The 72,089-nt window shown below is 46.7% G+C and overlaps 2 protein-coding genes across 2 annotated transcripts; both read right to left on the bottom strand.

Annotated features, from left to right (window-relative positions):
- Positions 1-8,804: 8,804 nt before the first annotated feature.
- On the bottom strand, positions 8,805-9,878 carry LOC121835913. The gene has a single exon (XM_042290456.1). It carries the CDS (start codon positions 9,876-9,878, stop codon positions 8,805-8,807), a length of 1,074 nt encoding a protein of 357 aa, XP_042146390.1.
- Positions 9,879-29,368: 19,490 nt separating this feature from the next.
- LOC120846957 lies at positions 29,369-66,850 on the bottom strand. The gene is made up of 3 exons (XM_042290455.1): positions 66,155-66,850; positions 29,808-29,960; positions 29,369-29,677 (listed from the first exon to the last, which is right to left on the bottom strand). The coding sequence occupies exons 1-3, from the start codon at positions 66,776-66,778 to the stop codon at positions 29,369-29,371; spliced, it is 1,086 nt and encodes a 361-aa protein (XP_042146389.1). The 5' UTR covers positions 66,779-66,850.
- Positions 66,851-72,089: the final 5,239 nt, after the last annotated feature.

The raw sequence follows: 72,089 nt of genomic DNA, 5'->3' as shown, positions 1-72,089 counted from the left end.
TGCCTGTGCTCCTTGTTGTCGGATGACATTCCTGCGACGTCGTTGTTCAGTTTGGTCGAGTGTCGACTTTTTCTCACCGATGCCGTCTTGTAATCATACTTCATGTGCCGCCACTAACATATCTGATCCACTGAAGCTGCAGTGCTGGCTTCTAATGAGGAATTTTTCCTGGAAGTTTTCTGAGTCAATGTAGCAAGTTCGGGAATGTATTGCCTACGTGGTTCTGCCTTTTAATGTACCGTTGATTTGATGGCTGGAAAGAATGTTTGTTTTCTATCTAAGCCACTTTACTTCCATTTGGCAATGACGATATCTTCTGCATCCCGAGACCACTGCAACTTGTGTAAGTCTTGTGTGCAAAGTAAAGTCTGGTGATGCTTGGTGTACAGTTTTGAGAAGAACCAACCATTTACTTTTTTCAAGTCACTCAGCGTCATTCTCCCTCAAAGTCGGGAATCGTGTGCATTGTGGAGTAGACACACGTAATTGGTGCCGGCAAGTTATTGCCCTTGGACGAAGACCGACACCAAATCAACTGTCATTGCACTGTCGCTCACCTGCTTACTCGTGCTTAGTATAAAAGCATGTGGCGTGCTTACCTCCCGTCCAGGTGATGAGGATCGGGAGCTTCGGGCTATTGTAGGCACAAGGGACAGAGACCGCCGAAGATATTTTTCAATGTCCCACGGTCGCTCCTCGAGACGTGGTCGAGGGTCGTTCGGCACGAACCCTCGCAGACCCATTAATGTGTACGGGCACCTCCGGTAAACGTGGTCGGCCTCACGGCAGGGGTAACAGAGTGGTCGTCGGTCCGCCGTTCACCACATCTCGGTGTACGTGCATTGTTCAGCGCGGACATACACTGGATCTTTCCGCCGTCTGGAATACTGCGACGTTGGGGTGAACCGTTGAATTAGAATTGAACACTATAGGAAAGCCGGTGGTGGTCGTCGCGCCATTCCGGCGTAGGTTACTCTCGGTTTGTCAGATGCCTCTTCGCTCGCAGACGTCTCCGGTTGAAATGCGTGTTGAACTTCTTCCCGAATACTCTCGGCAATTTAAGTAAAAGCCGGGCGATTGGTGGCAGGACGTAGATTCCTAATATCCTCCTTGACAACGACGTCGATGAAGTCGCGATTGCCTGGGGGGCTGGCGTCGAAGTAGCAGCTGGACGACTTGAGTGTCGAGACGCGTTGTTGATAGTGACGGGCTCAGGCATGCAATGCACGCTTGATGTTGGAAGCCTCGGTGATGAACCCTTCGACTGTTGTCGGAGGGCTGACGATAAGGGGGCCGAAGATGTCGTCCCTCACCTGAAGGATATGACGATTCTCAGCTTCTCGTTCTTTGTAGCATGAGGGTCGGCGCAGGCGTTAGATCAGGCGCAAAATATCCTCCACTAAGGCAGCGTTGCTCCCGTTAGGACCGTGTCCTGGACCGAATCATGCATTTGGCTTTCTTTAGCCGATGTTGGCTGGTGAACGTGGGCTTGCTCTCGATCTTGCAAACTTTCCACGACGTTACGAAGGACTTGTGGTTCTCAAAACCTGTGACTGGCAGTTGTTTACACGACACGTATAGGTTCTGTAGGTGCTGCTCGTCTGTCCATTCGTTGTGGCGGGAAACCCGGTCATATTGTCACGAATTACTGCCAGAGAGACGGTTGGTTTGAAGTTCCAAGTTTATTTCTTTCGGATCAGAAGAAAAGTTAACAGAGACTAAAGGCAAAACAATTACTGACGAAGGTCTCTGTCCTCATTGCAGTTCGTACATACGATACACGGTATAATACACTTCGTACAGCTGTATGGATCAGTGATGCAAAACAATGTTATGGCTTTGTAGGGCGCAGTAGAAGACTAAACGTTTATTAGGGGAGACCTTGTGCCCAAAGCAATATTACGAAGGGGTAGCGTCGCAGGCGTCGAAGGTAGGCGGAGTAAAACGATCGAGCGCAAGAGCGAAACTGACCCCCGACCGCCACGCGGAGTACCTTTTGTACACGCGTGTATTTCTGGAACATTCAGCGTAGAACGTTCGGCGCATAGAACATTCGAACCTCGATCGTACGACAAGGTTCTCGAACTTACGATAACGCTGAGTTTAAAAATAAATAAAAGCAGCTTCCGCTTCCAGGAATCGAACCTGGGGCCTCCGCGCGAGAGCCAAGAACGGTAACTATTCGGCCGCACCCGCATTCGCTCCGCGATGCGCGCATTACTCCCCCTTTTAGAAGCGCATGATTCCGATGCAACGGGCCAGAAAGCAAAACAGAAAAAAAGAAAAACTGCGGAGGCTTGTAAAACACAGTCCGATCGAGCGTACTACAGATGCGCAATTCACAGTCCTATAGAGCATGTAAGGCCTGAGGTGCACGACGTAGACCACTACTGGTCGTGGAGGGCGGCGTGAGGAGTCTGTGTTCCGTCGGGCATTACCTCGTAGTTCAGATCCCCGAGTCGACGAGGCACCTCGTAACGTCCGAAGTACCGTTTTAACAGCTTCTCGCTGAGACCGCGGCGGCGAATTGGTGTCCTTACCCACTCTCTGTCTCCGGGCTGAAAGTGAGCGTCGCGACGACGAAGGTTGTAGCGGCCAGCGTCGCTACGTTGCCGGCCTTGAATCCGGAGTCGGGCGAGCTGGCGGACTTCGGCGGCCCGTTGCGCAACCACCTGGGCGTCATCGCTCCTATCGTCAGCTGACTCATTGGGCATCATCGCGTCGAGCATCGTCGTTACCTTCCGACGATGTACCAGCTGGAAAAATGCAATGCCGGTGGTTTGTTGAACCTCAGTGTTGTAGGCGAACGTGGCGTAGGGCAACACCTCATCCCACGTCTTGTGCTCTATGTCGGCATACATGGAGATCATGTCTGCGATTGTCTTGCTAAGCCACTCCGCCAGCCCGTTGGTCTGAGGTTGGTATGCCGTGGTGCGACGGTTTTTGGTGTGGCTGAGATGAAGAATTTCTGGAATCAACTGAGCCATGAGCGATGACCCCCGATCTGTATAGAGAGCTTGAGGAGCGCCATGTCGTAGGACGACGGACTCGAGGAAGAACTTAGCGACTTCCGCTGCAGTTCCCGACGGAAGGGCTTTTGTCTCGGCGTATCGTGTTAGGTAATCAGTGGCTACGACTATCAAACGGTTTCCCAGAGTTGACTGCGGAAAAGGTCCAAGAAAATTCATTCCTGTCTGCTGAAACGGTGCAGTTGGCGGAGTAATTGGCTGCAGGAGACCTGCAGGCTTCGTCGGCGATTTCTTGCGTCGCTGGCACTCGTGGCATGATCGTGCGTAGAGGGGGAACGGGTGTGGAGAGCTTGGGCAAGAAATGCTTTTCAGGAATACAGGCCAGTGTCCGACTGTAACCAAGGTGTCCAAACGTCAGATCGTCGTGGCAGGCGTGAAAGATCTCCTGTCATACGTAGGTCGGTATTAACAGCAGCCACGGGGACTTGTTCCCGTAGTTCATCTTGTAAAGTACACCTTGACGAATGGCGAAAGTCAACAGGACTCTCGAGAAGACACGGGGGATAGTACCTCCTTGTCCTTCAAGGTGCTTGATTAGCACGCGCCGCTCAGCATCGTCTATTTGGCGTCGTGCCATGTCGTCTGTGTTCGTTACGCCTAGGAAGCACTCGTCGTCATCGTCGTCTCTGATGCCGGCAGGTGTCTCGATAGGGGCTCTGGAGAGGCAGTCGGCGTCGCTGTGATTACGGCCGGACTTCTAGACCACAGTCATGTTGAACTCCTTCAGTCGGCGACTTTATCAAGCAGTCTTGAACGGTCCTTGAGGTTCGCAAGCCAGCAGAGCAAGTAGTGGCCCGTAACTACGCGGAACTGGCTCCCTTACAAGTACGGACCAAACTTCGTGATTGCCCAAACGACCGCAAGGCATTATTTTTTAGTCGTGGAGAAATTTCTCTTTACGTTGATTAGTGTCCGATTTCGTAAGGCGATGACTCGCTCGGTGCCTTCTTGCACTTGAACCAGTATCTCTCCAAGCCGTGCGTTACTATCGTCCGTGTGAATCTCGGTTTCCGCATCCTGATCGAATTGTCCAACAACAGGAGGAGTCTGGATTCTTCGCTTCAGCTTGTCGAATGCCTGCTGCTGCTCCTCCGTCAATTCAAACATCTAGGCGTCCTTTGTAAGGTTTGTGGGCGGTGTGGATATCCCTGCAAAATCCCGAACGAAGCGCCGATAGCAGGCACAAAGTTCAAGAAATCTTCGCACGGCCTTCTTGTCTGTCGGCGCTGGAAATGCCGCGGCAGCTCGAATCCTTTCTAGGTCTGGACGAGCGCCTTTGGTGCTAAACACGTGACCTAGGATCTTCAGTTCGCCATAGGCGAACCGACACTTCGATGGATTGAGAGCGAGTCCAGCGGTCTGTATGGCTGGGAGAACAACTCGGTTTCGTCACAAGTGCTTGTCGAAATCACTTGAAAATACTACGTCGTCGTCAAGGTAGACGAGACAGCTCTGCCATTTCAGTCCTGACTGTACGGTGTCCATGACAAGCTGCTGCTGGTTTCGTGCATGGTCCAAAGGGCATCACCTTGAACTCGTACAGTCCATCCGGCGTCACGAAAGCTGTATTCTCTCGGTCCTGTTTGTCGACTTCGATCTGCCAGTAGCCGCTTTTCAGGTCCATCGATGAAAAATGTTGAGAGTGGCGCAGCCGGTCGAGCGTGTTGTATATGCGGGGGACTAGGTACAGTATCTGTCTTTCTTCGTCACCGCGTTCAGCTGCCGGTAGTCCGCGCAGGACCTAAGCGTTCCATCCTTCTTAACCAGGATGACTCAAGAGGCCCACGGACTGCGTAAAGGTTGGATTATGTCGTCGTTCAGCATTTCTTCCACTTGCTGCTTGATGACCTCGCGTTCTTCTACGGAGACTCTGTACGGCGAACGATGCACAGGGAGCGCGTCGTCCTCGGTAAGATGCGGTGCTTCGCAATGGCGGTACGGCGCACCTTCGACGATGTCGTGAAGCAGTCGCTGTATTCGGCGAGAAGGTTAATCAACTGCCGTCGTTTCGGGCCTGGAAGCTTTGGATTAATATAGAGCTGCGCTGGTGGCGCACTGTTTTGCTGAGGCGGTGAGGATTCATCAGCGATCACGCAATCTCGGCGGAGTTCCGGAGTTTCTCGACAGGGCGCACAGCGGCACCTTTTGTGAGGTGTTGTTTCTTGTCCGAAATTCGCTGCGAGGACCACAGTGCGTCCATTTTGAAGTTCAGTTACCCCCCTTGTGGTGCCGATTCCTCTTCCAAGGAGAAATTGAACGTTGCCTTCTAGAAAAACTTCGCCGGAGGTGGCTGCGTCGGTCATGGCGAGTACTACAACATTTGATTGCAGCGGCAGGTTCGCGTGGTCAGCATCGACTCGGACGGCGACTTACGCTGTTTCGATGTCGTCTGAATGCAGAACAGGTGTCCGCGGCGTCAATCTGTTCTTCCCAAGGTTGGTGACGGCGCCGTATTCACAGAGAACGTTCATGCAGAGAATGACGTCTCTGGCAGAGTTTTGTAAAACGACGAATTTTACAGGGCACGTCTCGCCATGAATCTCGAATCGGGCAGCGCCCTTTCCGACGGCCGTAATAAGCTGTCCTCTGACGGTTCGGCTTTTTGGCCCACCCCAGGGCGTCGCAACATTTCACAGGTTGCTAGAGATCCTCCCACTTAAGGCTGAGTAATCTACTCCGCTTTCCATGCCGGCCGAAGCCTCGTGGCCGTCGATAACAACTTTTAGGTTGTTGGGCACCATTTCAGGAGAGTCGTTGCGATGCGTGGCGTCGGGAGGGTGGGGCGCTCCGGCGTTCTTGGGGGCTCTTTACCTCGGTCGTCTTCGGGAACGTCACCTCCAGGCGTGGCCGCAATTTGTTTTCCCGTAGACGCAGGGGTGGCAAGCTTTGCCGGCGGGACCGACGAAGGGCCGATGCCGGACGTCGTAGGGATGGTGAACGGGATCCCCGGGAAGGACCCTGCACTGAAAACGGCGGACGGTGCAGTACTCCTCGATGTCTCTTGGTCGTTGTCCCAGGCGGGGCCGAGGGTCGTTCGGAGCACACTCTCAGCCTCATCTGGGGGGAGCTGCACCGTCTGTACACGTGGCCGGCTTCACCGCAGTGGTAGCTAATAGGGCGCCGGCCGGCCGTTCGCCAGATGTCTGTTTTCCGGGGTTGGCTGGGTTTCATGAAAGCGTACTGGACCTGGTCGTCGTGGCGTCGGCCGTACTGCGGCGCAGAAGGCTGACGTCGGGGCGGCGCGACATAGACGCGAGAAGGAGGCGGTGCCTGCCTGGCCGTTGGGGCGTAAGTTAGCGTGGGTTCTTCAGGGTCTGCCACGCCGATGGGAGCCTCTGGTTGGATAAGTCTCTAAACTTCTTGTCACACGACCTCGGCGATGGAGAGCGAAACTAGTCGGTCAGCGGCGGGTAGCAGCTTTCGGAGCTCTTCCCGAACGACGTCACGGATGATGTGCCGAATGTTTTCCACACAGCAATGTCCAGGTCAAGCCGCGATAATGCGTCAGTTGACGCAACAGAGGTGCCGACGAGTCGGTGGTAGTGCCTTGCCTGGGCCAACGGTGCACGCCTAATGTTTGTGGCTTACACTACAAAGTCGTCAACAGCTGTTTGCGGGTGTCGGACAAGACCGCCGAATATTTCACTCTCCACACCCTTCATGAGGGCGCAAAGCTTCTTCTCCTTGGTGACCTGACGTTTAGCGCAGGCACTCAGGCACAGGACATCCTCCACGAGGATCTGTCTAGTTAAATCTCTCTAGAAGGAACTTCCACGGAGCCTCAAGTACGGGTGTCGATATGGTGAGGTTGATAGACTCGGTCTTGGACGCGATTCCGTGAGCGTAGAGATGCGTTTCCGCGTCGACGAGTACGTTCCTCCACAGATCGACAAGTAGGCCGAAATTGCGTAAAAAATCTGCTCCCAGGATGGACTGCTGTACGTCAACCACATAAAACACCCAACGAAGCGTCCTCCTCAGACCTAGGTCGAGAGTGAGCGACCGTTTTCCATAGGTCTTGATGGCGGAGCCGTTGACAGCTCGTAAGGGGGGGGGGGGGGGGGGGGGAGTGTTTCTGCGGGGCACCGTCGGTCCTGTTTTATTGGTGGAATCGCGCTGACTTCCGCTCCAGTATCAACGAGGTACTGATGCTTAGTGGTGCGGTCACTCACAAAGAATAGACGGCTTGTTTTGTGGTCCGCAGCGCCAGCCGCCGTCAGCGCCGGGCCTGCCTGTTTTCCTGGAACGTGCAGGGTGGCTCACATCTTCTAGCACGGTTACCAAAGGTGCGGGGGTACCAGCATGTACCGCTGCTGTTTGCAGACCTAGATCGACGACGTCGTGGTGGGCTGTCGGAGACCTGACGCGTTTTCGGACAACGAGTGTCCGGCCGCAGCTGCTTGAGGTTTTTTTAATAGGTATGCGACAGTCGATGTGAGCACTTTGTTAGACTCCAGCAGTTGGAAAAGAGTCTCATCCAACAGAGATGTTCGGTGTGACGGGTTTGGATGAGTTAGTCGGCAAACGTTGGGCGTGTTAACGTCCATGATTTGGTCCGCCATTCGAGCTGGAGTTTCGACGGGGTCTGTTGCTGAGGTGAAGAGAATCATGCGGACTTGAGTGGGCAGTCTCTGGAGAAATAATTCTCGGAGTATGCTTGCGTCCAAGGTATTTGCCTTGTCACACAGAAGTTGCTCCATACGACGAAGTAGCTCCGATGGTTTCCTGTCTCCAAGTTCCTCTGATGTCAGAAGCTGTTGAAGTCGCCGTTGTTCGGACTCCGTCGTACGCCGTATAAGCTCGGCCTTGAGCATGTCGTACGGCATACATTGAGGGGGTGCACGCAGGATATCCCGGACAACCGCCGCCACTGTTTGGGGCAGTGACAAGACGACCTGGTCAAATTTGGACTGTTGGGAAGTTATCTTATTTTTCCGGAACGAGCACTCAATAGTCAAGAACCAAAGTTTCGAGTCTGACGACCACAATTCCGGCAGTTTGAAATTTATTGAAGTAACTGCGGCAGCTGCTGAGCTGTCTTCTGAGTGACTCATGATTGACTAGTGAATGTGCGTCGGGTGACGGGGCGGCTCCAAGGATTTGAACGCCAAGGAGTTACTTGCCTTGACGGATGAGCACGATGTTTTAGTCCGACATGCCGGGTCACCAATTTGTGGGTTCGTTAGAAAGCGAGGAGTCGCGAGCGCCAGAATATGTTATATTTATATATTTACAAAAAAAAAATAAAGGAAATAAACGTGAGGGTTGTTCGTTGGTAGGTATGGCCGAAAACTGGTTCACTCTCGTGCTCTCTTCGCGCGCCTCTCGCGCATTGTTGCGTCCTTCTCTTGTTCCTTGTGTCTGTAGTTCCTACATATGAATCGGTCGGTCTGGTCGGGCCAGTCGCGCTGGTCTGGTTGTCCGCTCTCGTGACCGTCGCTCTAATGGCACGCGAGCCAATGACGCAGCGCTCTCGGGTCGCGCGTGCTAACGTCGCAGCCCTCCCGAGTAGAGATGTAAGATTTCGTGAAATATTTGATGGCCCGCAAAAAAAAAAACAGTTTTTTCTTAGGTTTTTTTCAGGGAAAGTTGAGATTGCTGGGCGAGTACGCATTTATTACATCAACGCATTATGATAAGGCTAACTTTCTATTTGGAAAGTTTCAATATCTGAAATACTTCAAATTAAGGTGTATGTAATATCAACAGCTTACCAAGCAGAAATACCATATTTCGGTAAGGCTAAAGAGCGTTGCATATGTCCCCGAGCACTTGTTATCCCGAGTCAGAATCGCTGGATAGAGGAACACTCGCGTTCACGTCGGTCGAAGAATTTTTCAGGTTCAGATTCGAGTGCACATACACAAGTTTTTTTACACGTTCACCTGCAAGCCGGTTGAGCACTTCTTTATCTACATTCCCAAACTGAGACCAGTTTCGTTCACACGTTGCAGACGATGGGGGAATCTGCAAAAGCCGACATGCCAGGGGTGTCAATGGCTGGTTAGTGCAGAGTCCTTGCCACCAGGTGGATGGTTCCACGTGCTTCGCAGACTCCCAAAGTGCTGCCCTGGACCAAATCCCCGTAGACGCCCTATATTCTTCGAGATTAGAAAGCAGCTTCCCGATGTCAAGCGAAAGGTGCTCAGCCTGCTTGGAGATCCAGTCAAATGTGCCTGCAATCTGTGCGTCATCAAGGTTTCTCCCCCTATATCTTGCATCCAGCAAGTTAGCAGCGACGTGAATGGGTCGCAAGCAAAACTTTCCACGCTTGCTCATGATCTCTTTTGCGCGAGCCTTCTCCTGGTCTGTTAAAGTGCTGGTCGCCAGTTTCGTGATTACTTCGGTTTTTACGGAATGGAGAACTTCCGAAACGTCCGGCAGCAAAGCCTTGTCCGACTCCAATTCTGTAATGGCAGAAGAAATGGGTGTCACCAGTTCCAAACAGCTGCGCAAGGGTTTCCAGAGTCCATCCTCGTCCAAGACGGCTTGCCGCACTGATTTGTTTACTTTCGTATCTTCCAATATCACCGTCTCTTGCAGAGCTTCTTTGTTCCTGAGCAAGCTTTGAAGTGAGAGAGTAACGCCGCCCCATCTTGTCTTGCTGGGCAGCTTGAGGGTCGTGGAACTTCCTTTGCCATCTCTGGACTCTTGCTTCTGTTGGAACGTGGCAGCAACTACGTGAGTCTGCTTCACGCACTTGATCACTTCTCTGGATGTCTGATGAACCTTCTCCAAGGTTTCTAGCCTCATGAGATCATTCAGGAGCAGATTCAGCCCATAAGCAGCACATCCAATCGTTGCGATGTGCGGAAATTTGCATGTAACCATTTGACATGCCGCTTGCATGTTGCTAGCGTTGTTCGTGACCAGTGCCACTACCTTTTCACTTTCGAGGGAATCAATGACATCATATATTTCGCCGCTGATATAAGACGCAGTGTGCCGGTTTGTGCCTGTTTCTATTGACGTGTACAACACTGGCTGCGGCGTAGCTACGACAAAGTTTATCACCGATTCCCCTCGAATGTTGGTCCAGCCATCAGTCAGCAGTGTGAGGCACGTAGCGTCTTTCAAAGTCTCCTCCACATGACTTTTCACACGCTCATGCTCTGCGTCAAGTGAGGCCCGCTCAATAGGTATCGGCTAGGCGGTGTGTACGATGGTCGAAGCATCTTGAAGGCCGCTTGCCAATGCTCGTTTTCCGCTGAGAATGGCGTGTTGGCTGAGTACATCGCCCTAGCCAAAGCTGCGTAAATTTGGTTTTGAAGCGCAGGGGTTATTTTGTCAACAAACGAAGAAATACTCGCGCATTTTATTTTGACGACGTAGATTCCGGTGCGCGTCGGCTAGCCTCTGACCCACATGATGCGGGCACTGATGAGCTCCCAGAGAGATTTTTTCCATATTCTTTTGCACACGCCTCCTTGACGTATTGAGGACACTTCTTGCACGACAGCAGATGCTTCGTAAGGCGTGTAGCATTCGGAAATCCATGCGACACTTGGCAGTATTTACATAGTGCTTGTTTTTTTCCCGCGGTCAACGTTTGTAAGACTTTAAAATGCTTCCAAGTGCAAGACTGCGGACGAACCATGTTGTGAAATTCTTCACGTTGCGCGTTCTCCGATGATATAGACGTTGGTTGAGATAGTTTAGATCGACGTTAATAAACCACTCAGTTGGGAAACTGCCATAGAGACTACTTTGAAAAAGTGGCCCCTATTTGTCCTCTAGCACCGAGCTAATGACGATCACAACGCCACAATTTCTCCCGCAGCGGCCATTCGAGGAACCGCACGTTACTTCTATTTTAGCTTTAATCGGTCATTTTAGCGCAGAATTGGACGCAGTGGAAAGGTGACAGAGGTGCCACCCCCATCTCCCCAGCGAACGCGCCGCGTCTTACTACCGAAGTTAAAATGCTCCTAGGTCGGGACGCGCTACCTGAAAGCACCGCAGAGGCATGGTTGTATAAAAACAATATTAATTGTGCCGCAAAACCTAGCAAACTAAAGCTTTTAAAACATCACGCGCCTTCCATTTTGTATTAAACTCCAACAAATTTAATACAAAAAAGTCTTTTCCGTTTGTTTTACGCAAAAACAAGCTTTTCTAGAAGCTCAAGGCGACCACAGTACAGACAAATGATAAAGAGTGGCGCTGTTCTCGTATTTAGCTCGGTTTCGGCGGATGCCAGCGGATCCATAGAGAAATATAGAACTACGTAAAGAGTGGCCACTCAAGCCGTTCCGCGGCCCAGGAGTTAGGGACTCTACTGGCCGTTAGTAGGTGCAACAGTTCCACTTATCCTGAACATTTGTCAGATATATAGGGTGGCTAAAGTCGCCAGGCTCGATCTAAAATGGACCGTAAAAATCGACGCCTGCCCGTAGCCCCTCAAACTTTTCGTCAAAGGTGTATTTCATAGGTCGGTTTTTTCTTGTAGAATTACAAAGCGTAGTTCTCTTTCTGTAAAAAATAAGGCCAAGAAACTTGCCTGGGTCAACGGCGGGAGGCGACGCAGACGACCAAGTCAAGGTGCGGGGTGTGTTTGACACTCCTATTGATAGATGGCGCTACCTCCTTGTTTCCGTCAGAGTTCTGGTTTCGGTTTGCTTTCAATGAAATATCGAAAGTGCCCGCGTCGACCGTGGTTTATTGACACCAACATAATCGGTTTTGTAATCTACCTTTGGCGTGAAAATAAATGCAGACAATGATAGAAAAACTTCAAGTAACAAAAATAAAAGAAAACGCGGTTGCATAACGACAACGCTGACGGCGCTCTTGCTGCCGGCGGATTTCGTCTGCGTGTCGTCTGCTTTCTTTCGCTGGTCGGTTGCATCCTCGGACGCTGCTTCCGAGACCATTTTTTTGTTTTGTTTTGCCGCGGTTGGTGGAGAGACAGCCACCATGCGTCACTTTGGATGCTATTTACACCGCATGCACTTTTGAGACACGGGAGGCTGCCAAAGCAAGCTCCAGATAAACAGCAATTAATGGCTCTGAAAAGAGCCTGTCAGTAGGAGCCCGCGGTTTTCGCGGTTGTCAAAGCCGCTGGTCATATGTGCAAAATGGATAGATATGTGATCTTCAGTTCTCGTTGTCTTCAGTCCACATGTCCACCTCGAACTTGGAGGCACTTGTGCAGTCTTCGCTCATAATCCCTGAAGGCTGCCTCCCGCATGTTGTCCGTGATCGCATCGAAGGCGGATATAATCCGCTCTTTTAGTTCCGTCATCGAGCGTACGCGAACTGCGTAGACCTGGGCTTTCACAAAACCCCAAACAAAAAAATCACAAATTGTCAGGTCAGGGGACCGTGGGGGCCAGGGCATTGTCGGTGACCCTCGACCCATCCAGTTGCCGGGAAAGGTTCTGTCAAGCCAGTCTCTCACTGCGGTGGCGTAGTGCGGTGGTGCTCCGTCTTGCTGGAAGATGCACACCTCCCTTTGTATGTGCGAAGCTTCCAGCTCCGGCAAGACGTCCTGTTCGAGCATGCGAAGGTAGGCGTCGCCGGTGACCGTGCCCTCAAAAAAAAATGGACCGACAACGCCTTCCCTCCAAAGTCCACACCATACTACGACCTTTGGTGACTGGATAGCCTCTTCAATGATCCAGTGGGGGTTCGTCTCGGACCAGCAGCGGGTGTTTTGCTTGTTCACGTGCCCATCCAGATGAAAAATAGCTTCGTCCGTGAAAAGCAGAAACGGAAGGTGGTTCCTGTTTGTGGAGATGCGCCCAAGTTCGTCCACGCAGAACTGCTTTCGCCGTTCATAGTCATCTGGCTGCAGCTCGAACAGAACCTGTGGCTTGTACGGATACATTTGTCGGCGGATCACCATCCAGACGAAACTTTTACTGATGCCAAGTTGTCTTGCGACTTGCCGCACGGAGAGGCGTGGGTTCAATGCAAATGCCGCAAGCACGGCGTGTCGTTTGTTCTGCTGTGGCGACCTCTCTTCAAGTACTCGCAGCCTGGTCTGCACAGTGTTTTCCGTGTTGAATCGGTGCACCCAGCGCAGGACAGTCCGACGGGTGGGCGGACGCCTGCGAAAAGTGGCTCGAAACTTCGATCTCACTTGCCTCATACTCCTGGTTTCTGTAAACCAAAGGACTACTTTTGCCCTCTCTTCGACGGTCAGGTGACGCATTGTGGCTGTTTTCTCCCCAACCACGACAGAAAAGGTCTCGGAAGCAGCGTCCGAGGATGCAACCGACCAGCGAAAGAAAACAGACGACACGCAGACGAAATCCGCCGGCAGCAAGAGCGCCGTCAGCGTTGTCGTTATGCAACCGCGTTTTCTTTTATTTTTGTTACTTGAAGTTTTTCTATCATTGTCTGCATTTATTTTCACGCGTCGACGCGGGCACTTTCGATATTTCATTGAAAGCAAACCGAAACCAGAACTCTGACGGAAACAAGGAGGTAGCGCCATCTATCAATAGGAGTGTCAAACACACCCCGCACCTTGACTTGGTCGTCTGCGTCGCCTCCCGCCGTTGACCCAGGCAAGTTTCTTGGCCTTATTTTTTACAGAAAGAGAACTACGCTTTGTAATTCTACAAGAAAAAACCGACCTATGAAATACACCTTTGACGAAAAGTTTGAGGGGCTACGGGCAGGCGTCGATTTTTACGGTCCATTTTAGATCGAGCCTGGCGACTTTAGCCACCCTATATAATATTAATAAATAACTTTGTTGTATAGAGTAAACTTTTAAAATTATTAGGAACTTTGAAAGGCTTCAAAAACGACATCAACGGTTTCGGCTACGGCTGAGGCGCGACGGTTGGCTTCGGAGTCGTGGACTTGACGGAGGGCGGATACTTCGGCTGCTGGGTCTGTGTCTCTTGCCTCGTTGCGTGGGTTGAGTAGGTTTTCCGGCTTGTTGTCTCGTGCGGCTTTTTAGTCATTCTTCCGTCGCGGTCATGGTATACGGTATACGTTAGAAATCCTGTGACTGCAGTTTCTTTGTTGACGGACATTTGCATTCGGTCACTGAATTTAGAAGCCACTGGGCCAGATTGTTCTTCTATCGTTGCTGTATTAGTCACAGGGCCATATGTGTAAGCGCTTTTCGTGGAACTTGTACGGTAATTTATTTGAATGCCCTCCATCATACTGCATTTGTCGCTGTAAGTCTCGCTGTAATACAGTACTTTGTTTTTCCAGTGTTGCACTGTTGACGCGGTAGTCATACATTTTGCATGTACATGGGCGTACCAACCCGGGGGGGGGGGGGAGGGGGGGGGGGGCAAGGGAGGCGCTTGCGCTCCCAGTTCTTCGGGGGGGGGGGGGGGGTGCAAGGCATGTGGTTGCCCAACCCCCTCCCCCCTTTACAGCCACCAATGGGCAGGGTGAACACTGGCCGGCTGCGCCCAGGGGAAACCAAAGGTACCGTCCCCCGGCCAGGGGTGTAGGGGCCTGGTTTGCCCCCCCCCCCCCCCCCCCCCGCACACACTCAAGATACAAGTTGGTACGCCACTGTGCATGTGTCTTCTTATTTTTGCAATGTATGAATAACATACATCGCTCATTGTCTTCAGAGCTGATGTTTGTTTTGCTTGTCATAGTTACAAAAATAAATACTTCTGTGTGTCAATCCCTGCTGTCGTCCCATGTCGTCCCTTCAAGAGAGTTAGCACAAATGTGAAAATATCTTTTTCAGTGTGTCAGTTCGAATTATATGTAGCGCTGGACGACTTTTCTTCTGCTGTACAATTAAAGTATACATATAAAACAATTCTATTTTAAACAAAAACCAGGCTAGTTACAAAAACACTGGTTCGTTAAACTAGAGGGCGCATGCTACTGCCCGATACAAAAATACCGCCATAATTCGTCTTGAATTCATTCATTCATCTGGCCAGCGGTTACTGCGTGTATCCATCCATTTAACTTTCAACTAGGGACTATATTGACCGCTGGGTACGCTCGCTGACGCTGAATTGGGTCGCTGGGGCCTATGGAAGTGTCCCCCTCTTTACGTAGTACTATATTTCTCTCTGGCGGCCCAGGGTTTGACGGCAAGTTTCCCAACTGAGTGTTTTAGCCACGTTGGTTTAGATTAACACCACATAAAATGGCGATAGCGATTTCTGGCCGCGATTTTATTGAAGTACGCTTCGTATTCGCAAAACAAAACCGAAACCCGAACAGCACAAAATGTGATATTTTGAAAACACAGTTGTGAATGGAAATTTTGATATTTTTTTACATGTTCAGCCTTCTAATGTAACAAAAAAAAAAGTTTTTTATTCTCCCACTATTTTTTACGGTTCCGTGTGATGGTTTGTAGTAATAAAAATAGCTCATAATTGGTTGCAATAGACAATTTCCACAACGTAAGAGGTTTGAAAATGTTAAAGTGCGCGTGAAACACATCGTCAAAATCGCCGAAAATTTACCACTTCGACGTAACGAAATATATAAATGCCACTTCAAAGAGGTACAGAGCTTCCACTTTTGAACATGACAACTTAAATTATTGTCTGCTATTTATTTGAGTCACATTATTGCTTTCCTAAAATAAAATGAAAAGTAGGACTGCTGAAAATAGTGTTACTGTGAAGCAAATACTGGAAGTTTTGAAAGTTTTTTTCGACTTTTGGTTCTTTGAAAAACAAACACAAAACAAACGTTTTTTTTAACACCTTTACATCTCTACTCCCGAGTCGTGCGCTCTAACGTCGCAGCGCTCTCGTGTCACGAGCGCTAACGTCGTGGGGCTCTGCTGTCGGCGCTCTAATATCGGTGCTCTTGTGTCGTGCGCTCAAGTGTTGTGCAGCCAACAAAACTGACAGAAAAGAGTCTGTCCTGACCAGCAAAGACGCTTCATTGCTTTAGTGGCATTCTCTCCGAATAAAGCAACTCCTTCGGGGTTTCGGCGACTGCCGTGGACGAACTGAACTGAAATGGACGTTGGACCACATTTTTGGTGATGAGGCGCTGCAGACTATTGCCGCAAAATGGCGTGAATGGGTTTTCCGGGGAGGCAACACGCACCCCAGTAATACGCACGCAGAAAGAAATGTATCTAAAGCTTGTAATTCAAGTAACGAATGTTGAAACGTTTGTGTGGACGAAACGTGCGGCAGACCACCGGATTCAATACCAACTGCAACACCTGTGCTCCATGAATGTGCACGGTGTAGTGATGACACGACAGTTTTCACTCGCGTGCCCCGCGGCGACGCGTACTTCCTTCCATACTAGTGCGCATGCTCGGGGTTATCCTCAGTTCGAGATAAGTGATAATAAAACACTTGGGTTCCGGACTCCGGTGTGACTGGCCGCTATTTCTCCGCGAGACATGGTGTCAGAAGTGGGATCCGTCCCGAAGGAACACTTCCCGATACCCAGCTCGGTGCGGAACACGGTTCGCCTACCAACGGCCATACGAGACCACATTCAAGTGGCCCCGATCCCCAAGAACATGCATCCCATCCTTCACTCCGGCCGCCGCATTGCCCGAGCTCGGGCCCTCCAACACAAATATAGCAGCAAGGCAGACACCCGTTTTACTGACGCTGCCGTGTACTCGGATCAACCAGCGGCCGCAGTCAGCGTGATAGACCACGATCTAAAGACGGTAGTTACGGCCTCCATCCGCACTATCAATCCAGTGGAGGCAGAAGAAACGGCCATCGCCCTGGCAATCGCCTCCGGCAAGGAATACCTCAATATCCTCTCCGATTCCCAAACCGCCCTGCGACGATTCCGAGCGGGCAGGATCTCACCATGCGCTCTGCGCATCTTAACAGACCTCAAAACCCCGCTTCCAGAAACGACGCTCATCTGGACTCCTGGCCATGAATCTGTAGATGGAAATCGGCAAGCCCATGCCGTAGCCCGAGCCTGTACACACCGGGTGCCACAAACAGAGGACCACAACACAATTCTCAAATTTATTCCCGTACCCAACCAATACTCTGAAATCCTAATTCATCAACGAGGCGAGAGATTTAGATACCCCCCTCCACATCGGAGCCTAACGCGGGAAGAGGCCGTGATCTGGCGCCAACTCCAATCCCACACCTACAGACACCTCGCCCTCCTCCACAAGTTTTATCCCACTATCTACCCTGCTAGCTGCCCACATTGCTCAGGGTACCCCTCCTTATACCACGTCACGTGGGCCTGCCAATCCCACCCATCCCTTCCCCCCATCTCCTCCCCTTCCCCGGAGACTTGGGAAGCTGCGTTGCTCATCTCGCACCCGGACGACCAGCGTAGTCTGGTTGAGCGGGCCAAGGCAGCAGCGGCCAGCACTGGAGCCCTGGACTAGGGGCCCCACCCACCTTCGGATATTTCCATATTATAATAAAAGTTTGCATCATCATCATCCAGAAGGAGCGACGCAGCGAGTGAGCCGTCGACGTGGCGCATCCTGCAACGCCCGCCATGGCGGACGAAGACGCTATGTCTACGCAGTTCTGCGCCGCCGGTATCCAGCCGCCTCCGAAGTTCGACTTTTCGAATCCCGGCGAGTAGAAGGAATGGGTTTTCCTGTTCGACGACCACTGCTACGCTTCTGGGCTCTACCAGGCGCCGGGCGAAGTGCAAGTCAGGACACCGCTCCCGTGAGGCTCGTCAACTCCTGGACACGTTGGCCTTGACAAGCGACGACTGGTGCTCTCTTCAAGCGGTGAAGACGAAGCTCACCGACCAATTCATACACCCGGTCAACGAAGTCTACGAAAGCGCGCGCTTCCACCGTCGCGTCCAGGCTGAAGGCGAGTCGGTAGACGACTTTTACACTGCCCTACGTACGCACGTCAAAAAGTGCAATTACGCCTCCGCGGAAGTCGAAGAACGCCTCGTCCGCGATAGATTCGTCGTCGGTCTTCTCGACTCAATGTTGGTGGACAAGTTATGTCGCACGCCAAGGCTCACGCTTGAAGATTGGAGACTTCAGGCCCGTATTCACGAAGACGCCGTGAAGGCCCGCTCTGAAGTTTTCCAGAAGGGACCAAATCCTGGCATTGCGGTCTCCGAAGCAAAAGTCCGAACACGTCTTCCGAGGTCACAACGGCGTTCCGACTGGGCGGGGGAAGGCGCAGCGAGGACTTCCAAGCCTTGCTCAAGCAACGGACGCTGCAGGTTCTGCGGCAGGGCTCCTCACCCCCGCTCTGACTGTCCTGCAAAAGAGGCAAGATGCAGGTGGTGCAAGAAAGTTGGACACTTCGAAACCGTTTGCGAGAAAAAAGCCATGGGCTCTGTCGAGCTGCACACAGTTGCGGCAGGCGCCCGTACTAGAGCCAAGTTCGCAACCCCGGCCGTCAACGGACACAACGTGAACTTCGAAGTGGACTCTGGAGCGGAGGTGAACGTGGTGTCGAGTTCATTTCCTGGAGTACCGAAAAAGCTTCGTGCACCAGAAGGTGAGCTCACAAACCCCGAAAACCACACCCTGGAAGTACTGGGCACGTTCCCCGCAACGCTGCGAAGGAGGGACAAGTCGACCGTGCAGGACATTTACAGCATGCCATCACAACAACCCCCTCTTCTCGGCTTCCCAGCAATGCAAGCACTGGGAGTCATTCAGTTTGTCGACAATGTGGCGACACCAGCGGTGCTGCGGAGAGACAGGCTTTTCGACGGTTTGGGGGAGTTAAAGGAGGAGTACATCATCCGACTTCGACCTGGCGCCAAGCTCTTCGCTCTGAGCGTACCGAGGACGGTGCGCTCCCGCTGCACGACGTCGTTCGTGGGGAGCTCCAGAAGCTAGAGTCTGAAGGAGTCATCCACAAAGTTGACCGCCCCGCAGACTGGTGCGCGGGCATGGTCGTCGTTCCAAAGACAGGAGGATGCTACCGCATCTGCGTAGACCTCACCCGCCTCAACGAAGTCGTACTGAGGGAATGTCACATTTTACCTTCGGTTGAGAACATCCTCGGACATCTCGGGCATGCAAAGGTTTTCTCGAAGCTGGACACCACTACAAGCTTCCACCAAGTGAGGCTTTCTGAAGAAAGTCAGGAGCTAACGACGTTCATAACCCCGATGGGAAGGTTCTGTTTCCGCAGGCCGCCTTTTGGCATTAGCTCAGCGCCAGAGCACTTCGAGCGTCATATGAGTCGCATTCTAGAGCATTCTAGAGGGACTAAACGGAGTTGTGAGCATGATCGACGACATTCTCGTCTTCGGCGGATCAAAGGGCGAGCATGATTGTCGACTCCAGCAAATGCTGCAAAGGCTCGACGAGGCAGGCGTCAAACTGAACAAGAAGAAGTGCAGCTTCGCTGCCTCAGAAGTCGTTTCTCGGCGTGTTGGTCAGCGCGAGAGGAATCAGCCCGGACCCCGAAAAGATCGAGGCCCTGCAGAAGTTGCCGATACCCTCGAACGTTAGCGGGGTACGAAGACTGCTGGGAATGGCGAACCACGTGGGGCGCTTCATCCCACATCTCTCGGACGTCACGGCGCCAATCAGAGAACTGATGAAATAGCACAACTCGTGGTACTGGGGACTAAGCCAGCAAGCTGCCTTTGAGAAGCTAAAAAGCATGCTTAGCTCTCATATCTGCTTGGCCAAATACGACCCGTCCTACGCAACAGTAGTTTCAGCTGATGCAAGCTCTAACGGACTCGGGGCCGTCATGCTTCAAGATCAGCCCTCCGGCGAAAGACGGGCAGTGGCATATGTATCAAGGGCTCTCACAACCCCCGAAACTCGCTACAGCCAGACCGAAAAAGCAGCCCTGACCGTAACGTGGGCGGTCGAGCACCTCGATCAGTTTTTGAGAGGCATCGAGTTCCAAGTCAAAACGGATCACCGCCCTCTGGTCAGGCTCTTGGGATCTGCGGAGTTGGATCTGATCACACGGCATTTCTCGGGCTTGCAACGCTTCTGCGAAAAGGGGTGACCAGAACATGTGTCCCGAGTTTCTGTGCATCTACGAGAGTACTGGAAGGAAAGTGGGAACATCACCGTGTGCAATGGCTTATTACTCAAGGACCGCCGCATCTTCATTTCGCGCTCGCTGCGACACGAGATACTGCAACTGATACATGAACACCATCAGGGCATCGAGCAGTGCGCCCAAACAATAGTACAACACTCCGAGCCACTCATCAGCACACCGACTCCCAGTCGTCCGTGGCAGAGAGTCGGTGCGGATCTGTCCGACCTCGAAGGGAGACACTACGTGCTCGTCGTGGACTATTACTCCCGCTTCTCAGAGGTCATCAGCTTGACGTCGACGACGCCAACGTCCTCGTTGCAGCTGTCAGCACCACATTCGCCCAGTTTGGGATCCCCGACGTGCTGGTATCGAACAATGGGCCGCAGTTCTCTTTGAGACAGTTCGCCGAGTTCGCCCAGAGCTACGGTTTCCAGCACGTCACGAGCAGCCCACGCGACCCACAGGCGAATGGGGAAGCGGAGCGTATGGTGCGGACCATGAAAGAGGTGTTCTACAACTCAAGGGACCCTCACATGGCCCTCCTGCTGTATCGAGACACCCCTGGAGTGACCGGTTACAGCCCGTCCCAACTGCTAATGGGCCGACGGTTGCAGACAAAAGTACCGAAGTACCGTTGCAGCCGCGGTGGCCGTCACGTCGGGACTTCAAAAGGAAAGACGGGGAGGCCCGAACACGCCAGCGAAAGTACTTCAATCGCCGTCACGCCGCTCGCCAACTTCGCCCGCTGTCCGTAGGAGAGGACGTATGGATACAAGACGTGCGGTGCCGAGCAACAGTCCTCAGTCCAGCGAAGCGGCCGCGCTCCTACGTAGTCGAGACCGGGACAGGAGTCCTGCAACGCAACCGCCGGCACCTGGTACCATTCGATGCGTCTCCGGCGGGCTTCGACGCTCCGGATTCCGGCGGTTCGACCAATGAGACTACGGCTACGACTCCAGCCAGTCCGGCGGTCTCAACGGCAAGAGCAGGGAGCCAACAACAGCCGACCGCAGTTGAGCCTGCACCAACAGCAGCGCCGACGACCTTGACGACCTCCTCTTCAACATCAACGTCGACGGAGACGTCGACGGCGGACAATACGCCGATAAGAGTGACTCGGTCGGGCCGCCAAGTTAGGCGACCGGTACGTCTGGACGTGTAAAACTTAGGAGGGGGGATGTAGTGATGACACGACAGTTTTCACTCGCGTGCCCCGCGGTGAGGCGTACTTCCTTCTATGCTAGTGCGCATGCTAGGGGTTATCCTCAGCTCGAGATAAGTGATAATAAAACACTTGGGTTCCGGACTCCGGTGTGGCTGGTCGCTCCTTCCCCGCGAGACACACGGCTACGTCAGAACAATTTAGGAAACGGCACAGCGTCATCTAGTACGGCACGGGAACTACCAACTTCAAAGCAGCTCTTTGGTGCGACGCACAGTCAAAGTTAGACTTCGGTCACTTGGACGAAGCAGCACCACGATTGCACACTGCCGAGCACGACTCAGGCAATTTCCGTAGCTAAACTGTGTATCCGAATACATTGCACACGCTTCACTGCATACCTCAAAGACTCCGATGGTCGACGCGAGCACAAAAACGTCACGTTAAAATGTATCTTAGCGATATCTGAATTAATCCTAGGTCCGAGCAACAAAGGGCCGATTGTCTCTTTTTTTGGCAATATCCCTGTCGATAGCCAGCGATAGGCGCACCGTATGCCTACGTGAGAGACCACGCTGAACTGTGAAGTAGGGATGGAAAGTTTCCGGAAATTTTGAAGGCTTAAAAAAACTACGAAAAAAAGTTTTTTTTCCCGGAACTTTTAGAAACATTAGAAAGCTTGTCTGAGCAGGAGTAATTCTGCAAAAATCGAAAAGAAAGCGACAAGGTTTATAAAAGGCAATAGTTTTTTGCGAATTATCGTGGTGTATTATAAAATTATACTATTTTTTTAGCATTAATGCGAACCTTTGTCTGTTGGGGGGATTTTTCGCTACTCATCTGGCAACTGTCTGCAGAGAAAACTCTATCCAAAGGGAAATCTAAAAGAATTTAGTTCAATCCACCGGTAGATCGCCTTAGCTTCGCAGACCTTCGTACGCAACGCGATTAGTTCTCGAAACCTGGGAGCGGCATTTTCTTCGGATCTGTTTCAACTTTCCGCTGCGTAACATGGTGAGACCCCGTTCAAATATCTGGGTGAACTTCGATGTGCTCAATAATTGTAAAGGACAAGCTGTGCGTAGATTTTGTTGTTCAAAGTACGAATTTCGAAACGCAACTCGTTCGGGGGCTTCACGTTGCAAGATGTTCAAAGTGCCCTCTGGACCTTCGACCTGCTATGGCATCAGCCATATTTACAAGCTCGGCATTTGAAATGATGGGTCCCTCAAGAAGAGGCCCCTTCGTGGAAGTTGTGTGGCCAGAACATCCACCGCCGGTAAACAAAAGCGAGAACTTTCGAAAAGAAAGCTGACAGCCCTAGCAATCATTCAACAAATGCTATGCAAACATACGCTATCAACCTGTCAAGAAATGCTATGCAAGCATTTCTTGACGGAATGACACCGGAGTGTCAAAGGAAGCTTGATAAGGCACTCGCGCGAGCGATATATTCTGGAGGAACTCCCTTGCCAGTCACCGAAAACAGACACTGGTGAGAAGCGTTCAAGCTTCCCAGGCCCGCATACACACCGCCCTCCAGGCACTCATTAGGTGGGCGACTATAGAAGGGGAACTACGCCCGAGTGATGACACAGTAGAAGACAAAATCACCTCTTCACTTAGCGTCATCATTTTTACGAACGGTTGGACGAACGTACAAGGCGAGAGCATCTTGAACTTCGTTGTGGCCACGCCAAAGCCCCTATTCTACAGCATCATAGAGACGGAAGATAAAAGGCACACCGGATAATACATTACAGGAGAGATTTCAAAGGTTATAAAAGAACTTGAAACAAAAAAGCTTTTTGCCCTGGTTACAGACAACGCAAGCAACATAAGGGCCGCATGGACGATCGTAAGTGAACATTTTCCTCGCATCACTACACTCTAAGAAAAAGTGAGCACCCCACCTAGTCATCATGCGTTTTGACGGCTGTAACTACCCCACAGGCTTACTTAACTACACACTGGGCTCGAGCCATTGAGCGTTACCACCCTGTTGGAAGGTGACATGCATGGGGTAGTCACGTTTTATAAACTCTTAAATTCAACATTCAAATGCATGCAGTCGTTCAATAGTAAAAGTCACTTCAAAAATCTCAAAAAGTACTTGAAACTTGTTTTCTTTGTGCGTTGGTTACCATTTATTCAAATATGAACCGGTCGAAACAGGCGTGTGGCTCAGTTCGCCTAAACTGGCAGAAAACAAACATTGCCAAAGAGTACAGGCAACCTTGGTAGGCACCTACTAAAAACCGAGGCAGATAAGAAGTATCGCGGTTGTCCTTTTCGGTTCCGTCGCGGGCTTTACCATGTACTGCTAGTAAACAGCTGGCAGCTGGCGTCGTGCTCGAGGAATTTAACCAAATCTCTAGAAAAGCACAGGAAGCTACGCACAGGCGTGAGTTGACTTGAATGTTCGCCGGACGAGATACTCTTGTCGTCTCTTATTGTGCGGTTCCGTAAAGAGCGTGCTTTCATTAAAGGTGTGATCGGTCAGTTCTGGATGCAGATCAGTTGCAAATGGCCTCGTCGGTTCCGCCGAACTTACACTCCTGTCATACCCATTTTTTTTTCAAGTGCAGTGAAGTATGAAGCATTGAACACCACGACTGAGGCCGGACAGGACGAACGTACACAGATATCTGGGATCATGTCCGTGTATTTCAGTATTTCTCTGTCTCGGGATATATGATTCGCCTTCACTGGCTCGTTTGGCACATTTTATCGAGCATACTCGATAAAAAATGCTTCAAACAAGTGTGTCATCCAAGGTGGAGTACTTTGAAGGGGACTAGGATTTCAGGCCTTCCGGCACGCGTTCCTTTTACCTATATAGAAGATTCCAAGTAAATTACCAAAAATAAGGCGTTGGCAAACATACACGTGCTATTTGTTTTATTTTTTTTCAGAAAAAACTGAAAGCCGTTTACCACTCCCTGTAACGCCGCATTGGAGCGCAGCTCTTGAGGAGGAGGAGTGAAGGGTACTGAGGGGAGGGTAGACCCCCCCTCCTTGTCCTCCTCCTCCCCTCATTCTTTAATATGCTCCGGGGGGGTCACGTGACTTCAGGGAGGGGGGATCACGTGACCTCGGGGAGGCGTGACCTGGGGGGGGTCACGTGACCTTGGGGTGACCTTGGGGGGTCACGTGACCTCGGGGTGTCACGTGGGGGTCACCTTGGTTGGTCACGTGACCTTGAGGTGACCTTGGGGAGGGGACCACGTGACCTCGGGGGTCACGTGACCTGGGGGTGACCTTGGGGGTCACGTGACCTTCAGGGGTCACGTGAGGGTCACCTTGGGGGTCACGTGACCTCGGGGGGTCACGTGACCTTGGGATGACCTTGGGGTCACGTGACCTTGGGGGTCACGTGACCTTGGGATGACCTTTGTTACGCCGACGGCGACGCCGCTCAAGCCGGAAACGGGTGCCTAAGAGCTGCGCTCTAAAAGTACTGCTGGAGACGCCAGCAGGTGCAGCGCAATGTTCTCGGCGTTCCTTGATGCTTAATGCCGGTTCAGACACTTGCGTTTGAATGCGTTTGACAGCGTTGCGTCGAGAACCGAAAGCGAGTCACCGGCGCATATGTGCTTCGTATGAAGCGTGGAATCCAATTCAAGGAATCATCTTAGCAAGCGATATAAGCAGCAGGGATGTCCTGGTTTCTCGCTGCCGCGACGCAGTCAGACGCAGTCGAACGCAACTGTCTGAACCAGGCTTTAGATAATTTAGCATACGTATTTCGCGTTCGTTGCGGGTGAAGGCACGGGCCCGAAAACGGCAATTCTGCACTCTCGTCTTGGCGCGAGCGCGAGCGCATAGAACGCATATTTGAAAAACACGCGCTTGAGCAGAAACAATTGTAGCGAAAAGAAGGAAACTGAAACAACGCTTCGGGGAGGACCGGCAGACGGGCTTCGCCAGAATAACTTGCGCGTGCTCAGTGTACCCAACATTTACTCAACCGCCCCTGAAGTCATTCGGATATGTAAAAAGAGAAAAGAAAATGCATCAGCATGTTCAGAAAGTTGTGATTGCAGAAATTGGTTTCGATAATTAATACAATTAATTAAACAGGCCTACACTTGGAAGTGTAGGCAAGCGAGAACTTCAAACTTCAAAACGTGACATGTAGTGACTATTCAAATTGATTTATAACCTGGAGTTTACTTTTGCAATGGATTACATTAGAGATACGAGTGCTTTCCCAAGAACAGTAGAGGAAAATAATATATAAGGATAAATCTTGCACAGTCTATTCGTATTTATGCAAAATATGACAGTGGTCACCATCCTAATTGGTCACAGAGTATACAGCGGTATATAAGCTGGTGGTGTCGACTAGTCGTGTGTATAGGAATAGCGTCAATATATAATGTTGTACCTTGTGCTGTTTGTGAACGCGTTCATGTATAATGTCCTATGGTGTCTGTATGTCGCGTATGTGTGAAGTGTGGTATGGAATATGTACGTACGTGCATGTCTGGCGAGGCACTCAGAGCAATAACTGTTGATTTCTTTTTTCCTAGTTTTAGCGCCGTTCGTTAGGTTGCGCGTGTCGCCGCCCAATTCAAGGAGTCGCGCGTTTATGTGTCTACTTATTTGAGTCAAAAACATGGAGGCTTTTCATAGCTCCTCGGAGCAGCCACAAAGGGTTCGGTTCTCGGCCTCTCGTCCCAGTGGGATCAGTCCCATAGCCAGTTGGATGGGTCTTCCGTGCGGCGAATAGTGCGTGCACAGACGCGGCGCGGATTACAGAGACTTCAAAGTGGATAACGAATGCTAGCAGGTGAGCAAGAGCGTTGAACGATCGGAACCGACGCTGCTATAATCGGTGATGCTTTGCCTCGCCACTGTCAACCGGAAACGCCAGATCACTTGCGGCAAGCACAGCAAGCAGATTCTCTGTTCAATAAAGACATCATTCCATTTGTCGCTATACGATTCCTTCTTTGAATGTTTTCTGGCCGCGCGAAAGCAGTCGCGGACAAACCCCCTCGAATGTCCCCCCTCACATCGTCGCCCCTACTCGTAATAGGTGCGGCGCTGGTGCTTCGAGGCGCGTTTTGGAGTGCTTTAGCGCGCACGGAAGGCAGCGAACGGGCGTACGCACTTGAGAATCGTATTTTAGCAAAAAGCAGTCCAGCTCGTTAGGCCTTACTAGTATTGCTCCACTGTCGCTTGCCAGCCGCCATGTTGCTTTTGGGGGTGGTCACTCTGACTACCTTTTGATTGCGTAATACTAACGACCCATGGGGTCGTTAGTATTACAAAGGGGGGGGGGGGGGGGAAGGGTAGCGATATCTGTGACGGCTTCTGACTACCATAAATGTAGTACGTTACGACTACCCTTTTGTTGAGAGTGTACTTTGGAAAGCTGTGCTCTTGGAGTAAACTTTCTGTTGTTGGACTTGTTCAAGTTGGTGACATTTCAGGAAGTTCATAAGTAGTCCAGGTCTGTAATCAAGTACGTAAATAACTCTCACGTGGTTGCGGCCCGCTTTGCAAAGAGGCAAGAAGAGTGCTATGCTGGAGATCATACAACACTTAAGTCACCCGCTGAAACTCGTTGGGCAGTCATCTCGATATCACTGGAGGGTCTTAAGAAGAACAAGGAAGGTTAAAAAATCGTTAACGCCAGTGAGGTAGAGAAATAAAAACAATGGTTATAGAAGAATATTACTCCAGGCAAAATGTGCGGAGCGCTTTCCGCGTGTTGAAGCAAGTTGGTCGCGCTATTTCCGTCTCCGAGTCCGGCACTGCTGCTCTGTCAGATGTTCACAAAATCTCGTTTAAAGGAAAAAGACAAGTCGAAGAGGCCCTTCCAGACTCTGCCTTGACTACCAACGAAAAAGAAAGAGCAGTAGAAATCCTGCGTGAACGACGCAACTTTATTTGTCGTCCAGCGCATGCGATCGCATATCTTCTTAACCCAAAATACAGGGGACGGTGCTTGAGTAAAGAAGATGTATGCCATGCAATGGATTACATCACCGAAGTGGCAGAGAGGTTAGCCCTTGATGCGGGAAAGGTACTCTCCAATCTCGCTGAACAAAAAACTCTGCCATGTGCGTGGTCAAGGAACGAATTGGGCGAATCGGCAAAGCATATTCAACCATCCACGTGGTTACCACAGCAGTGCGCATCTGAGCCCCTGACACTAATTGCAGGTCGCCTACTTTATGTTCCACCATCCACCGCTGCGTGGGAACAAAACTGATCGAAGTTCCACACTCTCCACACAAAAAGCAGAAGCAGGCTTAAGAGAGATAGTGCGAAAGCTGGTGTTCGTGCACTCCAACCTCAATTTGAAGGGTCTTGATCTCATATATGACGACGGAAATGACTTTTGCAGGGAGTCAGAGTAGCCCCCATGAGCCTACTGCCTCGGAATGTGCTTCCTGCTTGAGAGAGTGAATCTAATAAGCAAATATGTACTTAGTTAATCGTTGTTTGTTTCAAGTTTGATTGTGTCTTGTCCGTAATATTTACAGCTGTACCCTTGGAAGAAGGGGAGTTGAGGTAATATATCAACGTTCAGCTTGCGCTGTTCCTTATAACAATTATGTATTGCTTTTACTTGAATGATTGACATGAATTAATAGTTCGTCAAGCATGATCTTATCATCCTCAAAGGTATGCATTTGTCGGGGCAGTAGTGAATGCTTCATTGTGTATCATGCGAACAATGTATTCGCTCACTAACATCGGGTTCTGCTGTTGACAGAAAAGTCGGGGCCGTATTCTTTGGGAAACATGCCATGGATGACGCGTAAAAATTTGCTTCTTAGATGCATGCACACATTACAGCAACAAACTTCAAACATTTGTATAAGTAATAGTCCCTTTATTTTAAGCGTTTTCAAAACTTTTGATTTAACCTTTTTGAAAACGTTTTGCTATACTGGCACGCGAACAACGTCGGACAGCGAAAAATGGTATATAATTTGAAGCGCAGCGCAAGCAACACCACCAAAGAACGAGGAGCACACTACCACAAGCGCTTCAGCTTCCTACGTCACACCGCTATTGTACTGTTTGTCTTTCTTATCGACTGAGCAAACCAATATACAGAGCTTCGTGATAAAAAATTATATCCAATTTATTTGTCGGCGAAAATAACGCGTAGAAAGCTCGAGCTCCGCGATAATTTGGTGATAGCGATGGTGATCGAGTGCGAAAGTTTGAGAACATGACGTTACCCGGATCAAAAATAAGACCGGGAAACAGAGTTTCTTACGCCTGAGAAACATCAAAGCGAAAAATGGGATTCCGGCTCCATGCGCCATTTTTTTCAATGCAAACACCTACCAGAAAACAAGAAAGCAATACTGCCTTTCTTGCTGTAGTGTTTTTAAGGAAATAAATGTCACAGGCTCTCTCCCATAGTGCCCTCTTTTTGGTTTAAAATATACTATCTTACGTGGATGTTGGCTGAAGAAATGTTCTCGCCTGTTTTATTTTTTGATAAAGATAACGTAATGTTCCCAAACTTACGTATTTCATCACAACTACTAGCGCCGCATTCTCAAGAATTTCCAGCTTTCTGCGATGTGCAATTCATTTATGCCAGCCGGACAACTGGGTTTTATATTCTCTAAAGAACCCGGTATTTAGTAGACTATGATTATTATTCTTCCACCTGCTTTCTCAACGAAACAAAATGAAGATTTGCGTGCCATCGCTATTTTTAGTTGCGACAGAATCATTACTTTCTATGTCGACATTCGCTGGCAAATTTAGCTTAGCAGGTTTGTTATTACTTGAATAAACTGAATCTTGTTTTTTTTTCGGTTTTTGTGTCCAGAAAATAATAACCTAAAAAAGCTTTCTTCTTTTTTTCAAAATTCTCGTTTTTTTTTTTTTTTTTTAGCCCTCGCATCTCCACACTGAAGTCGCTTTCGACCGGTTTCATCTGACGGCTTCACATCTGATATCAGCTTCCTCAGACCAACGACAGCGAACAACGTATCCGACAAGATCCGGCCAATGCTCCTGCTCAGCTTGGGCCAGCCACTGCCAGGGCGCTGCCATCTTCCCTGTAACGTCACGTTTCTGTTGGTTTGGTCACGTGACGAGTAGTCACTTTTGTGTGCAATGGCAGCGGCCTGGGGGGAAGGAGGGGGGGGGGGGGTGGTCACTTCTGCGTGCAGACCGGAGCCCCAGTTTATCGCTCTAGGCTCCTCTACCTCGTTGGTTAGACCTATTTGGCTCTCGCTGTGTGGTCAGAGAACACCAGGAAAAGAGTCAGATTCCGGTGATCATGGACAACCGGAAGTTTGTTTCGAAACGAGGATGCGAGCAGATACCTTGAACTGCTCCTCTCGGATGATGTCGTTCTGTATCTCGCTTATGACAATCACGGCCGTGAAGACAAGGACGAGCGCGACGAGGCCCGCATCGGCCACCTGGACGAGCACGAGGGTGAGGATGAGGAAGCTGATGAGCAGCGAGCGCACCCTGGTGCCGAAGCGCCGAAGCATGAAGAAGGCGGCCCGGGTGTACACCAACGTCGCCTCGCGCAACACCAGTGCGAACGAGAAGTACAGGAACTTTTCCAGCACGGGTTTCTGAGAAGGGCGACAAACACGTACAGTCACGATCAGAAGTAATTGGAACACGGGAGCGCTGGCCCAACTGCATTGCAGCGCGATCTAGCCGCGCTCGTAGGAACTGATAGGAGACTAAGCGCATGCCTACCTGCCGGCGTCGACAGTCCCTCTGCACAGATCTATCTATTTCATTTACCGGCGGTGCAAATAATCCTTCGCTGCTTCTCAGATACAGCACTGCAACCGTGATGGCGTTGATAGCGTCCGTCAGCGTTACGAGGACGCTCCCCGCGAGCGCGAACTGAAGAAACGGGTACACTCTAAAGCGGTTCGGTGCTGGTTCAATGACGCGGCAAACGCTGCGTGACGCATCGCTTCGTAGAAAAGGTCTTTAAATTGTTCTCGAGTAGATAGCAACGCCAGCTGCAGAAAATTACTCCCAAAGTTGACAAAGACCATTAATTCCAAGCAACGAACAGCGTTTTTATTTTATTTGTGTCAAGATAAGATATTAAAGATATATTATAGACATTAAAGAGCGCGGGAAGCGTACCCGCTGTCTGCTATTAGCGCCATCGGGGACGTAGCGTTGCGTCCCAGAAGCCGTAAAGAACGATTCGAACCGCCGGTAAAAGGAATAGGTCGAGAGAAGCGGAGAGGCCATCGGTGCCGGCATGCACGCATGCACGTAGTCTCCTATCAGTTCCCATGAGCGTGGCTAGATCGCGCTACAATGCAGTTGGGCCCAGAGCCGCTCCCGTGTTCCTATTACTTCTGATCGTAACTGTACATAGCGCAACACTGTTAGCATGAACAAACAATTATCACCACCTATTTTTCGAAGAAGAAGACTGTTTCATTAACCTGATTTTATGAAAACGTGCAAAGCTTTAATGGAACGTTTGACTGTAATAAAAATTCAATATCGAAATGCGTTATATCCATTAAAGTAATACAAAGTGTATAGAAAACTATATAAAACAGGTGAAAGAAGAAAGATTCTGGCGGGATTTGAACCCCCCCCCCCTCTCCCCCCCATAATAAGATTATGACCCAAGTGTTTGACCCACCGCATTAGTGTGAAAAAAGTTTTCTCGCATGCGAAAGCAAACGACTTTGTGCATCTCCCGGGCAGGCACTGTCAGGCTGAGGAGCGGTGCGCAGCCGCAGTCACGCGCCGCGCGGCATTAAACACGCGTGGGAGAATCAGGATGGCTCCTCGAGCTCCGTTCGGACAGCTTCGTCTTCTTCCGCCGTGACCACGGCTCTTACGAAGCAGATGTTCGCAGAGCGTGTGCGAGCTTATCGCGACCGTAAGAAACCGCAGAAGCAGCAGAAAGAGCCTTCACCAGAGGCCCCACAGACGGATGTCGATAAGTGTAAGGCCAATCACACATTCCGTGCTTACCACTCTTTGTAGAAATGATAAAGCTTGTATATTGTTTGCTTACCGTTTTTTGTTTATTCGATGGGTATAATTTACAGCGTTACTCTAGGTAAAAGGTCTCGTTGGGGACGCTCTGGCGAGCCATAAAACTGAGTGAGCATCTATAGTCAAGAACCTGCATGAGCAAAATAAAATACGCGCCGATGTCGTGTTCGCGTTAAAACTGTTATTCAGTGTACTCTGCACTGAGACTAATCACACGTGATTAGCAGCTCGATGCTTTGTCGGCATTGGTCAACTAAGAATTTTCCGAAACCTGGTACCTAATGAACGCGAGTCCAGTTTTCAAGTTCGGTGAAAACACCATACTGAGCTCGAGTGCTCTATTCACCAACACAGTACTTACAAACAAGCCCGCGTTCGTCCACACGGGGAGTAGGCATTGCGCGATTGCAGAACCCAGATTTTGCGTTAGGCGAAGCTTGTGCGCATGCGCAGTGCCAACGGCAGCGCCACCGCAGTGGTGTGACGTCAGACGCTTGAGTTGGTCTATGGTTCATTTTAACTATTCGTGTTTTTTTTTCCATTTTCTCGTACGTGGCTCGAAATGGTTATGATGCTCTCGTGCTGACATAGCAGCTAAAGGTAACGTGACACATCCACTTTATCGGTATACGTATGAAGCAGGGCTATGCACATGAGCTCTTTAGGGTCACTCGGACATTTTTCTTTAAATTTTAGGGTCACGACAATCTTTAGCGAATGAAATGTGCCTCAATTACGAGGTCTCCGTTTTTCTTTTTTTATGCTTTTAGTAGTTTCGTAGATGTCCTATGCCAAAGTTGCATTTCGGGGGTCTATGGCGAAACCCTAATTACTCGCTCAAGAATGATGGCAACCCTTGTTATGGCCACCGTTCGACGCGAATTTAGTAACACGATGGCGTGCGTAGGATGGCACACGATGGCGTAATTGATGGCGTAAACGATGGCGTAAACGATGGACTAGGCCAGTAGTAGGTTTTGGTGTACCGCAAAACGTACTACTTGCATATTCAGAAGAGCAGTTCTGATCAGTCGGGTAAGATGCTAGGGCTCTTTTTTACTTTGCGATATAGATATCAAACATCTTAATACACAATCATAAAGATGCCGACCGAAAAGCGAGTTTGCCCCGACGAACGCAGGCTCAGAACCAGCTCACGCTTATCTTCTGTGGGCCACAATCTTGGTGGTGGGCAATGTACGTTGCAGAAGCGTTGTGGAAGCTAATTGTAAGCTCGCGTTGAGCAGGAAAGGGCTAAACAATGGCCGCCAGTGAATGCCACCTTCGGCACCACGACGCGCTTGAGCGAGCAGGGAGTCAATGTTCTTCGTATGCGATAGCCGAAAAGAACTTACAAACTACGGCCGCTAAATACATAGCAAGCACGAAATCGTCCGGTGGTATGGTTGAAAACGCAACAGAAAAACAAGACGAAAGAAGTGACGGTACTAACATGAATCCTTCAACACGAAGAAGACATCAGGGCACAAGTTGGCTTGACAAACAGCCAACCCGCTGAATGCCGGCTGAGAAGCTGGCGGTAGCATTTTTAATATTGGTTTTTTGAGTGGATCGCGGCTTCTCGTCAAGGCACTTTGGCAGTGCTCATATTTCGTCTCCGTAAATTGATATCAGTCATTTACTTTGTTTCTAGTTTTGCCGGGAGTAGCCCTTAAGGCTTTTTATCATTCAATTTTCAAAATGCAATTCTTTAGCGAGTTATTTTACGCTCGACCGACACTAACTGACCACGAAATAATATGTTTGTGAAGAGAGAAGCGCAAAAGACTAGTGCTCTGGCCGAATAAAATAATAATTTATGTCACCGGGCCCAAAAGAAATGTTTTGTCGCAATATAGTGTAATTAGCTTCCTTTCTACCGAGGCTACTTTACTTCGCAAGCTGCATCACAAAGTCAGCGCTATCTGATGATTTGAAGATCCTCGTTTGTTTTAAGCTCATGTAAAACACGGTCGACTTTCGACACACTGTCATAGAGCCTGTAACGCATGAATACCGCGGCCACTACAGCTATATGACTTCTTTACTTCGGCGAATCGCAAGTTGTAGCCCCCCCCCCCCCCCTCCCCCCCAGTCAAATTCTCCAATGCATACAAACACGGACAAACATTCTAAAAGTGCAAGTCACGGGGCATTAAGTGCGATTGGTTGGCTTAGTCGCTAATAGCTCTCACACAGAAATATTACGAATGCCGTGACATTGCGCTTTTGGTGCTGATTGGCATCGTCGTCAGAAACGTCGCCTGTGCTTCGAGTTAAGGTAAAAGAAATGTAGACTATTTCTTCTAACAATCACCCGGATCCTGAGAAACACTCAGCATGGCTTAGTATGCTTATAGGTGCCATGAAACGAATTTTGGGCTGGGATGAATGATTTTAAATTGGGACTTTACTAATCGCGTATCGTTTAGTTGGCCAAAAAGGAAGAGGGTAGAAAGTCAAAATCCAGCTTTTTGGTACGAACATTTGAAAACATAGCGGACTATTTTGTACCATCTTTCCCTCGAAATCTCTCCGCCTTTTCACTGTGATACATCCGCGGTTCCCAAAGCGCGTCAGCGGTGCCAACCTGACGTCAGCCGAGCCCAGCTCACGCATTGGACACGAGAACTGCGTCACTCGACGTATGCGCTCGTCAACAATCAATCCGACGACGAATATTTGGATTGGCGTTCGTGACCAATGACTGCCCTGGCGGAACTTATCGTCACAGGCGAATGACAAGTTCTATGGTGTGCATAAAAAGCACGGTGGAAGCTAGGAGTCATCGCACAAGTGCCGAAGAATGTCACGACGACGTGATTTCACAATTCGCGTTTGAGTTGAGGATTAAATCTAAGGAGGAAGAAGTAGGAAAATCGTTTCATGGCCCCTGTATGTCCTTTGCTTCGTGATTCGTTGTCTGGTTTTCTGATCAGGTAATGTAGCAATCTGGTTGGCTGCGTAGCGTGGGAATGATGTTCCGAGAGTCGTGGCTTGCACACGCCCTGCGTTCTTTCATCTGTCGGGGACTACGGTTGTGCGTGTGTCTTGATAAAAAAAAGAAAAAAATAACAAATAAAACACTTCTGTTTGCAGGAAGAAACATATAGCCACTTCACAGCTTGTATTTTTGCTACACGAATGAAGAAAAATCAGACACTAGTAACTGGCACATTTAAAAAAGAAAAAGCAGAGTCTGGCTTATTATGTTAACGCTTCTTGTTTCGTGATTGGTTCTTCGAAGTTCTTATCGGAGAAGGCCGCACTCTCATTGGCCGACGAGAGATAATAAGATGCCTAGACTCGCCGTGCCGAGCGTTTCTAAAGCCTGACAGTTTTAATAACACTTTAAAAAAAAAAGTATGCGCGTCTCTTTCCCGCACAACAATTGATTAGCCAATCACCGCACCTTTAGGAGGCAGCTCAGCGAATGATGGTGTCGAAACAGGGTTGGGCAGTATCGCGATACAAGTGTATCGCGATAGTATTTCAGAAATACATTTCGTATCTGTATTTCTGTATCGCGATACATTTTTTTCACCGGTATCAGTATTTCTGTATCGAAATACATTTTGAATGTTCCTTTGTATCGCGATACAATCAGAGTGAAATGTATTTCGTTACATTTCTTAAAAAATACTCCCCCCCCCCCCCAAAAAAAAAAAAAAAATTCGAACGCTTTTTTTTTTTTTTTTGAGGGCACTAGGGGTCAAGGAGATGCTGGGGCATTGTTTCCATGCTGACCAAGGTTCCTTCCGATTCTCCAAACTATTTTTCTTTCCGTCCTCTTCTCTCTTCTGAGAACTGTTGCGCAGTCGGGGACTCGAACTAGGTGGCGTGCCAGGAGTGGAGTCGGAGCATCGTGTGCCGCAGGCCCTTAGGTAGGGTTTTCTTCAGTCATTGTTTGCGGGCATCCAAAGCCCGCTGCTTACCGTCTCTCTTGCCTTAACGTACACAGTACGCCCATGCGACGAAGCTGAGTAACACTTCGTTGCAGCACGAACCTGGTGGTGGCTGACTTAAAATTGTAGGATAACTCGCGCAGTGAAGTTCAACAGATATTTGAATGCGTCTGCGGCTGCGCCCGTAATATTGCACGGTTCAAGGGTACGTCATCAGTTGACGTGAAAGTGGCCCGCTGCTGTGGTGATCCGATAACCAGGAAGGAGGCCAGACTTGGCCTCGCTGTGCCGACCCAGACTTCGGACACCTGCGACTCGTATCGAGCACGCCGTTTCTCGGAGAGCTCGCACCTCTGCCGGCAATATCTGGTCGCAATCTACGAGGCCTCTATTTGGAGTATGCAAGGCAAAACTTGATGACTGCAATCTATGCGTCGGTGGCGGAGGGTCAGCAGGAAGCACTTTCAAAACAGGGATGCCACCGTATCGTTTTTTCAACCGTTACAGAAGATAAGACATGTGTTCCAGGATGCTTCAGGCGGTCCACCATTCTCGAAAATCCTGCATAATCTTCAACGAGGTAAACTACACCAAAATTACATATTGTCCTTTCATACAGCAGCGCGTTAAAGTTTCATGTCCAAGGCCACACCTACAGATAAAGAATACCAGTTCATTCCTCAGTGACGTCATGTGATAAACGTTGACAGGGGCCTCCTTATTTGACAAGGGCATGGTGACGTTTTGATGGGATTTAGGATGACAGAGAATTTATTTAGAGGTCGAAGTATTTTCGCATCCCTCGTCAGACAGACAAGATGTCAGAGAAGGGACCACGGTCAGTCCTTGATGGAACGTTTTTCTGAGCCCACTGAAGACTCCTCGTCGTCCGAAATCACTACCTTCAAGACAAAGTGCTAAGCCTACGGGAAAGTAATTTCAGGATCAAAAACTTCCACTTCCAACTCCAAGCTTCATTTAATTTAGACTAAAATAAATTGGAAAAATGTATTGCAGTATCAGTATTTGTATTTCTGCCTTCCCTAAAATGTATTCCTGTATTTGTAGTTCCAAATACTTTTTACCTATAGTTAAAATGTATTTCTGATACGTATCGCGATACACTCTTACAGTCATATTTCAGTATCAGTATTTTAGGTACTATTTTAAAGTATTCCAGTATTTGTATTTCCAAATACATTTTGGAGTATTTCTGCCCAACCCTGTGTCGAAACATATGTTCAGACTAAAAAACGCAGTCTGAGTTGGGACATTAAGCAATGCAAAACGTCACGCTTGCATTGCCTAATTCCACAGCTCAGGGTGCGTTTTTGGTCTAATCATTTGTTTCCGCATCGTCATTCGCTGAGCTGCCTCTTTAAGTTGTAGTGATTGGCTAATCGAGTGTTGTGCGGGAAAGTAACGCACATACTTTTTTTTAGAGAGTAGCAGAACATTTTTTGTGTACGAAGAAAATCACTAACATCAAAGTGAAAATTTTCATGCAGCGCCTTCATCGAATATATCTCCTTTGAAAGAATAAACGTATTGCTCTTTAAGGGTTATCACAAGGCGATTTAAGGCACACTTTTCCTTAACACAATCATCTCGGTCCTTTTTATGCTGAAAGTTATAACGCGGTTATCAATGATACATAAATTACTCTGGACTTTCCCAAAGGGCTTGAATTCATGGGCACCGACCGAGAAGTATATTGGCCATGTCATCAACAGACATAACGCCCAACACGGGCAGTGCGAAGAGCGGCAGCATGGAGGTGGCCATGAACGGTGCCATCTCCAGAGACCAGGACAGGGCCATGACGCAGATGCAGAAGAGGCAGCGCGCGGCTTCCTGCGAATGCCGAGTACGAACGTCGTTTACGTTAAGACATACGCAATACTGTGCGTGGTGTCTGACAACAGGCACATACCTTATTGCTGGGCGCTGAGAGCGAAGCTTTATGGTGATTTAGGCACAAATGTCTGGTACAGATAGAGGAGTGTCCGATAACTAGTTAAATCACTGTTCTCGTATTTGATTATATTGCTTTATCTGCCATGGTGATTTTTTGCGTGTTGCAACCTCTGTGTGTATGTATGTTTTTTTTTCCTGTTGTGTTCCGTCGCCGTGCACTGTAGGCGGTCAAGGGCTCGTCAAGCTGTGTATGCAGCTTTTTCCCTTGGTCGCCACCATCGAGTGTGATGGAAATAAGATATTATTATTATTATTATTATTATTATTATTTCGTGCAGGAACTCATCCTGTCATTGTATTTGTCCGGCTTTGTGACGTCTGACGTGGTGTCTCCAAATAAGCTAGCCCTAGAGCATCGACTTCCTATTTACCAATTGTGTTCTAGGCACTGCCATTGTTACCCATTGTGAACCGGGCGTAACTGATAATAGTCACGTTTCAAAATTCCGACTGCTTGAGCTTTAAGTAGAAAGTGTAGGAAGCTCATCCATGTCTTACTCTGTTGCGGACTGCTTTAAAATTTCTGCAGGACGGAAAATCTTTCCCTAGATTTCAAATAAAGTTAAGGGTAACAGGAAAAGGGGAGTTTAAGCTAGGTGGCGCAAGCTAACACCCGTTACAAAGGGTACAGCTGTTAGCATCCATCCATCCATCCATTCATTCATAGCTCTCGCTTAATTGCCCTTACGCCTGGCTTTGTTGGTATATCTCTCCTAAAGTACACACAGATTGATCAGCCACAACCACATGTCTCAGAGAAACCTGGCAGCTGAAAAAATCAAAGCCTCAGCATATATATACAGGGTGTTTCAGAAAACTCAGGCGAAATCGCTCCTGCGAAAACTACTCACCGCAACGAAAAAAGGCTTGTGTCGTTTTGGTCCTGGGCCAGGGGCCCATTTAGGAAAATTATTAAAGTCTGAGATAATTAAGTTGTTAATTGGTTTTGTGTAATTAACTTTTTTAATATTCTGTTTAAGGGCATGGTTTCAATTAGAAAATTGCTCAGCATCGTCGAAAAACACTAAATCAACAAATTGCAGAACGATTGAAGGCACACGAAGCATTTTACGGCTTTCTGAAAAACGGCACAAATTCGACGGGTTTTTAAGTTTCAGTTTGCTATCGGAGCGCATTTGGGCCCCGACGGCACCGCTCCCCGTGGCGAGACAGTGCAACCAACCTCTGCTGCGCTGTCATCGCGCGACGCAGCAGAGGCTAGTTGCACTATCTTTCCAAGGAGCGCGGTTCCGCCGGGGCCCAGATGCGCTCCGATAGCAAACCGAAACTTAAAACTTAAGCAACCGGAAAGAATAAACACAAGTCCAGAATTTGTGTTTATTCTGTCCGGTTGCTTAAGTATTTACCAACACGCTCGTTTTTTAACGAAACTTAAAACCCCGTCGAATTTGTGCGGTCTTTCTGAAAGCCGTAAAATGCTTCGCGTACCTTCTATCGTTCTGCAATTTGTTGATTTAGTGTTTTTCGACGATGCTGAGTAATTTTCTAATTGAAACCATGCCCTTAGACACAATATTAATAAAGTTAATTACGCAAAAATAATTAACAACTTAATTATCCCGGACTTTAATAATTTTCCTAAATGGGCCCGTGGCCCAGGACCAAAACGACACAAGCCTTTTTTTGTTGGATGAGTAGTTTTTGCAGGAGCGATTGGCCTTAGTTCTCTGAAACACCCTGTATATATGGGCGGTTTCACTTAGATTCAGGCAGTCGTATTTTTTTCTTTTGCTTCATATTTTTATATTTCGTGGCGCATGTTCCAAGAAAAACAATCCTTTTCATTTTAATGTCCTGACATGTTTAGTGTCTGAGAAAAAAAAATCTCAAAGAAGCGTGAAAGACCGACGAGGTTTTGACGATTGTCGTGTGTAGCGTTTCTTAATCAGTCTCAATCTCAAAGTATTCAAAAGAGAGCGTTTATATTTTTTTAGTGTGATATATATGCAAGTAGGTTAGACGATATTATAACTACTATTTATTATTCGTCGCTTCAATGTTTGTAAAAATCCCCAAACATGCCTCCACGAAGAAATGTGACCTAAATTGCGGATTTTTTTCTTTCTGAGTTGACTAAGTTTAGTATCGCTTTTAAAATATTACCACGTGTAGAACCTTTTATTGCCTTCCATATTAAGTAAAGTTTATGCTTTTATCATGTACGAGTAGTGGGAAATAATTTATGAAAAAAAGAGGGTTTTCACTTTTCGTTCAATTTCAGCAATCCATTGCTGAAACCATTTTTATTTATCTTTTTTCGCATCGCGTTCTCTTCACAGCCTCTTTTTACCTAGAATACATTCCGTTAGAGGTATATGCACTGGTTTTGAGTTTTAAGCCTCTAAATATGCTAAAAAAGAGCAAGTGCCGATAGTGGGTTTTGACGATTTTCGTGTGTGGCGTTTTTGAACCACTCTCAATCTCAAAGTATTGAAAAGGGAGTTTCTATATTTTTTATTGTGATATACAGTGAAATCCGTTTATAACAAACAGCCGTAAACGCTACGATCAGTTCGATACAGCAAGTAATTCGATATATCAAAAACCATTGCCAACAAACTTCCAAGATGAGTTCGTTGTAGACAAGAGCTTCTCTTTCTTTCTCACCTCTTCGCTTACACCTTGAAAAACCAAGCAATTTTTTTTTTTGCATGCGTGCATATTTTTTTATTTTAGCTTATGTTCCCTTTTGAATGGTTTCTCTTCGTGGGCAACCGCTTTGGGATGAAGTTTTCTTTTTCTGTGCGTGCGTGCAGTGTATTTTTTTTTTTTTAGCTTTCTCTCCTTCTGAATCGCTTCTCTTCGCTCAATTTTGTTCGCGGCTCGAGTTTTGGGGATTTTCTTTCTTTCCTAATTTTTTTTAATGGCCCCCCCCCCCCCCCCCCCGACAAAAAAAATTAGGAAAGAAAGTCTGTCCTCCCCCCCGGGAGGACAGACTAGAAGACGATTGTTTGCGCATTTTTAGAAGCTTTCCTGGGGGGAAAAGTTCGATATTGCCAATGTGTTGTCCGTTATAAAAAGTACTTTTCACATGCATTTATATTTAAATTTTCCGTGAGTTCGATATCGACAATAACTCGCTTTACGTGGGTTCGTTTTAAACGGGTTTCACTGCATATGCAAGTTGGTAAAACGACACTCCAATTAATATTTATTATTCGTTGATCCAATCTTTGTAAAAATCTTCAAACATGCCTCCGCGAACAGCTGTGACCTAAACTGCGGATTTTTGTTTTAGTCGTCTATGTTTAGTTTTCTTTTTTTTTTAAATAATACCACGTGTAGAACCTTTCAATGCCTTCCACATTATGTAAAGTTTGTGTCTTAATCACGTACGAGTACCGACAAATAAATTATGAAAGAGAAAAGGCTTTCACTTTTTGCTCAATTTCAGTACGCTGAGCAAAAAAAAAAAAAAAGCAATCTTTTTTTTTAATTTGTGTTTCGTCCCGTTTTTTTCACGCTTTTCTTTTAGCAAGCATAAATTCCGCTAGAGGCATATGCACCAGTTTTTGGTTTTAAGCCTCTAAATATGATAAAAAAAATGCTGATGGTAGGTTTATGGGTTATTGCTGTATATTTTATTCCTTATTATTATAATCTAAGGTACGTTGAATAAATACCCATATAAAAGACATTAATCTCGTTGGATAACAAGTTTGCAATTCCAAACGTCTAAACACTATAAAATCGCAACTGCCGAAAGCGGGTTTTAAGACAATTTCCGCCGGTACCATGGTTGGAGAGGCCTCAAGCCTAAACCCTATGCGCTACATAATCCATACTACGTTAGAAAAATCAAAGTATAATATTATAAAACATTAGAGTAAAATACACTTGCTTTTGAAAGCCTAGATTTTTAAATGCGAAATTTTATATTTTTAATGCGAAATTCATGTTGATAACAGAACAGAATCATTTTTAAGTAAATTTAGAGGCTTAATACTCAAAACCATTGCATATACCTCTAATGTAATGTATTCTGGGTAAAAGAAGAATGTAAAAAAAAAACGCGACGCAAAAAAAATAAAAAAAAAATTTTTTATACAGCGTGCTGAAATTGAACGAAAAGTGAAAACCTTCTTTGTTTCATAATTTATTTCTCAGTACTCGTTCGTGATTAAGACACAAACTTTACATAACTTAGAAGGCAATGAAACAATCTACACTGGGTATTATTTTAAAAACTAAACTAAACATAGTCGACGAAAAAACAATCCGCATTTTAGATCACAGTTGTTCGCGGAGGCATGTTTGGGTATTTTTACAAAGGTTGGATCGACGAATAATAAATAGTCGTTATAATGTCTTACCGACTTGCATATATATCACAATAAAAACTATAGAAGCTCTCTTTTGTATACTTTGAGATTGAGAGTGCTTCAAAAACGCCACTCACGACAATCGTCAAAACCCACCATCGGCATTTGCTCTTTTGTAGCATATTTAGAGGCTGAAAACTCAAAACCAAGGCAAATACCTCTAACGGAATGTATTCTGTCTAAAAGAAGGGCGTGAAGAGAACGGCACGTAAAAAAAAAACACTAAAAATGTTTTTGTTTTTTTTTCGTTTAGCGTGCTGAAATTGATCGAAAAGTGAAAACCCTCTCTGTTCGATAGTTTATTTCTCAGGACTCGTACAAGATAAAAACACAAACTTTGCTTAATTTGGAAGGCAACGAAAGGTTCTACATGGTGGTAATATTTTAAAAACGTTACTAAACATAGTCGACTCAAAAACAAAATCCGCAGTTTAGGTCACAGTTGTTCGCGGGGACATGTTTGGGGATTTTTACAAAGAATGGAACGACAAATAATAAATAGTCCTTATAATGTCATCTTACCTACTTGCTTATATATCATACACAAAAAAATATAGACGCTCTCTTTTGAATACTTTGAGAATGAGAGTGATTCAAAAACGCCACACACGACAATAGTCAAAACCTCGTCGTTCTTTCCCACTTCTTTGAGATTTTTTTTCTCAGAAACTAAACATATCAGGCCATTAAAATAAAAAGGATTGTTTTTCTTGGAACATTCGCCACGAAATTTAAAATTTTTAAGGAAAAAGAAGAATTGAGAAAAACCCGTCGTTGCCTGAATCCAAATGAAACCGCCCATATACAGGGTGTTTCAGAAAACGCAGGCGAAATCGCTAATGCAAAAACTACTCATCGCAACAAAAAAAGGCTTCTGGCGTTTTGGTCCTGGTCCAGGGGCCCATTTAGGAAAATCATTAAAGTGCGGGATAATTAAGCTGTTAGTTATTTTTGCGCAATTAACTTTTTAAATAATGTGTTTACGGGCATGGTTTCAATTAGAAAATTGCTCAGCATGATTGAAAAACACTAAATCAACAAATTGCAGAACGATAGAAGGCACGTGAAGCATTTCACGGCTTTCTGAAAAACCGCACAAGTATTTAAGTTTCGGTTTGCTATCGGAGCGCATCTCGACCCCGGCGGCACCGTGCCTCGTGGAGAGATAGTGCAACCAACCTCTGCTCCGCTGCCATCGCGCAACGCAGCAGAGTCTGGTTGCACTATCTCTGCACTGAGCGCGGTGCCGCCGGGGTCGAGATGCGCTCCGATAGCAAACCGAAACTTAAAAACCCGTCGAATTTGTGCGGTTTTTTAGAAAGCCGTAAAATGCTTCGCGTGCCTTCTATCGTTCTGTAATTTGTTGATTTAGTGTTTTTCAATAATGCTGAACAATTTTCTCATTGAAACCATGCCCTTAAACACATTATTAAAAAAGTTAATTATGCATAATTAATTAACAACCTAATTATCCCGCACTTTAATAATTTTCCTAAATGGGCCCTTGGACCAGGACCAAAACGCCACAAGGCTTTTTTCGTTGCGATGAGTAGTTTTCGCAGGAGCGATTTGGCCTGTGTTCTCTGAAACACCCTGTGTATATAAAATTAAGAAGCTACAAAGACAAAGTCTGGAAAACCCCGAAAAATGTCTGAATGCGGAAAAAAGATAGAATAAAATCCAAGAACGAAAGGTTTGCTGCCACACTTGACGTTAATTGACCAATTTGTTTTTTGTTCTTGTTTTTTTTAATTCCAAGCTGTTTTCATTGGCTTAAAACACACATCGAGTCAATGGTGAAAGGGAACTCTCCCAACGGCAAGGGAAAAGGTAAAATAATGAAAGTCCGTGCTCATTATTCTCTGATAAAGTCGATTAAAGTTCTCACTCGCGGTCAGCACCGTCCACGCTCTCTGTTCTACTTCTACACCAGTGCTTCTCCTCGTCTTGACTCCACTTAACGCAAACGAGTAAAAACTTAGTAATCCTTTATACCAGTGTGTCGAACCGAAAAAAATACGGGTTCGGTTACGGTTCAGGTTCAGGTAAATTTATTTTGTTCCGGTTCAGTTCCGGTTCGATTAATTCGATCCGCGAACCGGTTCGCGAACCGGTTCGGGGCGCTGAACCGGTTCGCCAACCGGTTCGGAAATTATAAATGACAAATTGCAACATCAAAATAAATTACCAATAAAATATCTGAAATCAGCACATACGAAACGGGATACATCGTAGTGTGAGGCTCAGGGATTTCTACCAGGAATGGTTTCTTTATGTGCACTCAAAGGTTACCTCACCGACGTTTACACATTCGGACTTCATCTAATTGGGTCCGACGCAGTAGCTGTAAAATCCGCGACCTCCTTACAAGCCCACTTACAAGTAGAACTCGCTAACTATCCCGCCACCTCGGCGTGTAAGCAATTGAAGGAACAGTGGAGAGAAAATACAGCTTTCTTTATTTGAACTAGCCTTCGGTAACTCAAATTAGACCCTTAAAGAAGCTTTCATTAAACAAGATACGGAATATGAAAAGCACTTCACCGAACGCAACGCCAGAAGGACGTAATAGGATAAATATTAAAATAGAAGAGTTCGCTGTCTCACAAATATGTTAGCTTCTAAGTGCCTATACGAAACCGGATGCATTATTATCAAGCTCCACAGCCTTTTCTTTTCTCATTCCGATGGAAGCAAGCTTCAAGAACTCGAGCGTTCTAGAAACGTGTTATGAAATGAGCACACAGCAGCATTTAGGATTTACGAGATTCTTAAAAAATGAAATCCCGTGACGCGATTTTTTTTTTTCACAGCCTTCTAATTTTCTTTTTTCCGTGCAAGCCGCGACCAGCGCAATACTGGTTCCTATGTCAAGATTGGTGGATGCAGCGTTTGTCAAGATTCATGGATGCAGCATTTATATTCCTAAGACTGAGTGGAGAAGAAAAATGTGTAAGCGAGGTGTGTCTCAGTTGACGGCACTTAAAAAACAAATGGCATTGATAGCACATTCATTGTCAACAGCGCGTGGCCGAACCGTTTTGATATGAGCCGGTAACCGTTATTTTTTTTTTCCGGTTCAGTTCTGGTTCGGGTTCATCGCGATAACAATATAACGGTTCGGGTTCGGGTTCAGTTCCGGAAAAAATACCGGTTCGGTTCCGGTTTTCGGTTCGGTTCCGGTTCGACACCCTGCTTTATACCGAATTTTTTACCGCAGCTGGACACTCATATTAGCAAAATTTTGTTTTTCCGGTGCGTGTAAAGCGAGAGAGCACCACACACACACACAAAATGAAAAAAGCGACAGCTGTTAACAGCGTGTTTTTAAGGGATAAGAAAAAACTGTTCAATGGGCAATGAGAAGCCTCTGTAGTGTTTTTTTTTTTTGTGTCACCTGCGTGTATATGCCAGGGTAGTGCTAAGAGCATAGATCAATAAAGCGCGGATTGTTTGCTACGTGCCTTTGTTTTCCGTGTATCGCTGTCCACGATTGTACCAGAGTGACGGGCACGCTATTGGCGCTTGATGGCCTCAAATAGACAGAGGATGAGACCAAAACGAGGGAGTAAATCCTTTTATCGAGAAACACTTGCAGATGCCGACATTTTTGTAGTTTTCGGTAAGAAAAATTGAGGGTAATTACAATAGAAATACCATCTCAAATTGCATCGCGAAATTTTCTCGCAGCCGACGGACCTTCGAAACGTGGAATACATTTTTTTTTTCAGGCACATCTGCGGCACGCTCTGTTAGTGTTTCTGCGGTGTGTTGAGAAATACTAGGAATGAGTGATCGGCATACTTTTTGAGAGCGTGTTTGTGGCTCAAGAACTTCCTATCAATTGAAGTGCTCAGACGCTTTTATGTTCACCCTGCATGAGGAGTGTCCGCTTTGCAGCTTTCTCGTTACCCTACTTAACCTAGTGGTCACGTGAGCAACGGTAATTCCGACTAGGCGGTCATTCATTCAGGGACTAGTTGGGTCTGCAAGTTAGCCAGTTGAGGGCAAACAGCTCATAAAGACGTTTGATGAATATTGGTATGTCATCACACAACGTTACGCGCTTAGACGGTGTCAGCTGCGCTGATTATCCGACGATATGACCACGCCGATACACTGACCTTGCCCCGATGATATTGAAAAGACGTTCCTTTGATTTAGCGTCGTTATGTTGTTGGTGAATAAATGATCATATTGTCGTGATGTGCTTTACAAATTTCCGTGAGGACTTTTTGAAAATTTTGAGCTGTCCTTTTTTTTTTTTGAATCTCGGGGAAACGAGTAACGGTCCACAGCGTGTTTAGTCAATCTACTCTAAGAATAACTCAAACTTCAACTAAAAGTTTAACATACCATCAGTGAATGCATATTGAGCGAAATTTGTATCATTGTTTAAAACATATGAGAGAACTACTTTTATGGTATAGTAGCACCAAGGAAACAACCAGATGTTGAAATTGTTACTCATCAAATTCTTTGAAACGTTGTTGATTGCGCGGGAAAAGTAAGATTTTAAAGGAGGTCTGGTACAATGGAGTAAGTGGAATGAAAGTTTTGACTAATAAATGTACGGTTCACAATTAAAATAAGGAACTTTTGATATAAACGTTTTATTATTAGACCACTTTAGGCGCTCTCCTATGAGAGACATATTTTGCACCATGAAGGAGCATAGTTAACTTTAAGAAAACAAGAACTCACCGGTTTCTCAGTAAGCCAGATCATCGGCGAAAAAATGATGGGCAAGAGATAGCCTAGGATTACACGAGTGTTCCAGATGCCCGGTTTTTCATCGGGGTCGTATATGAGTGTCATTGTGCCTGAAAAAACAGTAAAGAATAAACGAACATTTTTAGTAACGGCAGTAGACATGCAGCCTTGGTGCTTTTACATATATTCACAATTCACACAAATACATTATAAAGTCACTATCAACGTTCTTTGATCTGTCATTTGACAAGCTCTACAAAAAAGTAACCCTCAAAAACATTTTTTTTTTTTGTTGCCTGCACGCGAGGGTGGATAGCATTCCTAGCGCCTTTAGCTGTCGGGCCTACCCGGGCAACGAAGAAGGACCGTTTCTGAATGACACTCTTTTAGCAGAAACTTTTGCGGAAATTTTATATAGTTTACAAAATAATAGGAGTGCGCAGAAGAGCTGTCTTATAATTAATTGTAAAATAACACATGCGACTGCGGTCCGAAAAAAAAGTAAGAAACTATTAAGTCAAATAAAAATGCAGCGGTAAGAGGACGTATCGATCACAGCATAAATATGTTTTTTCTCGTTAGTGATATACGCCTCATGATGACATGACCGACCTATTCACGAATAGATTCCATTATATACTCGCCTGTAGACAGATTAATCTACTCTGCACAATCCTTTCGAAGAATGGCTATGCCTATGCCCTCCCCCCTTTTATTTATTTGTACAAATATAAATCAAGCTGCGAAGAGGTCATATAGCACTCCTCGTAAACGACTGAGACAAGCTCCGGCGCGAGCTGTACCGGTCGATAAATATTAATATATATGGGAATCATAACTAATATCTAAATGCAACTGGAGCTAGCAAGAAACACATCTCTACGGCACGCGAAACGTTTTCGGGTGCAGCCAGTATTCCAACTACGCTCAATGGCCCTACTTGAGGGGCTAACGGAATGTCTAGTAACACGTTAGGGACGTCTATTTGTTATCACCAATATTAAGTGAAAGTAAAAATATCCTTTCATATCTCTTGGAATGTAAACTAGAAACGTAATGTCTGCAATTGTTCAATGACAATCCACAATTGAATTAACTTCTATATCCTGCAAAATAAATGTAGCAGCCTGTAGAGCCAATAGTACGATCTCACCAGCCAGCTTTACTACGCCACCGCTGCAGCAATGCATTGAGGGAAGTTTAGTCGTTCTGCACGTGCGAAAACCCCGCTGGAGCTTTGCGCGAGTGTAGAGCACGAGACGGCAGAATTTCTCGTATACACAGCGGTATGCTTCCTGTTAACTAAAGTTATGGCGACGTCGCGCATGCAACGAAGACTTAGTGAGATCGGTCTTTTGCGAACCGGGTCCTGTGTTTGGGTCGTACTTCAGCACAAAGACCTGTCTGCGTATTTCTTTACAGAACCCTAAGCTACAACTTGAACAAGCATTCAAGCGAACGGCGACACTTAGCAGCCGGCTTTAATTTTAATATTGAATTCAGGATTAGCAACCGTGCATAAGACGATCGCACTCGAAATGGCAACGTCTGCCTTGAGGCGCACCCACGTAGTGCCTCTTTGCCTCATTCACAAAACAACAAAACGCAGCGCGTATATTGTTGACTCGCAGTCTACACGAGAGCGGTCGAGGCGAGCGGGAGAGCCCTGCCTCCTCTATTGTCATCTCGCCACGAAGCAGCGACCAGCTGCAAACGACCACGCCAAGCCGCCGCGAAGCGAGCCGGAGCTGAAGGGCGCAGATAAATTAATGGGCACCTTTCCTCCTTTCTCATCACTCGTAGAAAATCAGCCGTACAGGCTAACAGCGCCATAGCGAAGCGAGCGACACAACCTCCTCGGAAATGCACGGAGAAGTCACATCACCAGCCTTTCCTTGAAGTCACCCCGCAAAACCTCATCAAACCCATGGCTTATCAGGAACCTTACGCCTGGCTAAATTCATCATCTCACGAAACTCACGAACTCAGCCAACTCACAAACTCACGTCCTTCACCGAACTATGGTCTCCTTTATACTGAGTATTCCTGCTCAATTTCTGGCTTCCCCATGCTTTCGCGCTGTTGCACCTGCTTCGCAAAATCACCGCCAGGGGCGTCACCTCCCCATGCAAAACAAAAGATAATTATTGTTTCGTGCGCACTGCTACTACCGGAACGTACGTAATTTCAATACTTCAGAACGCGTATTTCATAGCGGGTGAGCAGCAACATATTTTTGAAGAACACGAGTGCTAGCACCGCTAAGAGTGCTCTGCAAGACGAAGGCTCACACCGCAAACAGTGTCCTGCAAACAGTGGGTGTGTGAAGGAATGAACGCGATTACAGCTTGACGAGAGCAACTGACGAAGCAAGGCCGTCAAATTACCTCCTGTGATAACAATATGTAGTTTCCAAAAGGGAACAAATGCAGAGGACAGTAGGTACGAGTCAACACCAATTACAAGGCAGACGGACGAGCAAGTGGTAAACTTTCACATTGTTCAAACCGCACACACTGAAACTTTTTATTGTTGAGGTCACAGACCATGCGAAGAGCAGGTGAAGAGGATTTGCAATGGCCGGTTTTCTGGGATTATAATCGCAACGAAATCCCTAATTAGTGTGGTAGGTGTTAGCTGTGTCAGGACTCACGTTTCGTAATGACGTGCCGTGCCTTTCGTCTGCCGCCGTCACTACCTCAAGCTGCGAGAGCGCGCCTGGCAAGTCAGTCATTCAACAGCACCAAAAGATGCCGTCAAAGGGTATGTGTTCTGATCCAGCTTTGAGAGACACGGAGGCCCGCACCAAGCTGGGCTTTAAGGGAAGCTTCAACAGGATGCTGATGCTTCACTCAAATGAGCTTTAAGGAAGGTCTGTCTAGACAGGCTTGTCTTAATGTCTGGTGCAAAAAAGTGCCTACTGCATACTTTGGAGTAGCAGAAAGCAGAACTTAGGACGCAGTTTTTCCTTAAAAACGGGCTTAAGTCACTTTCATCGTTCCGAGAATTGCTTGACGTCTCGGGACATGACAATCCCGGCACCTCCTTTTGCAAGTCTGCATAAAACGCGGCAAAAAGCGTGGTAAAAAAACCTAAATGGGACCCAGACTACCTCTTCAAATGTGAAAAATAGTACCAAAAATGCAAGGAGGCATAAGAGAGGCTAAGTCACTTCGTTCACGTCGTTTACGTTTCCTGTCTTTTATGGGGAAGGGGCTCACCCTCGTGGTGATAGCTGGCAACTGGCGATTGGGCAGGCATTCTGAGTATAAAGGAGGCTATGACCAAACTCATGCACTAGCCAACCTCATAAACTCACGCCCCTCGTCGAACTCATGAATTCACCGAGCTCACAAACTCACCGAACACTGGGCTCACGGACTCGCTGAACTTACCGAACTTATGCCTCTCGCCGAACTCACGCCCCTCACTCAATCGCCAACTCATGCGTTTTCGAAGATTACGAACTCCCTCACCTGATCGGTGTGGGTGAGTGAGGTGACTGATTGCAGTCATGAGTGAGTTTGCGGAGGTATGCTAGCTACAGGCGTCTTGCCACATAAACCCCCTCTGCTGGAGCACCGCCAGGATCGTGACCGGCGACCACAGGGCACTTCTATGGCGACATCAGGCGGAAATCGAGCGAGGACTTTTTAGAACGCGGCAAACACCCAGGTCAGAAACGTGTTGGCACCACGGTTGAGGTGACGGGGTAAAACAATCACAAAAGGGACAACGGACGTGCCAAGCCAAAACGGTTGACAAAGCGATACGCGCGACTTCGCGTAATCACATTTTGTCCCACCCACTGTGCATCGTTATTTTTATTCCGGAAGAACGAAGCTGATGGAAAATCTCACCTGGACCCGTGTCTTGCGTATACGTTGCAGGGAGGCGTTGAAGACGGGGAGCTGCCATGTCGTCCTCTTCAAGAGACCGGAACGTTTCGAAAACAGAAATGTTTCAGATAGACAGCGTATGACATGTACGGTTCTGTTCGCAGAGCATCGTGAATGGTGTATGTTTTCGATCCGCTGCACGCGGTGCGTGAGAGGGCCGTTTCTTTCTTCTTCCTTTATTTAGAGTCTACTTTTCGCAGTAGCAGTATTAACTGGTGGCCATTGTTGTGAGGGGGTGGAGGGATCGGTCAATGGATCGGGGTCCGAGTTATGCGCTTTTTACATTCAGCGGTTGCGCGGCCAAAACCGTTACCGGCAGAAGCACCGGGGCACAAGTCGCAAGGTTTCATTTGGCATGCGTAGTCCGTGAGCGTTTTTTTTTTCCGCTGCGACGCCCAGCGTCACTTGCAGCAAGCGGGCGTGCACAATGAGTTTTAGCGGTCTCGAAGGCCTTACGCCACATTCGCCACAATCACGTTCGCAACCGCAAAGCGGTTGCGAACGTGATTGTTTATACAAGCAGTGCAAATTCACGCGTATTTGATGATGAAAGCGAGCGGATCCGATTTGCGGTCGCGATTCGACTGCGAGTGTAAAGGCAGCATGAGGCTTCAGTTTCCTCCTTAATTTTACTTTATTAAAACGAAATATCCCTCGAAAACGATCATTTCGTCTTTGTTTGTCCTTTTCCATTTATACTTCCTCTTCTTTACAGAAAAAAAAGGTCAGTCTCGTGTCAGCGGCGTTGTACTACAGTGTACTAGAATACTTGGGTAGTGTTGGGACCGGAGGGGCTCGCGTGAAGCGCGTGGTATTGATCGCGACAGGTGTCGACACCGGCGTGTTATCCGGAAGGTGTGCGCGTGCGCGGCTGCACGCGCGAAAATATGAATCTTTGGTGCCGCTTTTGTGGAGTGCACATAGGATTTCTGATAGAGCTACTACCTGCCAGCGGTCATACCGCGGCATGAATTACGCTCTGGCACGATCGTTAGCAACATGATGCTTCAATGTATTGGACGGTCAAGCTACATTACCCTTCCTTTACATAAAAACAATTGCGACTTTAAAGAAGCGGATTGCAAGTTGTTTCAGCGTAGAATTAGCTGCGACTTTCGGTTTGTCGGATGGTTAGCATTTTAAATGAAATGCCCATTTCCTTGGTCGCAAAGGCCGAACATTAGATATTTGAAAGGGATGTCTAAAACTCAGAAGCAGTTTTTTTTTCCTATCTTATTTTATAATGAAACGAAACGGCACATACTAAAGTCCAAGATTCTTTTAGTATGTTTTTAATATCCCAGGCTAACATCTATGTCTTCTTTTTTGCCCATCTTCTTTTTCTTGACCTTAATCAGCTCGCTCCACTTCTCACTCATTATTGTGTTCATTTATGCGTCGAACCACCCAAGCGACGGTCGCAATGGGGTGATAATCTTTTATTTCTTCATGGCTGCCACGACCATCCGAGGACCACACGACGTTCACTTGTAAGAAATGGCTTATAAGCCGTGGCAATTTTTATCACGCGTTTTAACATTGAACTTAAGTCCAAAAACTGAGACAACGTGGGGAAACCAGTAATGCTTTATAAGATTAAAAAAAAAAAAAAACTATTTCACATCATTTTGAGCAGAATACATGAGCACACGTAGATCAGGCAAGAAAAAAGTTGTAGTAGTTTACAGCACGGCATTGAAATAATGGTTACAATGTGCAGCGCATCCATGGTTACAATATGCAGCGCATTATCCTCTTGAGGGTAAACCATCTGAAACCTACACGCTCATAACGATATATTTAACCGACAGCTGCTTTCTGACAACCAGGTCTCGCCTGAGCTGGGTATTCGAAGAGAAAGACCCATGGTTCGACAAGGGGCGTATCTGGTTCACGCAGACCATACAGTGTGTTTTTGTTTTATTGTTTACATAACTTTACAAAAGTTTACAAAAAAAAAAGAATGTGGCAGATATGTGGATGCCGTCTTTCGTTATCTGTAGGGCTCGGCGGACAATAAATGGGTGAATAACCGTTTGCAGTGTTTAATAATTAACCAAAATCGGTTAGTTAACTTGTTTATTAGCGGCTTAATTGGCCATGGTGCAATTGGAGTTTTAAAGGGAGTTATTATTAAAAGCAAACACAATTTCGACAATTCGCGAAAAGGCAACGAGGTTCGCGAAATTTATCGCAAAAGTTTGCCTTTCCTCGCTTGATTCAGAAACCGCGTTATGAAAATAATACGTAGAATAGTAACTTAGTCGTCTTGATGTGTAGCGCCGGCGAGTCCACCGAAGACACGCTGTCGAGTTAGTGACGAGGGGACGGGGACGACTGTGTCATTCTTTTACGCATCAATATCAGCACAACCGCATTCACGCTTTCAGCGCGCGGTTTTTAATTAAGCAAAGAAAGGCAAAATTTTAGCAATGAATATCTAGGACAGAACGAGCGGGTCGGTAGAGATAATTAAGCTTGAGGAATAAAACGAAAAGGGACGGACAAACACAACAAAAACGAGCGCCTTGTTGCTTTCGCTCAAAGCTCGTCGTTTGCTAGCGAACTTTCTAAATTGGGTTGGCTATTAATAATGGCTCTCTTCAAAGCTGCAGTTGCAACATGGCCCATTAAACCGCTCATTAACCCTTTGCCTACCGCAAAATTTTAAAAATGAAAATACCGATTTTTTTTATGTGCTCTGTTTCACCTTGTGTTGTACCGCAGGAAAGGCTACAAGCGCGAGCTCCTTGCTCTGGGGCACATCTCGGCGGCACGAGCTCCCGTGCACCAAGGGCAACTGCCAACGCTATAAGCTCGCGCTTCTAGCCTTCGCTGCGGTACAACATAAGGTGAAACGGAGTGGATAATATCGTGGTACCGACACGTGCACCGCTCAAAGTGAAAACAAAAAAAAGCGGGCTGCGCGATCTTTTCCGGATAACTCGACTACAGCGCCGCCTCGAACTGTCAATACACACGCCCTCACGAGCTCCCGTTGCCGAGCCGCTCCGGTCCCAACACTACCCAAGTATTCTAGTACACTGTAGTTGTACGTCCTCTTTCCGGTGTTTCCTAAAGCCCATCTATGCTGGGAAAAATGGCGCAATTCATTGTTGTGGAAATGCTCGAGACACGTGCCGCGTGCCACTTCTGGGAAGAACATGGCTTCTGAAATCTAGCTCAGCAAAAAAAAGTGGGTTGTGTGTGTGTTTATACAGCCTAGAACTTGGTCTGCCTCACAGGGGCGACGAGTCTCCCAGCTGTAGATGAGAAATTTAGCCAGTGCGGTACAGCCGCTAGCCTGGGGTCTTTAACGTGCATCACGCAGTAGTGATACACGACCGCACGCCGGTACGATGCTCATCCAGATCGAAACGGGCAGCGGTGGAGCTCGAACCCAGGATCTCTGGGTTTTTCAATCATCAATCATCAATGTTTATTCACGTAAAGATGTACAAAGAAATGTCTGATTAGTCATCTGGATCCATAGCCTACATGGCTAGTAATGGATCCATTAAAAAAACATTCACATTTAAAACAATCCTATAGGCATTCACACAATCTATACATAGCTGCACAAATAATATAACTACTAGTACGGAGTTAACAGGGTGAGTTGTACACTTCAGATGAAATAAATCGTTTTAATGAGAGTACAAAATTTGTTGCTAGTTTTATATTACATGAAATGTTATTCCATATCTTCGCACCAATGAACGATATTAAGCGGCGCCCGTAAGCATTTTAAGTTATCGGCAAATTAAGGTTATTACAATGTAGTTGTCGGGTTTCACGTTTTGGAAAATTGAATATAGAAGAGTGATATGGAGTATTCTGGGTTAAAATTCTTTGGACTAAAGTGGCAGTCTTATGGTCGCGAGCTAAGTTGATGGGGAGTATGTTCAATTCACTAAAAAGAGGCTTAGCTGATGCATGTATAGGTGCTGCTGCTATTATCCTGATTGCCCTTTTTTGCAGAATGGTAACTCTCGCTAGATATGACGCGTAAGTGAAACCCCATGATTCAACACAATAGGTTAAATGAGTATGAAACAAACCGAAGTAAATCATGCGTAATGTTTGTTTGCTAAAATGTTTCCGTGCTTTCACTAATGAAAAGCACCCGAAGGTTAATTTTTTACATAGCTCGTCAATGTGGGGAGCCCAGTGTAGTGTTGAATCTAGGGTAATTCCTAGGTATTTATAAGTGTTAACTTGATCGATGTGTAAACCTCCTAGATGCAGGTTACATGTAAATGATTGTTGTTTCCGATCAGACGCGAAAACAATGAACTTAGTTTTTTTTAATATTTAGCACCAGCTTGTTGCAATCAAACCAAGTTATCGTATTTTTCAAGTCGTTATTTGCTAGTAATTCGGCCTCTTCAAGAGAATGATGTGATACTAGTAAGGCTGTATCATCGGCGTATAAAACTGCTTCGGAATGTCTGAGGCAAGCTGCGTAATCATTGATGAAAAGAGAGAAAAGTATCGGTCCTAACACCGACCCCTGTGGTACACCAGTCTTCACTATCGCGTTTGTAGATTGATTATGGGAAATTTGTACAAATTGGGTGCGGTTTGTTAAGTAGCTACGAAAAAATTTGCCAGCTGGCCCTCGAAAACCGTAACGCTCAAGTTTTTGTAAAAGAATGTCGTGATTAACAGAATCGAAAGCTTTTTTTATATCGAGGAATATGCCTATAGTAGTTCTATTTTTGTTGAGGGAGGAATTGACTATTTCTGATACGGAGTGTACTGCTGTGCCTGTAGAGAAGTTTTTCCGAAAACCATGTTGATTAGCAACCAAAATGTTGTATTTCTCGACAAAGTTCATTATTCTCGCGGCAATTAGTTTTTCAAATAGTGTATTAATGCAGGACAGAATTGTAATCGGGCGATAATTAGCCAGGTCATTAGGGTCACCACTTTTGTAAATTGGTACTACTCGCCCAATCTTAAGTTTTTCTGGGTAAATTCCCGATAAAAATGCCTGGTTAAACAGTTTTTGTAGTGGGTAGCACAGGATGTCAATATTGTCTTTCAATAGGTTTACCGAGATTTCGTCGTGGCCCATAGCTTTGTTTGCTAACATTTGTCTGGCAACGCCAACAATTTCGGCGGCTGTTATTTCTACGTAAACAAATGTATTAATGCATGGGCTAGGTAGGATAATTTTTGACGTTTTATCTGATACTGCAGCTGAGGATGTACCTATGCTAATGAAAAAGTCATTGAACATTGACACAAGGTGCGCTTGATCACAATTAAGAATGTTCAAATCTGGTAAAATATTACATTGTTGAGAGGACTTCATTACAAGGTTAATTGTGCGCCATATTTCTTTGGAGCTACCGTTAGCTTTTGCAATACGGCTGCTAAAATATTGCTTTTTACGCTTCCGCATGGTGGATAGCGAAAGGTTCCGTGCAACTCTAAACTTTTCCCTGTAATAGTCGTTGTCCTTGTTTTGCTTCATTTTGTATTACCAGTGTTCCTTGAGCCTAATTAACTTCAGTATCTCCTCGTTCATCCAGGGACAAATGGGAGAATAAAGCTGTGCTGCCCGGCGAGATACGAATTTGTGTGCTATACAACAAGATTTGAACAGTGTTGAAAAGGTATCATATGCATTGTTTGTGTCGGTAAAATTGATCTGAAAAAAGTTTGTCTTCTGAAGGGACCTTTTAGTTGCCTCGTAATTCCACCTTGATACACCATGGCCGACTGTGGGTTCTTTTTGAAGGTTCTTTTCTGCATTGGGAGCGACAATAAAAGTAGGGAAATGATCTGCGACGTTTTCTGTTATAACCCCAGCTTTTACGGAGCTGTCTTCAAAATTGGAGAGTATATGATCTATTGTTGAACAAGACGTTGGTGTTACTCTTGTTGGATCTGTAATATGGTTCTGGAAGCCGTAAGATAGGAGGAGGTTCCGGTATTCTGTACTTGAGGGGTCTGTTATATTTATGTTGAAGTCACCACAGATAATCGCTTTGTTATTTTTGTTCGCAAGACGGTACAACACATCTTCCAGCTTTTCTAGGAATGCCCGAGTGTTTGATTCTGGCGGTCTGTATATTACACCAACAATGACTCCACAATCCAGTTCCGCAAACAGCATGTCATACAGGCCTGTTTTTGTCTCTGTCAAGTTTGGTAATATCTTATATATGGTTTGCGAATATATGTATAATGCTACGCCACCACCTCTTGAACTAGCCAATCTTGGCAGGGATAAAAATCTATAATTAGGAATGTTCATAAATTCATCTTTTTTAAGCCACGTCTCCGAGATTGCCACAACGTTGTACCGCTCATCCAGCCGTGTCAACAAAGCGACCAGTGGATCATAGTTTTTGTTTAAGCTCCTAACATTACAGTGTAGAAGGCTTATAGCTTCAGAGCTCGTACACGGCATGGTGCACGTCAAACCGTTACGCATTTCTAGCTCGGTGTCTTGGTTTTTGAGGCTATGCTATCTTAGCCAGGTCATCTCGAGAAGCGATGTGAATGACATGCGAATTTTCTGCCTTCCTTGCTAGTATTTTTGACTGCGAGACCCACACATATCTCCAGTTTTTTTCTTTCTTTCTAGCAATTGCCATGCCCAGCAAAGCTTTATATTCTGGACAGAGGGGCTCGTTAATATACACCGCATTGGTATCTGAAAACCCGATATCGCTAGCTGAGAGCCTTTTCTTTTTTGCCGCTTTCAAGACTTTATCTCGCACGGCACGTGACGAGAACCTTACAATGATGTTTGTTTTTGTCCTGTCCTTTGTGGGCACACGATGCACCACGTCAATATCTTTGGGTTCTGCAGCGCGAGCTTTCGCTCCACGTGCTCCGAGCTGGGTGTGCGCTAGACCACTCGGCAAAAGTAGCGCAAAGTGCGCCGATGCACGAGGCACGTGCAACGTGCAGCCCTTGTAGAGATATGGCGGCACAGCACAGCACTGATACAGCGTACAGGTATTCTAGTACACTGTAGCACTGAGCTAGACTTCAGACGCCATGTTCTTCCCCGAAGTGGCGCGCGGCACGTGTCTCGAGCATTTCCACAGCAATGAATGGCGCCACTTTTCCCAGGATCGAGGAGCTTTATTAGCGTCGAGATGTTTTGGTGTGGCCCTCCTATGGTTCCCTTTCGTGCTCAGTGCGCTCTCAAAGCAACACTACCACACCCGTCAAAACAGAAGTTCTTACATTTCTCTTTTTTCTATCGATGAGAAATCCTTTGCTGACGACCTAGGCACCATTCGGCCAATAGTGGCAGGCCGACCACAGCGACGCTTTTGATCGCGCACGTCGGTGATAGCTCAGCGCTGTGCTGTGCCGCCATGATCATCCCAAGGGCTGCACGTTGCACGTGCCACGTGCATCGACGCACCTTGTGCTACTTTTGAAACATGAGGGGGCTTTAGTATTTCCATTTTGGCCCTTAGCGGGCAAATTTTACTGCCAAATTTATCGAGGAAATATTCCCGCTATATTTAGGCACCGTGTGATGTCACGAGATTGACGTCACACGCGACGTCATTATGGAAACGTCCCATAATGCGACGCGCGGTTACGCCGACGGCCACGCCAACGGCGACGGCGACGGCGGCGCCGACGCCGACGCCGCTGAAGCCAGAAACAGGCGCCTAAGAGCTGCGCTCTAAAAGGAAACCGTAAATCAGCGTTTGCATATTTTCTCTGCATGTCTCCTGCTTGAATGTGGATTGGTGGCCGCGACTGACTGCATTTTTACATTACTCTACTTCTTGTTCGCACTATGTAAATTTCGTCAATAAAAAAAAAAATTCGGGGCCGTGTGTGCTAGCGCACAACAGCTCGGAGCACGTGGAGCGAAAGCTCGCGCTGCAAGAACCCAGATATCCTGGGTTTAATCAGAACCCCTGCCCGTTTCGATCTGAATGAGCATCGTACCGGCGTGCGGTCGTGTACCACTACTGTGTGGTGCACGTTAAAGACCTCAGGCTAGCGGTTATACGGCACTGGCTAAACTGCTCGTCTACAGCTGAGAAACCAGACTCCCACCGAGGCAGACTAACTTCCGGCTGTATAAACGTACACACAACAATAGACCTATCTCACCAAGCGTTCAGAGCATGCGTGACGCCGCCATAACTTTAGTTCACAGAAGACAAACGGCAGTGATTGAGGTGCCTCGTGAAGTCCCGTACTCTACACGCGCAGGGCTCCAACGAGGTTGGGGCACGTGCAGAAAGACTGAAGTTCCCTCGATGTAATGCGGCAGCGGTGGCGTGGTCAAACTGGCTGGTGAGATCGTTCTAAAAACGTGAAAACATCATCATATGCGCAAGGTCTCCCGCTATACTTCTCCTGTCACGTGGTCTTCCGCCGCGCTGTGGATGGCCAGAGCGGTTGTTGCCGCTCTGCCGTCGCGAAAAACGTCCAACCTTCTGGAACTCTCCGCTCTGCCGCTGCGGCTATTCAGAGTGCCGCGCCGACGGGAATCGTGCCTCTCTAGGAGCAAAATCGATGCGTGTGAAACGTGCATAGGAACCGGGCGGACCTGATGCAAGCCCCGACCAGGGCGCCCCTAGCGGCGAACGGGTCCGTTTCATCGGGAAATTTCTACCACTCGGTGTGTTGGTTGTGCGTTGTAGCCCGTGGTTGTAGCGGGTTAGCGCTGTAATTTCTGAGATGGCTATTCCGCACCAAAAAAGCCACAATTTCTGCTTGGTCCACTGCAACAGAACGTACAAGGACGCGCACGGCACGATGTTTAAAGTCTTCTTTTCGAAGCCGTACGAGGCGGAGCGCTGCGCGACTTGGGTGCGACTTTTGCGTCGATGCAAGCAAGTGGCGTTTCTTTCTTTTTTTCTTTATTTGGAATTTCACCGGCAATACAGGGTAGGGAGACAGAGGTAAAAGTCATTGGCTGCCTGACGGGGTCCCCATCCGCTGTTCAGTCCAGAGCAACACGAAAATACATTTGCCACGCTAAAAAAAAAAAAAAATAATAATAGTAAAAAAAAAAAAAGGTTAGCAAGTGTTTGCATGATTAAAACGCCGAGCAACATAAAAGTAGCAAAACAGTTAATATAAAATTGCGATAAAATTGGAAGCAGAAACATGAGTAACACTTGTCAGAGCCCTCAGTTGCTATAAAAAAGTAACAGTTTAATCGGGAAGAAATATAAAAATATGGACAATTAAGGGATAATATATTTCATGCAAAACAAAAATGGTCATGAGAAAGAAACAATAACATGGTCTAAAGCACAGTATAAGACAGATTCCAGATCCGCAGAAGAGGGTGGCAATAAAACCCGAAGCAGAAGCTACAGCAACACGTGTCACAGCCCTCAGTTGCTTTAAGAATAATTGTCTGAACGGCAAGAAAAGACAAAACTATAGACAAATAAAAAATAGTATATTTCACGCAAAACCCAAAAGGTCATCATAAAAAAAACACGAACATGGTCTAAGGTGCAGTAGAATACGCACCCAAATTCGCGCGGGAATGGTGACATGGCGAAGTAAGGTGAAATATATAAACACCGCAGAGTCATGAAGATAGTATATATGTCGGCTGGTTTAATTTTAGTGATTATGAGTAAGTGATATTGCGCTTGATAAGAATGCTCTTTGCAACTTATTTATATTTTAGATGGGGTGCAGAAAAATCGATATGATTGTGAACCTGATTCAGCAAATTTGGTGCCTGATATATGATTTTTTGTTTTCCGTAGTTTGTCCGCATGATCGGCTTTCTTCTTGTGTCATGTCGAAATGTGAATCAATTATTTAAGCTCTCTTGATTACCGGGAAGGGGAGTAACAATTGCACCCCGTTTTCTTACGTTACGTTACGAAAAGTCACCGGGAAATCTGTGGTTCGCATTAAGCGTGGCTACCAATTCAAGAAGATAGCCTGGTACGCGGCAATCGAGACACGAATGTTTCGGTGACTTAGACGTAACGTAAGAAAACAGTGCTGTGTGAAAATTTAAACCGAGCTCACATCCTTGCGTTACGTTATGGCGAGCCTAGGGTGCCTTCATGTGCGCTTTGCTTAGGGTGGAGACATCTGGCCATTTTGTCCCACACTTTTATTTTTATTTGTTGTTCAGAAGCGCGTGAAAGAACGTTTCCCTGCACGCGCTCGTGGCGCTGACTGTGCTACGGCGACATTTTGTTTTCGTCGATTTCTTTGTATTTTACCCGTGAGCACGTGCTGTCGGCATCGGGTACTACAAAGGGTGGCACCACCCTAAACAGAAGGACATTGAGGCACCCTAGACGAGCCTTGTGTCCCTGGTTGCCACGGTAACTCACCGTCGTAGCTCGTCGCCACCAAAACATTCGTGTCTCGAATGCCGCGTGCCAGGCTATCTCCTTCAACGTGTAGCCACAATTAATATAAAGCACAGATGTCTCGGTGACTTTTCATAACGTAACGTAAGAAAACGGGTCTGTGTGAACGAGCCTTTAGTCTCTCGCACTAGCACCGTTGGGACTAACCGTTATACCGTTTCGATTGCACCTCAAGGACCAACTGTTAGGCACTTGTGCTTGGTCTCTGGGACCGACTGTTACACCGTTTTAAATGAACCCCGAGGACCAACTGTTAGACCCTTGCACTTGGACCCCTGGGTCTAAACGTTGTGCCCTTGGATTTATACGCCTGAGGCTAAAAGTTTATCCTTTAAATTTGGTCCAGAGACACAAATCTCCGAAAAGAAATAGTGCAGTTCAGGTTAAACGTAGCTTTATTGCCTCGTAGATACCCATCGCATTCAAGGATGACTGAAGTCGAGGTTCCTGAGCGGTAGAATCCACGATAAGGCCAAATTCCGAGGAGTGCACTTGCGTCGACGACGGCTTGAACATATGGACGTCTGTCCAAACTGGTCGTGGTTTAAGCACCAATTATTGGGGCACCGGCAGCTTCTTGCCTTTTTGCGAGGAATTTGGATTATTAGCAACAGGAGCAGCGTGAAATCCCCGATTGCTGAACAAAAGTATGAGATATAACATACACATTATAAAATAACAAATAGGCTAGAAAAGTGCTACAGTAGTTCACATCTAACATGCGATCTGTTGACAGTAGTCCAGCGCAATATTATATTTTTAGTAGACCGTTGGCTGCGAATTACAGACCCGGCATGTGCGTGCTCAAACTATGCTTCAAAGCGACGGAACGAGCTCCCGCCATGAACGCGAACATCTGTACAACCGAATAAATCGAATATCGAGAAGGTTTACATATCTACCCACCTCTAAATTGCCGGTGTCGGCACCAAAAAAAAATGGATGGAAATTATTATGGGCCCCGTGTACGTACCTCACCTTTTTAATTAAAGATATATAGTGCAATATAACGGACGATATCTGTGTAATGTGCATAATAAAACAGCGCCCTTTTTACTGATGGTCGATGACCAGTGTATCGTCATATAATCGTCAAGGTTTTTGGTTTGTTTTATGGAGGCACGTCACCGCCGCGCAGCTTCTGTAAAAAGTTTCTTTTTTTATGGTGTGTCTTATTACAGAGGCGCATCGGATCTTCGATTTGTATCGTTAATAAGAAAAAAACTTTAAAAGTTCTACATGTTTTTACTTTACTCGCATATGTCAAAATAATAATCATTATAATATTAATAATAATTGCTTGTATGACTAAACCAAAGTCACTTGGAATCAATAGCAGTACATGTCATAAAAAAGTCAGGTGCCAACAAATTTGAGTAGATAAGGTTTTTAGTCCAGTCGATGGACTGATAATAAAAAAGACAGAAATAAACAAAATCACTGTTAAAGAAAAACAAAACACAGACACAAATAAGTGGGCCAGTGACATGCCACGACGCGTAGCAGAAAAAAAAAATCGCCGAGTAAACAGTGTACTGCCGACTAAGTCGTAGGCGTGGCTCAAATTGGAGCCTAAGGCTCTCGAAATTGGAAAGAGTTGAGATGTCCAAGCCAGGTAGGAAACAATAAAAAAAAAAACCGTAAGCACTCATGGGGGAAAAAGGACTTATGCTCATAGTGTCATGCAGCAGTTCGTACTAACGTGTGGGGCTCGCAGAAGTACTCATTTAAAGTACAAAATACCAAAAAGAAAAAAAAAAAAACCAAGATCACGAGAAAGTCGTTGCTAACCTCCAAGACAAAAAAAAAAAAAAAAATCACGGACAGAACAAAAAAAGTGTCTGCATCACCACTCGAGTATTAAAAATAATAATAAGAAGAAGAAATAATAGCAATACATCAGTTTCTAGCAAGACACTTCTTTTGAATTACTGCGTCGTTTTTTTGTTGTTTTTTAGCCGGTTGATGTCGTGAAGATTACTGATCCAAATTGGTTCACTAATAAGTTGGGGCTGCACGGGCTATTTGCTCGGGATCGTGGCCGGTCCCTGCATGATCTCCTAGCACTGGCTCTTCTACGACGGCAGTTAGTTTGCCTTTTGTTTTCGTGAGCGCATGCTGTCGGCCGCCCCCATCCGTCTGCTCGTGCAGGCATGCCCATGCAATAACAAGCTTATTAAAGCTACGAGTACGTTTACATGCACGCTGCACGTGTTTGCACGCATAGGGCACCAGTGGGGCTCCATGTTTGACCTTTCCGAAAAAGGGCTCCTAGCCGGTTCCATTTTCAACGCTCGTGAGTAGGGAGCGTGATTTGCCCGCTTTGCGAAGCGACGAGCATGCGCATGCTGGGCTGAGGAGATCGCACGCTGGGCTGAGGACTTGTACATATTGGAATTGTGTATTGGGCAGGAGATCGAAATAATAATAATAATAATAATAATACATTTATTGTATGGAGCACAACACTGTTTGCGTGACGGGCGCATCAAAGCCAAAACAAGGCTTGTGTGATGCTACCCTAAAATTAACACTTTAAACATTGCTACCCGGTATACAAAAGGAAATAAGACAGATTGACGTACACACGTCCTTAGAATGTCCCAAAGTCAAAGTCAGCAGTTGGGTGCATGCAACACACAAAATCACGCCTCCAAATACTGATTCAAGTACATAGATAATGTTTAAAAGAACTTAATATAAAAAAATAACGATAATCACGAAGACCAAAGTGTCGCGCCTGATGTGTAAAAGAAAAAGAAAAAATATTCAGGCGAAAAACGAAATTGCAGTACACGGCGTCCAACGAGCGATTGTCCAGGACGTCCAAGCTAAACAAGTGAAACCCACACTGGAAAACACTAAACAAAGTAAAACAGAGATCATCAAAAACTCATACTTCTAAGTGATCTCTTAAGTTTACGGAGCGAGGTAAGGCCCAGAAGCTCGGGCGGCAGCTGTGAGAAAAGCTTTGGAACGTAATATGCTCGCGTACTTTCACCGTATCGGGTATGCACAAGAGGTATTTGGAAAGGCTACACGTGTCGGAGGGCACGAGGTGATGAGCTTAAAGTTTTGAATTCAGAGCTCCAGAAATGTCGCAAAATAACTGTGTGAACATAGAGGGTGTGAAAGTCAGGCAGTTGAAGAAGGTCGAAAAGAGTGGTGTCCTCGGGTATTTGCATGTTATAGGAGACACTCTTTAGGATTGCTTTAAGGATGCTGTCAATTCTAGCTCTCCAGAAAGCGGAACAATTACCAAAAGCTGTTATGCCATACCGAAGGATACTGTACCCTAGAGTATGAGCAATAACCTTACGAACAGAAAGAGGCATGAGACATTTGGATCTATATAAGATGCAGCTGGCGCTCCTTAATTCTTTGCAAATATATGCTAAATGGGCATGCCATTTTAGGCCACTATCGAAAAAAATACTAAGGTACTTAACACTACTAGCGTACTCTAAGGGGACACAGGCGCACTGATTACAAGCAGATGAGTGTAAAATAAAAGGAACGCTGAGATTGATTGTTTTATGTGGATTGTAGAAACACATTAGTTTTGTTTTCTTTACATTGATAGCGATTAGGTTTTTCTCAAACCAGTCCATGACTGCAGTCGCATGGTGCTGTAACTGGCGAATCGAGTCTACGTAATTAATATGTTGGGACATGATTACAGTGTCATCTGCATACTGATATATCTTGCATCCTGGTACATAGCTGGCGATGTCATTGACAAAGATGTTAAACAAAAGTGGTGACAAAATTGAACCTTGTGGTACACCTGCTTTTAGTTTGGTTCGTGAGCTTTGAAAACCTCCAGCAGATACCAGCTGGGAGCGATTGTCAAGATAGCTCTCAAAAAAAAGAAAAAAAAGTGCCACGGAAGCCTATGCTGTGAAGTTTACATAAAAGTAACGAGTGACTAACGGTGTCGAACGCTTTAGATACGTCCAAGAATAGTGTTGACGTGACAACGTTGTTATCAAAACCAGAGTAAAGATAATCAGAAATATCTTCCAGAAGGGGCTGTGTGCCCTTCCCATGCACGAATCCAAACTGAGTAGGTGACAATATATTAAGTTTATCTAAAAAAGACGTCATTACCTGAAACACATGCTTTTCGAGTATCTGCGCGATTATCGGTAGAATAGAAATCGGTCGATAATTCTCGATGTTATTTTTGGCACCACCTTTGTATAGAGGACGCACTATTGACGTTTTAAGGTCGTCGGTAATCGATTTAGCCTCAATAAAGCCGTTTAACATAAAAAGAAGGACCGCTTTGGGACTGACATAATTTCTGCGAAGATCGGAGAGACGAGTGTTGTCAATTCCAGGCGACTTGCTTGGCTTAAAGCTAAACAAGATCGAGTGCAGATCCGTCTCTTGGAGTGGGAAAAGCAACGCAGAGGAGCTGACAGTGTTACCAATAGGAGTTGGTGGATCTCTCGCCTTTCCAGAAAAAGTAGCAAAGAAAGCGTTGAAATTTTCTACAACATGACATAAATTACCGCCAAAATTTTGCTTCATCGTATCGTCGATAGAGTGGCGCGTGCTAGTTCCACGGAACTCATTAATCAGGGACCAAGTTTTTCGTGCATCTGAACGAAATTCTGCGAATTTTTTCTGGTAGTAGTTTCGTTTGGCAGATCTAATCATTGCGTTGACTTTGTTGCGAAGGAATTTAAAGTCTGACTTCAATTGCACGTTGTTAGGTGAACGACGGCATCTAGCCCATAAAGCATTTTTATCGCTAATTGCCGTCAAAATATTTGTATTTAGCCATAAAAGGTCAGGATTACGTTTCTTCATGTACACCTCTTTCCGACAGGTATTATAGAATTTATCAAACAAAAGAACGAAGTTTTTATATACGTCACTGTGGTGGACGGACTCCAGAAATCCGATCCAGTCATATGACGAGACAGCTTATCAAAGGCACAATTGTCTATGCTGGTTATTTTAATACGGCCCGGTAGTTGGCGCGATGCCAAGTTACCAAAAGAACAATGACAGGCCACAAAGTAGTGGTCAGCGAGTTTTTCTGTAATAATGGCCGATTTAACGATCGACGCAGATGTTCTGATGTTGATATGGTCAATGCAGGAGCAAACTAGTCTGTCTAATAGAAACTCTTCACGAGTTGGACCATTAATAGTGCACCCTATCCCATGCGTTGACAAGATGGTTAAGTATTTGCACACCGTAGATTTGGTCGTGCTTATAATGTCAATATTAAAATCTCCTACAAGGCATAACTGGTCATGCATGGTGAGACTACTTATGTAAGATTCAAGTTCTTCCAGAAAAGATCCAACGTTCGTGGAAGGCGGTCTGTAGACTGCCAAAAAACATACCGAGGTTGCCGCGTTTCCTAGAGAAAGGGCGACACACTCTGCGTGATTGAAGTTTAAAGAAATATTAGTAATGGACCACTTCTCATTCACGAAAACCGCGATGCCACCTCCATGACCGGAACACCGCGTGTAGAATTTACCTATATATCCTGGTAAAGAAAATTGATCTGTAGCAATAGAGGAAATGCTTATTTCTGTTAAAACAAAGACATCTACCAGCGAACTAATATCCCTTGAAATTATCTCGAATTCATTCCAATGCTTTCGTATGCTCCTTATATTAACATGTAAAACAGAAAAAGAGTGGTCATGACAGACTCCAAGAAACTTTCTTAAAGACGAAAAATCTGAAACCTGAGCGAAGTTTGTCATGCAACTAGATAATCTTTTCAAGGTCTAACTTATGGTTGATCCTCACAGGGAGAGAACCCTCCATCTTTCTGGCGTATATCTTAGCCCTTGTCACCCACACGAATTTGTAGCCTCGCTCCTTGCCTCTCTGTCTAGCCTGCCAAAACAGCTCCTTGTTCGCACGAGTCAGGTTGTCGTTTAAGTACAATTTGGGGAAAGGACCAACCTGACTGAGTGAGGGAAGCTTACCCCGCACTTCCATCCACGATTCCTTCATGCTGACCGAAGCAAATCGAATTAGAAACGGCGGGGCCTTTTCGCGTTTGGCAGGCAAGCGATGTATAGCGAGTATATCGGTTTTATGGAAGTGAGAGATGTTCAGCTTTTTCGCGAGAGACTCAATAAAGGATAATAGGTCTTCTTTAGGCGAGACAGGAAGTCCGTGCACTTCGAGGTTGGAGAGACGACTGTGCTGCTCGTTGTCGTTGAGCGCGCCCCGGATCTCCTGGATTTCGGCTGCTTGTATCTGCACAGTTGACTTTAGTTGCGACAGTTCGTCCTGGAGACCTTTGCCAGTTTGCTCGTTGGCTGTTGCCAGCCTGAGAAGACGATCATAGTCAGCGGAGAAGAAGTCCATGGACTGTTGAATTTCGTTGACTGTCTCTCTCAGGCTCTCAACCAGTGGCTTCACCAATAAGAGTTCGTTGAGCTGCGCCGACAGAGACAGGAGGGAATCTACACTTCCTTTCAGGGTGAGCAGCCCATCCAGCTTCTCAGTCATGGCAGCCAGCTGAGCAGATAGATTCTCCACACCCTGCGAGGCTTCGATCCCATCAGGTGGTCCCGCTTGACTCTCTTTCCCACGGCACGTCCGGCATCTCCACTTGTCACGCTTAGACTGACCCATAGTGGTGAACGTCTTGTCGGCGATACCGGAACAAGTCTGGCCCAAATGGTAAGCACCTTTGCAGTCTGCGCACGACATGTGCCTTCCATCGGTCTCCACTGACTTGGTACACGCCACACACTCGATGGTTGGAGTCATAGTTGAATCGACGCGCAAAAAGGTGGCGAAATACGTGTACTGCCGTTAGGCTCGAGAAAAGCGCAGCGAAGTAATGACCCAAGCCAACGAGGCAGGTAGCTAGTCAGGATGGCTGCCGGTCTCTGCACACTGACGGCACGACGGGCGTTGAGAGCAGAATAAGGGAAGCTGGATACCCAATACAGTAAACCTACCGGCGAATCTAAAAAGCCGAGTCAGACCGCAGCTGGGAAGGGTGGGAGAAGGCATGAGACGCCACGACACCTGGTCATAGATGGTCGCGCAGGCATTTCCTGGAGCGTCAGAGTGGCTAGGCCTCACGGTGACAGAAAGCCGCAGCCAGCTCTTTTGAAGATATCCCGTCGAAGATGATCATGGCAAGGTCAGCACAACTCCAGGCATGAAGTCTTCGTCCGCAGGAGTATGCCAGATCACGTTTTTCTTGCTTTCGAGGGAAATCCTCGGACGGTGAGAACGATCACCGGGTCATGCAAACATCATCTTCTGATGTAATAATAAAATAATAATAATAATAATAATAATAATAATAATAATAATAATAATAATAATAATAATAATAATAATAATAATAATAATAATCAATCAATCAATCAATCAATCAATCTTTATTATACAGTGCCCAGGAACAACCCTGAGGTCTTGGTGCTGGTACACTGGTGGATAAAAAAAAAAAAAAACACACTATACACATCTCCGCAGAAAATAAGATACATTTTTAGCATAATACTAGGCAGTGCACGAGTGATTAGTACAATGAAATAAAAACGAGGCAGTAACAGTAGAGACTGAACACAAGACCGAAGGACAACAACTGCACCACCAGAAAACACGACATGGAGATGACGACATTCAGACATAACAAAGCAATTCAGCAATGCTCATCCTGCACGGGCAAGTTTTTAATAGAAAGGACAAACGTCCTGTAGCAAGGGTTGAAAATATCAAGTTTTTCAGAGTAATGATTCAAACGCTGAGCCATTCTCACAATTGGGTTTACCGGACTAAACATTCTAGAAACATAAAAAGATGACAGAAGACGAGTAGGCACACGTGGGACCCTAAGGCACAGTTCAGATAACAGGCTCGGAGAATTGATGAGTCCATGCAGCGTTTTAAACAAAAATAGTAAGTCCGCGTTCTCCCGACGCCGGTGCAAGCTAAGCAAACCAACACGCTCTAACGCAGACTCATATGTTAAACAGTGAACATCCTCCTTTATGTAGCGATGTTTAAAGATAGAAACAAACTTTTTTTGCACACGTTCGATCTCCAATGAGTGACTTTTAGAAATTCCATTCCAAACAACTGAGGCATATTCTAACTGTGACCTGGATAGCGAGCAGTATAACGTGATAAAAGCCGTCGGGTTTTTGAACTCTCTGGTTAAGCGAGAGGCAACACCCAACATTCGCAAAGACGAGTTAACCAGTTTACCAACGTGATCAGAGAAACGCAACCCAGAATCAACCATGACTCCGAGATCTTTCATTACACTTACTCGAGACAAAGTCTCTCCTTGAATATTATATGCAAAAGAGATATTGTGAGTCTTCCGAGAGAGCGTCATGACCTTGGTTTTGGACGGGTTCAAGAGAAGGTCATTTTCAGAGCACCATCGGTAGAAAGAACATGCATCTTCCTGGAGCTTAGCACAATCACGTTCAGTAACTATTTCTCGATAAATTTTTATATCGTCAGCATATTGCAGGAATGAAGAATTTAAAACAGCAAAAGAGACGTCATTTACGAAAATTGTGAACAGAAGGGGTCCTAAAACAGATCCCTGAGGAACGCCAGAGCGAGTCCTGTACAACGAAGAGTTCATGTTGTTAACCCGGACATATGCCTCTCTCTCTGACAAGTAGCTTTTTAACCAGTCATGTACTGAGCCACATACTCCATAGGAGGAAAGTTTGGATAAAAGAATAATGTGATTGACTACGTCAAAAGCCTTACTTAAGTCAAAGTAGACAACGTCCAACTGACCTCTGTTACATATTACACGAGATGCAGCAGACATAAAGCTAACGAGATTGGTAGTTGTTGATCTGCCGCTCATAAAACCATGCTGATTGGGAATTGCTAAGTTTCGAAATTTGAAAGACAGGAATTGATGAACTACCATTTCAAAGAGCTTAGAAAATGGAGAGAGAAGAGAAATAGGTCTATAGTTACAAATATCACCTTTTTTTCCCGACTTTAAGACTGGAACAACAGCAGCGACTTTCCACGTTTCAGGAAAGGTTCCCAACCTTAACGAGTTGTTAAATATAGAGCACAGTACCGGCGTGAATATGTCGTGATACGTTTTGAGAATCGCAGAGGGAATGCCGTCGGGCCCTACTGATAATATTGCTCTCATTTTCTTAATACAGGATCGTACGGACTCTTCATCAACATTAATGCAACTTAACAATTCACCAAACCCATCTAAGTGAGGCAGCACAGGTGCAGAACGCTGCGTACTATCCCTGTAGACGGACCTAAAATGCTCAGCAAATAACTCAGGCACGGACTTCAAATCGCTCTCGTGATTATCCAGGACAATCTTCGACTCGATATGCCTCCCAGAACGTGAATTAATGTACTTCCAGAATTTCTTCGGATTATTGACAAGATCTGATTCCACTGAGCAACGATGAGCCTGGCGGTCGCGATCCAGGACCGTCTTACATTGCTTTCTGCAGTTCTTGAATTCCACCTCCCACTTTAAAAGGCCACTTTTCTTAAACTTCCTGTGAAAGAAGTCCTTTCTTTTCAGTAGTGTTTTTAGCTCACTGGAAAACCATTTAGGAAGGCGAGATTTAGTAACTGTCCTTAACGGAATAAAAGTATCCATGGCCTTCCGAACAGTTTGCGTGAAGAGCATGACCTGGTCATTCACATCAGGCGACTCCAAGATCAATGCCCAATCAAAACTAGTGAGGTAATGATGCATCCCGACATAGTCCCCTGCCGACAGATTATATGAGGTGTGCGGCGGGGAATCACTAGAATGAGCACGAACAGAAGAATTCTCGAAAGAAAGTACTATATCAAGTGCAGGATGATATGTATCATGAGGAAATAATGGCAGTTCACCCCGTGCTACACGCACACTGTCCATATTTGAGAAGCATAAATCTAGAGCATTAAATTGGTGATTCAAAACATTATTGTGTTGTTTGAGATTTAAGAAAGAAGAAAAGTTTAAGAGCTGGGAGCCTTTCTGCCTGCAGTAAAAGTTGTCCGTAAAAACATCAAGCTGCGGCCAGTTGACTCCAGGAGCATTAAAATCCCCCAAGATTAAGACTTCGCATCCCTGTAAGTCATTCACTGTATTCTCTATGCCAACAAGACAACTATGAAATTCATCTGGCGGTGTCTGGGGAGGGAGGTAAAATAAACCGATTAAAACGCGTACTCCCTTTGCAGCCTCAATCTCGACCCATACGCTCTCGGGAAATTTCTCTAAGTCTTCGCGTCTCCTAGAGCGGTAGCGCCTGTCGACTGCGACCAACACTCCACCTCCCGTTCTGCTCCGCGGGGTAGAATCACGATCGCGACGGTGCACCTCAAAACAAGGAGGGAAGTAATCGGAGGAGCCGATGCTAGAACACAACCATGTTTCAGTTAAACAGAATATAGAGCAATTGGATAAGGTAACATTAGAGAAAAAGCAATCGGCTTTTGTACGCAGGCCGCGAACGTTTTGGTAAAATAAATCAATGTGACTCATCCTTGGTCTATCCAACGTTCAAAGGGGAGGCGGCTGCCTCGGATGCATGGAGCAGGTCTTCGCGAAGGGCGCCTCGAAAAGCCTTAAAGAGGCATGATTTGGGCCACACGGTAGGATCGGAAAGCTTTTCGAAGTCTTTTGCAGCCACAGACACATGGAAGGAGGCGTAGGAGTCGTAGCGCGTCTTCAGTTTCCGGCACTCCACTTCCTCAACTCCGATGGAAGAGAGGTGAGAACTGATGTCTACGCAGCTGGTGTCCGGGTTCAGCTTGGTGACGAACAGGGCTCTTCGTCGAGTTGATGGAGGCGCAACGATCAACTTGCAGGTTTCCGACGCCCCGAAAAGCGCCGGGGTCCTAGCTTTTTGTCGTGCAGAGTTGATGCCACTGGGAGGGATGTCGTCTTTCGGCGGTGCATTATTCTGGCCATCCGAAGGGAGGGCTGCCGCCACAATTTTCGTAGGAGAAGCTTGGGGGAGAGAGCTGTGTAGAGCGGCAGCATAAGAGTCTTTTCCCAAAGACCCCCCCGCAGCCCCATCCACGGGCTGCCGCCGGCGATCGGGCGCGTCCGGCTTTCGTCGCTGGCCGAGTGCGTCACGCAGACCCCGGACCTCAGTCCGTAGTAAGGCCATGGCACCCGCCTGTAGGTCGGCGTCGCGCTTTTGCTCGTGTCGGAGGCGTGCGTTTTCGTCCCTGAGGGCGGCGACCTCGTCAGTCAGGAACGAAATTCCCTCCATAGCATCGAGGAGCAGGCTCCGAAGGGACTCGACGCCGGCGCCAAGGTCAACGGGAGGAGAGGAGGCGGGTGGCCCCGCGGGAAGTTGTCGAGCCGGAGCGAGGGCCGCAGGGGTACGGGAAGAGTCCGCAGCGCTGCTGTCGTGATTGCCGACGACGCCATCGCTGTTAGGCCTCGCAGCACCGCCGACAATCGCACAGCTCTCACAGAGAAAGGAGCTTACCCCAGACTGAAGGAATGTCTCCACGTTGTCCGGCCAGCACACACACTTTGTGTGCGCACGAAGATTGCATTCAGAACATCGGAGAAACTTCTGTCTTCCGTAGAAGAGACGGGAGCAGATTGTGCATGCGTCCGTACTAGGCGGCATCTCCGCAGCGAATAATAATAATAATAATAATAATAATAATAATAATAATAATAATAATAATTTAGCCTGCCTCAGTGGGCGGCTGGTCTCCCAGCTGTAGATGAGCAATTTAGCCAGTAGAGTAAAATCGCTATCCTGGTGTCTTTAACGTGCACCGTGCAGTAGTGATACACGACCGCACGCCGGCACGATGCTCATCCAGA

The sequence above is a fragment of the Ixodes scapularis genome, unplaced genomic scaffold (assembly GCF_016920785.2).
Source record: "Ixodes scapularis isolate PalLabHiFi unplaced genomic scaffold, ASM1692078v2 PGA_scaffold1__304_contigs__length_218370807, whole genome shotgun sequence".
Taxonomy (NCBI): domain Eukaryota; kingdom Metazoa; phylum Arthropoda; class Arachnida; order Ixodida; family Ixodidae; genus Ixodes; species Ixodes scapularis.
This window is presented reverse-complemented; position numbering and strand designations above follow the sequence as displayed.

Bases quoted from the DNA above. Each gene is read 5' to 3' on its own strand.
- LOC120846957 (XM_042290455.1), bottom strand. From the start codon at position 66,778: ATGACTGAGAAGCTGGATGGGCTGCTCACCCTGAAAGGAAGTGTAGAT. The intron at 29,961-66,154 runs GCTAGACAGAGA...CCGTTTCTTCAG, and splicing joins ACAAGGAGCTGTTTTGGCAG to TTCGCGCTCGCGGGGAGCGT. The intron at 29,678-29,807 runs GTAGGCATGCGC...CGCCCTTCTCAG, and splicing joins GGGACTGTCGACGCCGGCAG to AAACCCGTGCTGGAAAAGTT.
- LOC121835913 (XM_042290456.1), bottom strand. From the start codon at position 9,878: ATGCAAGCGGCATGTCAAATGGTTACATGCAAATTTCCGCACATCGCA.